Source organism: Mangifera indica, chromosome 7, assembly GCF_011075055.1.
Source record: "Mangifera indica cultivar Alphonso chromosome 7, CATAS_Mindica_2.1, whole genome shotgun sequence".
NCBI classification, from domain to species: domain Eukaryota; kingdom Viridiplantae; phylum Streptophyta; class Magnoliopsida; order Sapindales; family Anacardiaceae; genus Mangifera; species Mangifera indica.
Genome location: NC_058143.1, coordinates 2,331,381 through 2,402,846, shown reverse-complemented (window position 1 = coordinate 2,402,846; position 71,466 = coordinate 2,331,381). Strand labels below are relative to the sequence as shown.

At 30.9% G+C, this 71,466-nt stretch overlaps 7 protein-coding genes and 1 long non-coding RNA gene across 22 annotated transcripts in view; 1 reads left to right on the top strand and 7 right to left on the bottom strand.

Moving 5' to 3' along the window:
• LOC123220339 overlaps positions 1–10,334 on the bottom strand; it is a 10,796-nt gene extending 462 nt beyond the window's left edge. The window contains exons 1-2 of one of the 2 annotated variants that reach the window (XR_006503034.1): positions 9,877–10,334; positions 250–1,118 (exon numbers count right to left, since the gene is read on the bottom strand). Coding sequence is in view for 1 of the 2 variants with exons in the window: in XM_044642530.1 (XP_044498465.1) it covers positions 383–1,012 (630 nt within the window). In the remaining variant the exon portion in view is untranslated. Of the gene's footprint in view, positions 1–163; positions 1,119–9,876 lie in introns of those variants that run through there. The other variant, XM_044642530.1, reaches the window with a different exon arrangement.
• A 7,741-nt stretch (positions 10,335–18,075) lies between these two features.
• On the bottom strand, positions 18,076–19,110 carry LOC123219941. Its single transcript, XR_006502957.1, has 3 exons — positions 18,977–19,110; positions 18,628–18,856; positions 18,076–18,473 (listed from the first exon to the last, which is right to left on the bottom strand). It is a non-coding gene; the product is annotated as an uncharacterized LOC123219941 (long non-coding RNA).
• Positions 19,111–20,232: 1,122 nt separating this feature from the next.
• On the bottom strand, positions 20,233–26,216 carry LOC123220367. The gene is made up of 7 exons (XM_044642567.1): positions 25,744–26,216; positions 24,841–24,940; positions 24,441–24,500; positions 23,491–23,605; positions 22,465–22,547; positions 21,568–21,629; positions 20,233–20,567 (listed from the first exon to the last, which is right to left on the bottom strand). The coding sequence occupies exons 1-7, from the start codon at positions 25,917–25,919 to the stop codon at positions 20,447–20,449; spliced, it is 717 nt and encodes a 238-aa protein (XP_044498502.1). The 5' UTR covers positions 25,920–26,216; the 3' UTR covers positions 20,233–20,446.
• A 12,437-nt stretch (positions 26,217–38,653) lies between these two features.
• Positions 38,654–40,337, top strand: LOC123221202 (probable peroxidase 61). Its single transcript, XM_044643971.1, has 3 exons — positions 38,654–38,851; positions 39,257–39,416; positions 39,835–40,337. Exons 1-3 carry the CDS (start codon positions 38,666–38,668, stop codon positions 40,263–40,265), a joined length of 777 nt encoding a protein of 258 aa, XP_044499906.1. The 5' UTR covers positions 38,654–38,665; the 3' UTR covers positions 40,266–40,337.
• Positions 40,338–40,372: 35 nt separating this feature from the next.
• Positions 40,373–49,898, bottom strand: LOC123221201 (rab GTPase-activating protein 22-like). Of its 5 annotated transcripts, XM_044643966.1 has the most exons (12): positions 49,760–49,895; positions 48,833–49,056; positions 47,795–47,893; positions 46,700–46,803; positions 45,071–45,873; positions 44,846–44,968; positions 44,636–44,724; positions 44,355–44,555; positions 43,352–43,759; positions 42,203–42,286; positions 41,601–41,855; positions 40,373–40,682 (listed from the first exon to the last, which is right to left on the bottom strand). In XM_044643966.1, exons 2-11 carry the CDS (start codon positions 48,959–48,961, stop codon positions 41,814–41,816), a joined length of 2,082 nt encoding a protein of 693 aa, XP_044499901.1. In that variant the 5' UTR covers positions 48,962–49,056; positions 49,760–49,895; the 3' UTR covers positions 40,373–40,682; positions 41,601–41,813. The 5 variants fall into 5 exon arrangements, with proteins under 5 accessions (XP_044499901.1, XP_044499903.1, XP_044499902.1 ...); XM_044643968.1 differs by lacking the exon at positions 48,833–49,056 and having other exon boundaries at positions 49,760–49,898; XM_044643967.1 differs by lacking the exon at positions 49,760–49,895 and having other exon boundaries at positions 48,825–49,056.
• Positions 49,899–57,678: 7,780 nt separating this feature from the next.
• LOC123220033 (tRNA pseudouridine synthase A) lies at positions 57,679–60,068 on the bottom strand. The gene is made up of 2 exons (XM_044642031.1): positions 59,950–60,068; positions 57,679–59,489 (listed from the first exon to the last, which is right to left on the bottom strand). The coding sequence occupies exon 2, from the start codon at positions 59,295–59,297 to the stop codon at positions 57,987–57,989; it is 1,311 nt and encodes a 436-aa protein (XP_044497966.1). The 5' UTR covers positions 59,298–59,489; positions 59,950–60,068; the 3' UTR covers positions 57,679–57,986.
• A 1,135-nt stretch (positions 60,069–61,203) lies between these two features.
• LOC123221821 (glutamyl-tRNA(Gln) amidotransferase subunit A, chloroplastic/mitochondrial) lies at positions 61,204–66,692 on the bottom strand. Of its 2 annotated transcripts, none has more exons than XM_044644740.1 (10): positions 66,045–66,689; positions 64,817–65,128; positions 64,119–64,298; positions 63,941–64,035; positions 63,539–63,614; positions 63,318–63,395; positions 62,924–63,017; positions 62,748–62,797; positions 62,249–62,362; positions 61,204–61,486 (listed from the first exon to the last, which is right to left on the bottom strand). In XM_044644740.1, the coding sequence occupies exons 1-10, from the start codon at positions 66,606–66,608 to the stop codon at positions 61,385–61,387; spliced, it is 1,665 nt and encodes a 554-aa protein (XP_044500675.1). In that variant the 5' UTR covers positions 66,609–66,689; the 3' UTR covers positions 61,204–61,384. The 2 variants fall into 2 exon arrangements, with proteins under 2 accessions (XP_044500675.1, XP_044500676.1); XM_044644741.1 differs by lacking the exon at positions 61,204–61,486 and adding an exon at positions 61,613–61,965 and having other exon boundaries at positions 66,045–66,692.
• A 1,785-nt stretch (positions 66,693–68,477) lies between these two features.
• The window catches only part of LOC123221864 (protein TRIGALACTOSYLDIACYLGLYCEROL 1, chloroplastic), a 3,551-nt gene continuing 562 nt past the window's right edge, over positions 68,478–71,466 (bottom strand). Inside the window, exons 2-4 of one of the 9 annotated variants that reach the window (XM_044644812.1) lie at positions 71,187–71,266; positions 69,846–69,949; positions 68,478–69,749 (exon numbers count right to left, since the gene is read on the bottom strand). In XM_044644812.1, coding sequence (XP_044500747.1) covers positions 68,747–69,749; positions 69,846–69,892 — 1,050 coding nt within the window. In that variant the 5' untranslated portion in view covers positions 69,893–69,949; positions 71,187–71,266 and the 3' untranslated portion in view covers positions 68,478–68,746. Of the gene's footprint in view, positions 69,750–69,845; positions 69,950–70,964; positions 70,982–71,186; positions 71,267–71,466 lie in introns of those variants that run through there. The other 8 variants (XM_044644816.1, XM_044644813.1, XM_044644814.1 and 5 more) reach the window with 8 other exon arrangements.

The window sequence follows — 71,466 nt, the reverse complement described above, 5'->3', positions numbered from 1 at the left end:
AGAAACTCACATAAAATTTTAACCATCCTTTTTGAGAGAGCACGAAAATTAAAAAAAGTAATAAAAAAACAAAAGAAAGCGAACCATAAGATAAAGTCACGCAGAAGATAATTGATTTGAGCCGATACCACTTCATAAGGAAAATAGAAAAAAACAACATAAATTGAATCTAAACACTAGAAATCTTAAAAACTTCATTATTTAAGAGAAGGAAAATAGTAAAGGTTTACTCAGTACAGCGCCCAATACCAGATAGAGATTCGGGGGACTTAGGGAGAAATCTTGGCTGATAATTTGATTTTTCTTCTAATTCTTGAATCATATCTGAAATGGAAAAATATTTATTTTCAATTTGCCGCCACGTTTCGTCTCCATTTCTTCTCTAGGCTATTTTTATTGCATATAAGATAATGGCCGGAAAACTCAGAATGCAAACCGCTAAAGTGACTGGAAGCATCAATTTGTCAGACAAATTGAGCCCAGTTGCGATCAAAAGAGTAAACGCCATCGCAGCACAGCTGATAACCTTTACCACCCGTTGAACCCTTACCACCCATGCACCTAGACTGCTTGATTTATAAACATACAGGCATAAACCATAGAATAAGGAAATAAGGCTTATAAACATGCATCCTAAAAGAAGACCGCGAAGGACTTTGGCTTCCCTAGATACATTAGATGTGTTCTTCAATGAAAAAGCTGCTATCCCAGTGGCAATTATTTGACCTCCAAGCATGTTGACAAACTTAAGTTCCTTTTTACCTTCATGGTCTTCATTAGGTACAGTTGTGCGTACTTCATCAATTGGTGGAGCTTCGTCATTAGGTGCAATTATGTTTACTCCATTTAGTGGTGCTTCGTCATTCCCTGGATTTTGGTCCCCTGTTTCATTATCACCATCAGAAGGAATTCTTTCATTTAAGCTGGCCCCTCTGGCTTCATTATTCCCTCTGGCTTCAATATCAACTAATGCTGATACATTATCAATTTGGTTGTGCGGGGGTGAATTCATAGATTCAACAGGTGAATCAGTTTGCTAGTTATGAACCTGATCTTCAGTACAACAAAATGTTGTACGTTGAATCAGATTAGCATGTTCTTGAGGAGACTCTGTAGGCCTGTAGTTAAAAAACAATTATAATCAACCGAAAATGGAAGATTTTGCACAAAGCCTAGTACTCTAACAAATTTTAAACTATGTTATTCTGGACATATTACCTCACAGGTATACCTTAGGAGACATTTGATTTGGGTAATGTTTGATTACTAAAGTAAAAAGATTACCTTGAAGACAGATTACTTAAAAGATTACTGGGTATAAATGATTACTATGTTTGATAAAATTTAATAGATATAAATAATTATTGTGTTTAGTTAAAAGTAATAAAAGATTACTAGTAAATTATTTTACTTAAATACCTTTGAATATAATTATTTTTAAATATTTTTATATTATTTGTCATATTAATTAAAAATAAATTTATTTTTATCTCAAAAAATTAATAAATAATATTTTTTTTATAATAAACTCAAGATTACCCTAATAATCTTTAAATACCTAAGGTGAAGGTGATAATCAAATTACCACCTATATTACCTGTCATGTCAGCATTGGTAATAGAAAATTACTGTAATCTTTTATTACTGACAAACCAAACAAGAGAATAAAAGATAGATTACTAAGGTAATCTTAAAAACCCTCAACCAAACGCACCCTTAGAAGTTTATAAATTATCCCACAGATTAAATATAAGCCAATTTGTGTTTATGACAAGAATGATATGATGATTAGCTTAAATCATAAACCTCAATGTGTCATATTCATCTTCAACCATTACATGTAACATGACTCGGAAACAATTTCAAATTATCAAGGAACAATTTCCTACATTCCACAATTTCATTCTGTAAGTTTCTCTAGCAGCTTGTTGGCTGTTGTTCCTACAATTTCAAAACTTTATTATAGTAAAAGAAACTGATTGTACTCGGGCATTTAAAAAAATTACTGTTCACACACTATAAGAGGGAATCAGGGGAAGTTTTAGATGAAAATAATAAAAAAGACAAAAAAAGAAAAGGGAGAAAGGAGATAAGGAGGAGGTTCAACAACAATAGAGGCAAATGATGCAGCAGAGAGCACTAACATACCTGGAGTAAAAGACACAACAGCAATAGAATTTACAGCAGAAATATAAAAAAGACTTACAAACAGGCTTTCCAATGTGATTTGAGTGGGAGCCTGCAGAAGTTGGCTTAGCTTATTTACTGAGAAGGATATGTCAGGTTAGGTTAGAGTGAGGTATTGCAGGGCTACTATTAGATTTCTGTAAAGGGAGGGATGCTCAAATTTTTCACTGTCCTCAGGATATAGTTTAATATCAGTGGCAAAAGGAGTGTTGCAGTTTGAAATCTTGCATGTTGGCTTTAACCAGAATATCATAGGCATATTTGGACTGGCATAGATATAGGCCAGCCTGATTTCTGGTTACTTCAAAGCCCAAAAAATAATGTAGGGGTCCCAGGTTTTTAAGAGCGAACTGACTGTTTAATTGACTCATAATATTCTCAAGTAGGGAGCTGTTGTTCCCAGTGAGAAGAATGTCATCAACATATACTAAGACATATATATATATATATATATATGCCAGTTTGAGCATTCTGTTAGACAAAGGGACCAGTATCAACTACTGAGGCAGTGAAGCCCCAGTTAATTAATGCAGATTTCAACTTTTCAAATCATGCTCTGGGAGCCTGTCTGAGACCATATAGAGCTTTATTAAGTTGACAGACATACTTTCCTTTACTGAGATGGGTAGCAAAGCCCTCTGGTTGACTCATATACACAGTTTCAGTAAGTTCTCCGTTAAGAAAGACATTGTTAACGTCAATCTGTCTAATTTCCCAATTATCACCTACAGCAACACTTCATATGACTCTAATGGTTGCATATTTCACCACAAGACTGAAAGTTTCAAAATAATCAACCCCAGGTGTTTGTTGGAACCCCTTTACAAGTCTGGCTTTGTAACACTGAACAGTCTCATCAGAATTGTACTTGACTCTAAAGAACCATTTACAACCTACTACATTCATATCTTCTTGGCATGGAACTAACGACCAAGTGTTGTTAGCAACAAGTGCTTCATATTCACTTTGCATGGCACTTTTCCAATCAGAGTCTAACATAGCTTCAGTAACAGACAGGCTCAGATTTTTGTGTATTTGTAGGCCGAAGAAGGGTATTAAGACAACTGGGTGGTGACACTTTGGTAACCGTGGATGAAATGCACTGTTTGGGTTTTGGTAAACGACCAGTCTTGGCTCTTTTAAGCATGGGATGAATGTAAGTGGTACGGGCAGGAATTCATGAGATGACAGGTGAGTTTGTTTCAGTCTGTGAGTGTATAGGAGAGCTACATGAAGATCTAGTGGTGATATCTATTGGAATAGAGGAGTTGACATTAGCTTGATTGATATTTGAGTTTGATTGTGGTAGACTGGAAGGAGTAGGAAGAATGTTTGATGAAGTAAGAACATGAGATGGAGATGTTGATTGAGGAGGTGATTGAGAATGAGAGGATAAAATATGTGCAGGAGGTGATTGAGGATGAGTTGATGAAGCATGAGGAGGAGGTGAAAATGTGGATTGAGGAGATGATTGAGAGTAAGTTGATTGTGAATATAGGGATTGTTGATAATTTGGATAAATGCGTTGCCTAGCTACCATAGACTGAAGGATAGAATGGAATGGAACCTTAAAAATGAACCTGTTATCCAGTGTTTGAGAATGTGTTTCATTGGCGTTAAAGGTGTAAGTTTGGATAGGTTCTTGTTGAATTTAGGGTCCTAAAAAAATGAAAATTCTGTCTCATTGAACTTAACACTTTGAGCTATGTATATTTTTCCCTCTAAGGCTAGGCATTTGTAGTCTTAATGATGAAGGCTATATCCAACAAACACACATTTTTCAGCGTGAAAATTGAATTTGTGCTGTCTATAGGGTCTAAGATAAGGAAAGACAGCACAACCAAATATTTTAAGGCCTGTGTAGTTGGGCTTTTGTTGAACAGTAGTTGAAAAGGTGACTGGAATTGTAGAATAGATGAGGAAACTCCATTTATTAGATAAACTGAAGTTTGGAAAGCTAACCACCAGAATTTTAATGGCATTCCACTATGAGATAAGAGAGTTAGGCGATTTTCAACAATTTGCCTACGTTTTCTTTCGGCACACCCACTTTGTTAATGTGTATATGGACAAGGATGCCTAAACATGATACCATTGTTGAGTTGTATCTTTGTTATATTAGGAAGGATATCAAGCCGTACTAAGATAGAATATGTATTTTAGGGATTTAATTTAATTTGTTTCCTTTTACAACTTCATTGTAACTGTATATATTGTAATATTTTGTTCTCTATCAATATAAGAAAACAATATTTGAATTCCTTCACTCTGTTTTAATTACATGGTATCAAAGACTAAATTAAGCATTTAAAGTTTTTTCAGCATTCTCAACTCATTTTCCAATTGATCCAAATCCTATTTCTGGTTGTTTCTCCGATCACTAGACCTCTATCATTTTCCAATCATCGTGCTTATACCAGTGTAACCGGGATTATCTCACTGTCAAATCCATCAAAAGAGCTTCGTCATTCATGGCCCCACACGCTGCTCGTTCTCTCGGTATCTTCCGTCGTCAATCTCTTATTTCGATGACCGCGCAAAGACACCGCCTCTCCCATTGGACTCAAACAACGTTGTCGAGTTTATCTGTGGTAACCCTACTGTCATCAGACGTTGGAATCTGTTGCACGTGCTAGCCGTTTTTCTCCTTGGGTCGTGATCTCCAATCTACTATTCCGACGCATGTGGGACTACACCGACGTCATCAATCGACTCAGAAGAAGCCAGAGATCATTTCTGTCGAAGGTTCACCTCCACTGGTTGTTGAACGCACCGTTAGTGACGTCATTGAAAACCTCTTTCACTGTTCACATTGCCGGACAAGTCCAAAAGCTGTCTCACTGTCTAGCAGACCTCTGATCAGTTTTGTTAGCCTTTAATTGCTCTAAGTTTTCACTTTTCTCCAGAAGCTTCTTCCGTTCTCTGATCTGTGATTCGACATGTCCATTAAGATCTCCAAATCAGATTCTATCTTTCTCTTTAATTCTCTTCCAATAATTACTACAGAAAAATTAATAGAGAGCAATAATTATACCTCATGGGGCTGCATCCATTAAATTATGGTGCATGGGACAGGGTCTTGAAAACCATCTCACTAAGAAGGCTGAGGATATTATATATGATAAAACTACCTGAATTAGGACTAATGCATTGTTATGTAACATGGTATGGAATACCATTGATCTTCAACTCCATTCTATTTTTAAAGCTTATAGGACATGTAATGACATATGAACTCAAGTCAAACTCCTATACACCATTGATATTCAATAGTTATACTTTGTTGTATCAACCTTGGTTACTTTAAAACAACAAAGAATGAGCATGTCTGACTTTTTGGGCCGGATGGCATCCTTGAAGACTGAATTCAATTTATTATTACCTGTTGGTAAAACTGCAACAGAAGACTTAGCTCAATGAGACAAATTTTTTATGGTTCTCACATTGACCGCCATTAATCCTGACCTTACTCATATTCGAGATCAAATTCTTGCTAGCGTTGTCGTCCCAACCCTTGATGAAGTCTTTGCATGTCTATTCCATCAGACAAACATTCCACTTCTAGGTATTGTATATTGGTTGTAGGAAATCTAGTATCATGGAAAAGTAAAAAGCAAGATGTTGTCAGGTCTAGCGCAAAAGCAAAATATCGTGCTATGGCCCTCGTCACTTGTGAGCTTATCTGGTTAAAGCAGTTGATTTAAAAATTAAAATTTGTAGAAATATCACAGATGTCATTACTTTGTGATAATCAAGCTGCTCTTCACATTTCCTCGAACCCAGTGTTTCATGGAAGAACAAAATATATAGAAATCGATTGTCATTTTGTTCGAGAAAAGATTATGTCAGGTTGTATCTCCACAAGTCATGTTAGTTCAAATGATCAGCTATCTGACATACTTACCAAATCTCTTCGAGGTCCTCGAATTAGTTTTATTTGTAACAAGCTTGGTACATATGATTTATATGCTCCAGCTTGAGGGGGGGTGTTGAGCTGTATTTTTGTTATATTATGAAGGATATCAAGTCGTATTAGAATAGAATATGTATTTTAGGGATTTGATTTAATTTATTTCCTTTTACAACTTCATTGTAACTATATATATTGTAATATTTTGTTCTCTATTAATATAAGAAAACAATATTTGAATTCCTTCACTCTATTTTAATTACAACCATGGGTTTCTAGATAAGGTACAAAGGATCTATATTCCCCTCCCCAATTTGTTTGTAGACACTTGCTTTTAGAATTGAATTGTTTTTCAACAATTCTGTAAATGTGATGAAGGTGGACTTGGCTTCAGATTTGAGTCTAAAGGGAAAAGTCAAAGTGGACCTACTGAAATCATCTATAAAGTGTAATGATTGAACAGGAGAAGGCCCCCAAATGTTAAAATGTATTAACTCAAGAGGTGTTGAGGTTCTAGAGACAGAAATTGGGAAAATGTTTTGTTTTAGTTCACCAAATTGACATGGTATGCAAAAGCTTCTACAATTTACAGCTGCTGTAGGTAAACAAAGACCCTTGAGCACCAATGAAACAACCTTAGTGTGGATGACCCAATCTATTATGCCATAGATAAAAGGTAGACATTCCATTACCAGGAGATTTGAGAACATTATAGCAAGCAAGAGCAAAAGCATGAAATTGACTACATGGATTATTATCAAACAATTTTTGTAAAACATCAGGGAAATGTAAAGTAAAATCAGAATTGTTTTGTGCAGCAAAAACAGTACTACAAGAAGGTGAAACAGATGCATAGTTATTGATAACAGAGACAGAATGCGCAGGCATGCAAAGAGCAGATTTTCTGGGCAGGGAAAGTTGATACAGCCCATCTATAAGACTTCCCTACAGTAAAACAGTGTGTAATTTTATCTGTTATTAGATAATGATCAACAGTAAACTCAACAATAACATTGTTATCTTCTGTGATTTTAGATATGCTTAATAGATTCCTAGCTATGTTGGGTACACAAGACATTATTCAGGTGCAATGCTTTATGATAAACAAAACTAGGAAAGGAAATGTGACCAGTGTGAGGATGGTTAAATTCTTGCCATTTCCTGCTTGAAGTTGTTCACTGCCTTGACAAGTGGAGGCAATAGCCAGTTGAGAGTGATCAGATGCAACATGATCAGTAGCTCCAGAGTCCATAAACCAGGAGCTATCTTGCACCACCGTAGGTGTAGCAACAGGGTTATTGCTAAAGTTGGAACCTTGGAGATTTGAATGTGAGGCTCTATTCTGAGGTGTGTTAGGGAGTGTGCATTGATAAGTGTGATGAGTCAGCAAAGCTTGAGGTGAAGAGGAGGAAGTAGGGTTAGGATTGATTTGATTGGGTGGAGTCATGTAGTAAGAGGGTGAAGAGGTAGAGCTACATTGTGGTGGTGCAGGTTGTGTGTTGGTTGATGGCATCTGTGTAGGGATATCATATGAGTGAAATCAAGGAAGATAAGCATTTGGAGGAGTTGTGGTATGGATTGGTAATGAGATAGGACCATAGACAGGCCCAGCTGATATAGGATAGTTTGGTGCAGGAGCAGGAATATAGGCAGAATTGTATATCTGAGGAGTGATATTGTGAAGGTTATATGCAGAATTGTACCTATGATAGCACTGCAGAGCCATACCACCAGGTTTGTTGCAAACTTGGCATACAACTCAATCTCTTCCATATCCTCTACCCCTACCTCTAGTTGGACTAGGAGAATATTGATATTGAACTCCAGTTGGGTTTCTGTTCGGTTGAGACTGATTGTAGTGAGTGTTGGACTGAATGGGACTGTTGTTGGAAGACTGAGGATAAGGGCAGTTACCACGTAAGCCCAGGTTCTCAAAATGAGAAATAGGAGGTTGAACTGATTGTTGAGATTGAGACTCTGTGGTGGTAAGGTAGACAAAAGGAGTGGTCTTGTCATGCCGAGTAACAGTGCTGAAAGAGTTAACAATTCCCCCATAGAACTCAAGAAAAACACCAGAGTTTAAAGAATGTTGAGATCTTTCAAGTCTTATCTCATGTTTTTGCAACAGGTCTTGAGTCTCTTGTAGAGTTAATTTGTCATATTTTGATTCATGTCTTGTGGTTATACTGGCAATTACAGGATCATAATCAGAATCAAGACCATCCAGCATGTAGTTAATAACCTCATCATTTGATATATTATGACCTCCAGAGAGTAGAATATGAGCACACTCTTTCATTTTATTTATAGAGTCACTGATGCTCAGATTATGTTTTATAGTACTTTGCAAAAGACTTCTAATATGGAATAGTTGAGACTTGGATTTTGATATGAACCTTAGGAGAACCACATCTCAAAAGCTAACTATTGAGATGGGAGAGCCCAAGGTCATATAAATCTCACACTAATTACCCACACTTTCTAATGTGAGATCCAAGTCTTATACCCTGCAATTAGAATCCTAACATACCACCACGCTCCGCAGCCCCAGCGCCCAAACGGACCGGTTGTGCGCTAACTCCTTACTAGCCCCAAGCAAACATTGCAATGCCGACGTCACCTCCGAGCCGTACGATTGCAATTGGGAGACATGATAATGACTTTGACACCAAATTATATGAACCTTAAAAGAACCACACCTCAAAAATTAGCTATTGAAATAGGAGAGCCCAAGGCCATATAAATCTCATACTAATTGCCCATACTTTTCAATGTGGGATTCAAGTCTCATACCTTATACTTAAAATCCCAACAAATCCACACATGGTCTAGTTGCTAAGCTTGCAACAATGGGATCATACTAGGAATCTAGACCATCTAAAATGTAATTTATAACTTCCTGATCAGTTATATTTTGTCAACAACTTGACAGAAATGCAAAAAGAGTGCATCCTAAAGCAAGAGAAAAAGCCATGTTAAGAGTTACAGCACAACAAGCGGTAAAGTTTGAATAGCAAGAAGCAATAACAAACAAGAAGATAGTAAACACATATAGTTCACCAAAACCAACAGAACAGGAAGAAATCAGAGCAGCTATATGTAATCATTCAAGACTGTCAATGAACTATTTCCGATCACACAACAAAAAAAATATGAGCAATGAGTTAAAAACAACAAGGTTAGGAATTAAACAAAAAATGCAGAGATAATAACAGATATGTGATAGATCTAGCAAATATATGTTGAATACGGTACAAATATGCAGACACATAGACAACAAATAAAAAAAGAAATGCAGAGTTGTTAACAGATATGTAATAGATCTAGCAAATATATGTTGAATCCAGTTCAAATTTGCAGAGATATCAACAAAAAATTTCAAACACGCAGAGACATCGACAAATGTAAAATAGATCTAGCAGATATATGTCAGATCCAATACAAATCTGTAGAGATATCAATAGTTATACAACAAATCTAGCAAATATCTATCAGATTCAGTGCAAGCAACCTCAACCATGCAATCATATCAAACGAACTACCACAGATCCAGTGATGTGAAAAAAAATGTTAAACAAAAAAAAGAACACATAACAACGAAACAAGGTAAAGAAATAGTATAGATAGTAACAATGAAACAAGGAACACAAGATGATAGTAGAGATCTAGTAAAGAGCAGAACATAAAAGACAGGAAACATAAACCATTTTCAGTAGAAACATGACAGAACTCAACAAGGAAAAAAAAAAAAAGATAAGAAACCAGGTGAGAAGGTTTACCGATTCGCTCAGCTACCTTAACTCCTTCCTGATGAACGCTTAAAGGACCAGCGACGCTAGTCTACGTTCTGATACTACGCTAGAATTCCGTTTGAAACTCAAAGATCGCAAGAATTTGAAACGAAAACACCTAGATCTAACTTTGTACGCAGAAAAGGGAAAGAGAGATAAGATTATTGTGGAACAAGAGAGAAGAAGATTTTATTAAAAATAAAATTGCGTACAGAAGAAGGATTTTTTTCACTCTTTCGATGGTCAAACCGAGATGGATAAAGGAGGAGACCGTCTCTTACTTTACCATTTCACACAGTAAACTGAGCTTCCTTCGCTTTAATTATTGTTTCTATGGCTTCAGCTTTGTCAATTCTTGGAAATTCCTTGTTTATGGAAATTTCAACGAGGGATGGAAGGGTCGGCAAGGATCTTAATGCCCCTGGCCGTTGGATATCAGTCTCCGTCCTGATCCGTCTCCGTCGTGGAGATAAAAAAAGACTTTCCGTCCCTTTCCATCTCTTTCACGTCTCAGTGAAAAAAAATTTTCCCGGACAAAAATCTTTTTTCAATATCCTCCAAATATAATATAAATATATTAAATAATAAAATTAAAGTTTAATTATTATTTTAATTATCATAAATATTATATATTAGTTATTTAAATATATATAATAAAAATCTAAATAAATTTTAAAAATATAAATATTTTTAAATTATAAAAATATAATAATATTTTAAATAAATATATTAATATAAAATAATCAAATATAGATAAAACAAGTAAAGAGAATACGCATGTATTCTACTCTTTGATTATAAAGATTTTTTTATCCTTATTTTTATCTTTTTTTTTATTTTTATCAAAAAAATTTCGCTCTATTAAGACTAAAATGAATCAAAATCTCTAAATTCAAACTAAAATTATCATCGCTAGTTTCATATGAGTCTATCGTGGATTGAATAGTGCCTAAATGTTATAAAATTTGCCACAAGCTTTGGACTTTTTGGTATTGCACTATACTGCATAGTTTTTACTGTTTGAAATTTTTGTATTATTGTAAGAGAATATTTAATTTAGATAATATTTTATTATCAAAATTAAAAGATTACTTTAAAGATAAATTACATAAAAAGTTATAAGATATAAATGATTATTATGTTTGATAAAAATGAATAAATATAAATAATTATTGTATTTGATTAGAGGTAATAAAAAAATATTAGTAAATTAATTTACTTAAATACCTATAGATATAATTATTCTAAAATATTTTTTATATTACTTGTTATATTAACTGAAAATAAGGTTATTTTTTCCTAAAAAATTAATAAATAAAAATATAATTATAATAAAATCAAGATTACCTTAGTAATTTTTTAATACCTATGATAAAAGTGATAAACAGATTCTCACATATATTACTTGTCACATCGTCATTGATAATAAAAGTGTTGACTTAATGAATTATTATGTTCTTATTTTGATGATAACAAATTAATATGTCCCTAAGCATATTAACTAATGATTTTACTTGAGTGTGAGTTTAGATTGCAAGAATTTATCTAATACACTTGAAAGAGTTTCAAAATGAAAATGAAGACAAGACTCAAGTGAAAAATTCTTGAAGATTTGAAGTAAAACTTAAGTTTAGATAGATATATTTATAATTTAGAGTATTCGTTTTGATTAAAATATTTATTTACATGTGACAGCTCACTTGAAAACTTATTCTCATATCTTTCACATTTCCGGTTAAAATGTTATTTTTTAAACTTATTGGGTTAAGCCAATCTTTTCATGAAAGTTTATTAATTCATTTAAAATGATGAAGTTTTGTGAACTACATTTTCATATCTTAAAGTTGGTTTGAAAGAATTTTCAAAAAAGGGTTAAATTGTCACTTTTCAAAGTTTTAGGGGTCAAATATAATTTTTAAAAATTCAGGGGGAAAATGTTATCAAATTTGGTCGACCGAATTTAACCAATCGAATTCTTCGATGATAGCTTCCGAATTATCCAGCAGCCATGTATTTTGGTTTTCAAAAATTCGATTGACCAAATTAAATCCGATCGACCGAATTTTAGTTTGAACTTTCTAACAACTAGTGCCACGTAGGCACCACAGGAGTGTCATGTCACATCCGGTTAACTGAATTATATTCGATCGATCGAATTTTACATTTTCTGAAAAATTAAAACGGCTAGTTTTTGTGCACAACAATAACTTTCCTCATTTTCCCCTATATAAACTCAATCAAATTCATTCGAAAAGAACTTTTGCCACTAAGAACTTTCACATATTTGAGAGCAAATTAGTTTTGAACTATTTACTTACAAATTCTCTTCTCTAATCAAAACATTTGCTCATATACTTTGTAATTTTATTTGTATTGGGTTGTACTAAGCTTAATCTTTCATATACACTCTTTGAGAGATATCATACTTCAAATTCATATTAAAATTTGTACTATAGAAGAGTGAAATTCACTCTTGGAGAGATTAGAAAATTTCTAGTGAGAGAAATTGAGCTTTAACATTTGTAAAGGTTAATAGCACCTTAGAAACTATTTTATTGTGAAGAAAAGTTTAATTGAGTTTTTGGTCGACCAAATATTAGTGGAATACTCTAAAGGAGAAAGCTTGGAGGAGTAGACGTAGGCCGGGTTGAGCCAAACCACTATATATCGCATGTTTGATTTTCTCTTCCCTTAAACTCATATTTTATGTTATGTTATTTTGTTTGTATTGATTATTTGAAATATTTTTGTTATTCTCATAAATTGTATTAAAAATAGACAATATTCATTGATTTAAATAAATTGTTTAAATTCTATAATTTGTTAAAGATTATTTTAAATTACCTAATTTACCCCCTCTCTTATGTCATTCGATCTTTCAAAAAGATTGAATCCAATTTTGGGGTGAGGATAAAAGTGTTTTATAGTTTAAAAGAGCAAGAGGGACAAAGAGAACGACACTCCAATTATGCTTGTCAATGATGTTAAAACATCTTTTATAACATTTAATTTGAGTAATATTTTACTATTAAAATTAAAAAATTATTTTAAAGATAGATTATTTATAATATTATTGGGTATAAATTATTACTATATTTGATAAAATTTGATAGTTATAAATAATAATTATATTTGATTAAAAATAATATTAGTATATTATTTTATTTAAATACTCTTGAGTATAATTATTATAAAATATTTTTTATATTAATTATTATATTAACTAAAAGTACGGTTATTTTTATCTTAAAAAATTAATAAATAAAAATATAACTATAATAAAATCAAGATTATTTTATAAATATTTTAATATCTAAAGTGAAGATGATAATCAAATTATCATCTATATTATCTATTATATCATTATTAATAATAAAAAATTATCATAATTTTTTATTATCGATAAAATAAATAATTAAATATAAATTACTAAAATAATTTTTATTTAATAACAACTATACGACCGTCGTCCAGAGGATCCAGTCTCCGTATCATCTTTCTCTCGTATGGTTATGAGACATTGTCTGTCCCCACAAAATTGCCACTTGAGAAATTTGGAAAAATAAATAAATAATAAAAAAGAAAGAAGTTACAAAATTAAACAAAAAAAATTAGTCTGTTAATTTAGGTAAATTATACAAAGTACATGATTAAGGAATTTTGAAATACAGATAAAAGTAAATAATTATATTAATTAATTACATGATAATATATCAGTTTATTTGTATATGTACTTACAATTTTATTACAATAAAGAAAGAGTGGATTCAATTTTAATACCTAACATGTATACTTGATAAAATTTGACACGACCTGTTAATTCAACACGACACAATATGAAAAAAATAGGGTTAGGGTTAAGATTTTTTACACAAAAAGTAGTTCAAATTGAATTCAGGGTGACTCTAAAAAATCAGATCGAGTTAGAGTTGACATGAAGTCAACTCGAATTGAACCAAATTAACCTAAATATTTTAAACAAAATATTATATAATATTATAACAATAAAAAATTTCTAATATTTTTTATCTTCTTTATCTAATAGAAAGAGTTTCAATCTACAAAAATCTTCATCCTTAATTTCAATTAACAAAGAAATCGATATTATATTACCAAACATCAAATTCTCGTTACCTAAAGACATTTATTTAAATTTAATAATTTTTTTTGACAAAATTGTAAAAAACTATTTGTAGTGTATTTATTTATATATTTTTATTGGTATGTTATAAGTACTATTAATTTGAACTTATTATATTTGATATGTTATATATTTGTTAATAGTTTTAATTTTTATAATACTCATATTCATCATATGAATTAGAAATTAAATTTAAATATTTAATAAGTGGTTGTTAATCTCGTTAATCATCAATTATATTATTTTAAATTGAAGTTATATACTTATTTGTGTTATTGATTATGATATTATATTGTTTTATCTTTACTAGAGGTGTGCATAACTCAATTTAAACTGTAAAATCAAACCAAACCATTTAAGAGTTATCGTTTGGTTTTTAAAATAGTTTGCTTTAGATTAATAAATTTTTGAAAAATAGTTTTCAATTTGTGTTATGGTATGGTGGATTTTCAAACCAAATGAAACTGTAAAGTGTATTTTTTTTTTAAATACATATATATAAATATATTTAATAAAAAAATTTAATAAACAATTAGATGTACAACTTGTTTTTTTCATATTTATTTTATCTTTTTTTTACATGTATATTTTATATATATTTCATATTTATTTGACATGTTAATATTATGTTCTAGAAAACTATGATTTAATTAATTTTATAAAATAATATATACTTATAAATGAATGATTTTAATAGGTTCAAATTGTAATATAGACTGAACCAAACCATATTTTTTCAGTTTGGTTTGAAGTCTATTATGATTTGGTTTGGTTTGAAAATTTTTCAAATTGTTTTTTCAGTTTTGTTTGAAAAAACTCTCAGACCATACCAAATCAAATTGTGCACACCTCTAATTCTACAATTGATATATAAACGATAATAAGCAAACTATTTCAATTAACTTAAAATAGAACAATTTTGTTTTGACAAAATGTCATTTCGTGTCAAAATATTTGTTGCATATTTTAATTTGATAAGTCTATGTTTTGTGCATTATTTTGTAATAAATTATGTTATTTCCTAACAATTGACAAAGTATATTGTTTCGATATAATTCATGTCGTTACTTGTAGTGTTTTAACACGATTTTACTTGTTATATGGTTTGAGTTATTTTAGATTGGGTTAGGTCAAAACGAAAATATTTCAGTTCGATTTAGAGTTAAAAATTTTTTACACGATTTTATTTTGAATTGGGTTAGGGTTTAAAGTCTTTAATTTGAAATCTGAATTGACAAGATACGAACACAATCTGATAATACGAATTGTTTGGTCTACTTGTAGTTTTACTCAAGAAAGATAGTTAGAATGGATTCAATTTTAGCTGAGCTCATGGGCATTTTGCGCTAGGATTAAAGTCATAATATACAATTCGAGTTTATTTGAATTGGTATACAATAATTAAGGAGGGTTATTGACAGAGTGAACAATATTATCAAAAGGTTGAATGCCAACATTGACAGGATAAACAAAGCCACCATATGAATAAAATTAACTCATTCAAGCCTACCTGTGGATTTGATTTAAATTAATTCAAATCAAATCTACCTCTAAAAGAGAGGGTGAACTCTTAGACACTTGGGCTTATTATTTTTTTCTAATTGGAGTTGCGTAATAATTTAGGGCAAATTTTCATCTACCTATAAACCCTAATCCAACCCACCAAAAAACTGCCCCACATCGACAGTTTTTCTTATTTGAAAATATTTTCCAGTAAATAAGGTAATCTCATTCTCATCTCTTATGGACTTAGACAATAAGATGAAATAAAAAATTAGTTAAATGAATTTTCAATAAAATTATTCACTTATATAATAACACATCATATATATATTTATTTATATATATATATATATATATATATATTTATATATATATATTTATTTATTTATTTTGAAGGGATGTTGAATTTTTTACTTTATTTTTTCTTTTAATCGTGTACATATATGTCACTTATTTCAAATTCTAAATAAAAATACCAATAATCTATTTTCTCAAAATACTTTCGTTGATGTAACTCATGCAGAAAGAGAGAATACTACAACGGTAATCTCTCTTTTTCTTTAGCCTTCCAATAAGAGAAGAAATCTCTGCAGCATGAAAAAAATTCTTCAACAGAGAAGACATTTGTGATTGAATAATAAAACTTGTAAGAAAAAACCATTAAAAAAGATTCAATTTTGACACAATGGAGGGACAGACAGAAATTGTCAAATTTCTTTAGAGAATTCACATTTGTTGTAAAGATTTCACAGTAAAATCATCTACATTCAAGTTAGTTTTGATTTAAGCGCTTATGTTATATGTTTTCTTGTTGAACAATTGAAAATCAAATAATATATGGTAGATTCATGTTTATGACTTCATGTGAAATATAATTTTATTGTGATTTTATGTTGTTAAATTGTTTAATGTTATGATTTCATATTGTTATATTGTTCAATGTTGTTATAATGTTGTTTAATATTGTATTGATAATTAAAAAATACAAAAATTCAAGTTTGGATAAAAACCAGACAAAAAATAGGTTGGTGAAAAGCTATGGATCGGCGAAAAGCCAAGCCTTGGCGTGATCCCACATGTTTGTTTAAACACAACTTCAACCATAGAACTCTACCACCACTCCCTAAACACAAGAGAATGGGTAAAGGAATTGAGGGAATTCACATTTGTTGTAAAGATTTCACAACAAAATCGTCTACATTCAAGTCAGTTTTGATTTAAACCCTTATGTTATATGTTTTCTTGTTGAACAATTGAAAATCAAATAATATATGGTAGATTCATGTTTATGACTTCATGTGAAATATAATTTTATTGTGATTTCATGTTGTTAAATTGTTTAATGTTATAATTTCATGTTGTTATATTGTTCATTGTTGTTATAATATTGTTTAATATTGTATTGATAATTAAAAAATACAAAAATTCAGGTTTAGATAAAAACCAGACAAAGAAGAGGTTGGCGAAAAGCCAAGCCTTGGCGTGATCCCACATGTTTGTTTAAACACAACTTCAACCTTAGAACTTTATCACTACTCCCTAAACACAAAAGAATGGATAAAGGAATTGAGGGAAATGGACGCTGTTTTTGAATAGACATGCGGGATCAGGGGGGTTGGCGGAAAGCCAAGCCTTGGTGGAAAGCCAAGGGTTGGTGCCAACCCCTTGGCTTTCCGCCAACCTATTCTTTGTCTAGTTTTTATTAAAACTTGAATTTTCTTACTTTTTAACCATCAGTACGATATTAAACAATATAATAACATAAAATTACAATATTAAACAATCAACAACATGAAATCATAACAAAATTATATTTTATATGAAGTCATAAACATGAATCTACGATACATTTTTTTATTTTCAATTGTTCAACTAGAAAACACATAACATAAGTGCTTAAATTAAAGCTGACCTGAATGTGAATGATTTTGCTGTGAAATCTTTATAACAAATGTGAATTCTCTAAAAAAACTTGGTAATTTTCGTCTCTCCTTCCCTTATATTCAAGTTGAATATTTTATAATGGTTTTCTTTTACGGGTTTTATTATTCAATCACAAGTGTCTTCTCTATTGAATAATTTTTTTTATGTTGCAGAGATTTCTTCCTTTATTGAAAGGCTGAGGAAAAAGAGAGAGATTATTATTGTGATATTCTCATTTTTTACATGAGTTATATTAAAGAGGTATTTTGAAAAAATAGATTAGTATTGTGATATTTTTGTTTAGAGTTTGAGATAAGTGGCATATATGTATACACGGTTAAAAAAAAGAGTAAAAAATTCAATATTCCTATATTAAAATTTGAACCTAAATAACACATAAATAAAATAAAAAATTAGATATATTAGTAATATAAAGATGTTACTTGAAAGTAGAGGGGTCAGTGGGTCGAACCGGGGTGACTTTGATGCGATCCATTATACCTAATACCTGCACAGTTGTGGGTATTTGAGTCAAATCAATTAAAAAAAATACATAAAGCTTACAACTTGACCATATGTATATACGATCAGATCTTATTAAGTCTTAAATGGGTTAGCTTGTTAAATTTAATAAAAAATAATTTTTTATATTATAAATATTAGTAAATTAATTAATTATTTTTTAAATAATTATATAAACAGTAGTGGCTGGGTTGGGCCAGCCCATAGGCCTAATGTCTAGGCCCAAGGGTTTGACTCAGTGTATTACAGTATCAGGCTGAGGTTTGTATTACAGTATCGGGCTGAGGTTTTTTGGGCTAAGTTATTTTCCCGTGCTTCAAGTTGGGCTGCAGGCCGGCCTGGGTCATTTGCCATGATTACCTGGGAGAGAAGAGGTAACGGCAGAAGCCTGAATTTCTGCTGCAATAATTTCTGGGAAATTTAATGTTGAAATCAACATCAAGAAAATTGAGCCTACAAGGAAAAGAAACTGCGAAGAAGAGTCCATGTTTTTCACCTGTCAAACAAGCAAAAAATGAAAGAAAAATTTCACACAGAATGAGTCTACTTTCTAGTTCTCTGTGGAATTTTGACAATTTTCTTTCCAACAGAGCCATTAGTGGTCACTTGAAAATAAACCTGACCCATCAAAGAAGTAATGAAATAGTTACCTTTAAGATATAGAGGGCGAAAGAGAAAGAAGAGAGAGGTGTCTTCTTCTTCTTCTTCTTGCATGATTTGGTTTATGGAAATAGTGAGAAGGGTTTATTTGCAGAAACCCCATGGCTAATAATTATGTGTGAAAAGGAATCGAATATGAAGATTGCATTTTGGTGCCTTTTTTTCACACGAGAGAGAGAGAGCTTTTGGAAAAGTTGAAACTTGCTTTGTGTAGAATCACTAGTTTGCAAGCAGAGAATCATTACAGTTTAGTTTAATAAATAAATAAGAAAAATCTTAGCTTAAAGTAGTTTGATGATATTGAGAGAGGAGTTAAAGAGAAGAAGAAGAAAAACTTACTCGAGCTTGGAGATGAATGAATCACAAAAGCACATATGGAAAAAATGCTTCTAGCTTCCTCTCTTATGCATGAAGTTCATGTTCTTGGAATTTTTGCTAGGAAAAATATTCTTAGCACTTATGGAGAACCAACCCATGAACAATAAAAATAACTTAGAATTTTTGTTTCTCGTGGGATAGCAAATATTCTTATATTGCTTATTAATTTTCAAAATGCATGTAATTAATTTTCCAAGTTTTAATTCTTTTCCTTTGAACCACCCAAAAATTTGCAAAGGGATAAAATAGTCAATTCCCACTACTTTTTTTATTTTTTCCTTCAAATTGAAGTTTACTTCTTGTTCAAGTAAATTAAAATCCCAAATTCCAACCAAACTGGAGGAAATTATGGACATGAGATGAGATTAATGTGTTAATTAAGATTCATAATTAAAAAATATTTAAAAATTCTTAAAATAAAATAAATATAAATAAGTCAATGGAAACTTCATGAACTGTTAGATTAATTTGACAAACTCAAGTTAGTCAAAGGTGACAAGTTCACTGTTTTTTTGTTTTGAAAAATCATTAATTTAAATATATAAAAATATCAATATAATTTCTAAAATTTATATTAATTCTTTTAAAATTTTATTATTTTTAATTAATTTTTTATATATTATTTTTATAAGATTGATAAATATCGGTAAAACACCAATCTAAAAAATATTTTCTTATTCAAATCATTAAACAATCAATCATAATTAATACTTAACCATAACAATTATAACCAAACATAGCTCGTATTTACTAATCATTTTAAGTACAAATAAAAACAGTAAGTCTTGCCAATGTCAATAAAATTCTTCTTTAAACCTACCAAGGGAAACCTATTTCCTCTTTTCCAATTGAAATCGTGCAATTAAATATAATTATTATAATTAAATAAATCTAATTTCAAGTAAATTTCAATATGTCATGGGACTCATCGGAATAATTTCAAGTAAATTTGGATCTATTAAAACTTAAATCAATAAAAAAAATATAACTTTATATTATTGGGTTGTTGAAATTAATCTAAAGCATTTCAAGCTTCACATAGGTAGGGAGATTGAGAATCAGTTTACAAAATTTCCAAAAAAAATGGCTGTTACCTGGATTTAATTATAAAATTTTGGCCCTTTAATAGAATAAGGAACTAAAATAATTAGTTAAAAAATAAATAAAAGAAAAAAGGCATAAATAGTAAATTCACACACACAAAAAAAAAAAAAAACTTAATAAGACTAGGCATTGATTAATTTTTCCCTATTTTCTACACAAAATGCCTACTGCACAAACTATTTCATAAGAACTTCAACTATATTGGCTAGAGAGGTCAGTTCAAATTGGAGGACTGCCGTTTAACGGTAGCTTCCATCAGGATCACTGCAGGGTCACAATCACATAGGCGGCTGATCATGCAAAATCAAAGCAATGACAAGGCAACAGTCACAGTTGCTCCGGGATGTTTGGAACGTTTGGAGGGGGAAGGATGGAGTTAAATAGCTGTTCATTCACCTTGACTGGCAGAGGGGGCATCTGCCTCATTGTTTGAGGCATTTCATTCAAGCTGCAAATGGATATTATGAAGAAACAGGTCAATGAACTTGTTCATGCAAACAATATGTCAGATTATGAATTAGTAACTACATCCAATCTGTAAAAGGATCTTGATTGTTCTGAATTTCTATTTTTGGAATGAAATATTTATGGGATCCACTGAAAGGATCAAATTGTAGTATTGTGTGAGATACCGAGAGGGCTAAACCAACAATTCAAGGAGTTATGATCTCCCAATTCTGGTCATTCAAGGGACCAGAAACCTCCCTATTCAGCCCTAAGGCTGCCCACAAAACCCTAATAATTTTCTTCCTTCTCCCTTTTTACAACCCTGCCATTTATATACACCTATTCTACCCCTAGGATTAAGACATGAGTCCCAAAAATCCCTAGATCCTAACGCATAGCACCAAGAAAAGAAGAAAAAGCTGTAGCTCTAATTATGGAAATGAGTCCAACACTTGCATCAGCTATAGAGCTTTTAGTCCTAAAAATTTGAAGCATAAAGCAGCACATAGAACAAGAGTTCATGAATAAGACTCAAATTGAATTGGAGATGTCAACCCCTAATTCCCGATTGCAAATGTGCTCGTCTCTTTTATCAGCTAAGTCTAACAATGAAACCCAAAAAGACTGAATTTGTGAAGTTGAATGAGATGATTCACATATCATATATGTTGATATGAGCAACGCAGAAATATGCATGCCACACTGATGGTTTATTCAACAGAAGCTCCGTAACGAAAATTTTAATTTTTAACATCAATCTCATTGATAACTTGGACCTTTTTTTTTATTCGTACTTAAAAGATAACAAACTCAGTGAAAAGGCAGATTGACATGTATAGAGAAACAAAAATTTATTTAAATTGCTCATTTACATGAGACAGACACATTCTTTGCACTATCTCTTACTTACCATGAGAAACAGAGAAAGTACTGCATTAAGTACTCATACAGAAAACTATTATAAACAAATAGTGTATCAAGGACAATGCAAGCGAGCATACCCATTTAATAATTTGAAGATGTTCTCATGAGTTTGACAGAAGAGTCGGATATTTTCATGATACTGAAAAGAAAAGGATAAGAAGGTAAATTTGATTAGGCAAAAACAACAAATTGATACTGAAAAAGAAATGACACTATGTAAGAACATCTCCAACAGCCAAGAAAGCAACACAGTATGCCATAGTTATAGCTAGCAGTTGAAATGACTCAATTTATGTTATAAAATGTAACGACGCAAATATATGTTCAAGAAAGCACAAGTATCAATCAATAACATCAAAAAGCAATGCAGAAAAAGAGAGAGAGAGAGAGTTTGAAGCCAAAATATGAACAGAGATGTTTTAACATACATCAAATCAAGAATTCTATCAAACAAAACCCACATTATTTTCTTAAGAAGTAAACAAAATATAATCAAGACTTTTCAGATGGGGGCAAAAAATTTTCTTTCTATGTATACATGCTTGAAAGACAGAGTTTGAAGGGCAAAAAATTCACACTACACATTCAAATATATATATATATATGTTGATGTGATATTCCTTTTATTTATACCATATCATTCATCATCATGCATTGACATTTATTTGGTTAACTTATTATATAAATTGTTCTATACATTTTGTCTCCTTACACTTTGCATACAAAAGTTCTATTTCTAGTATTATTCTGGCAAAATATGTACAAAAATTTCTATGATACATTAAGCCAACTGTTCTATCAAACAAAATCCACTTACATTTCATATTAGTAATCAAAATATAACCAAGTTCAGACAGGACTTAACATTCACCAAGAAAATGAAAAAATCAATACGGCAGTAAAGTGTTTCAGTTATAAGAATATATGTAAAGTGTTTTGAGTGAAGTCAATGTATTTCAATATAAGTACTTCACCTGCAAAGCTGAAAGGTTAGCAGATATTTGTTCAAAAGACTTGGCATTCTGCTCAAGAATCTCACCCATGGGACCACCAAGGGCTGCAAACACCACAATTGCAAATTCTCAAGATGACACTCCCAGAACCATGGCATAAAAAATGTTTCAAAAAGAATCAATAGTTCACAGAGTAAAGGAAGAGAGTGCAGATGGAATATCTGATGTTTCATCTGTGGGAAAGGAAAGAGTCTCCCATGCAAAAGATTATATATCACAAAGTAGCATCAAATTCACAACCAGAGAGCATTCAGACAACTCTGTACTAACACTTACCTAATTATTAGTTACCTACATTTAAATTTAAATTAACCAATTAAATCAGTAAAGCTAATGGGCTTCCTGCACCACTGAAAATTCATACACTTGAATATCAAGTTGCAGATAAGATTCTAATGAAGGTGGACAAAGATGGATTGTCAAATTCTTAAACCATGTAAATGCAGACACCAGATTTTTCTTATTTAAGTTCAACCAACAAATGAAAAAAAGAAAGAAAGAAAGTTTAAAAGAAAAAACAAAGCTAGATAAGATAGTCCCAGTTGAATATCACCCTAACTGTGGATATCCTATGAACTCTGCTATTCATTTGCCAATTACTTATAGAGCCGCAAAAAATCAATTTCTTAGATTAATATCTATAATTAAAAATGTTAAAATAAAGGAAAATATATTTAAAAATTCCTCTACTAAGGAGTGAGAGCACCATTTTTAAAACATGTCACACCATTTTTATTAACATTGAAATGTTAAGATCTTGATTCAGCTAAAGCTAATGGAGCTTCTAAATTCAAGTCCATTGATTAAAATATCAGGACAAAACCAGAAGTTAACACTACCATAGAATTTAGCCAAAAGGACAAGCAAACAAAGAAATATTGTAAAAGATGAAAGGTTGCATAACATAACAGGAAAGCTTAGTGTTCCCAGGCTACTAGAATAAGTCAGAGCTGTGAAAGAGATACACAAATATGTGTGAAAGCTGACCCAGATATGAAATGGAATCATCATAGTCCTTAGACATCATTGGTGGCGCATATGAATGAACATTGGGTCGGACTGCAAAAGGCACCAACTTTGCTGAAGGATCAATGACTCTTTCCTAAGAATCAAAACCAAAAGATGTCTAAGCACATATAGGTCCATCACATCACAGCCACATTCAAATTCATATAAAATTGTAACAATGAACCATATACCATCCCCATGAAGCCCACAGTAATGAATTTACATATTTAAGGAAAAAGAAACTCCCCAATTAAATTTTACACCCCAAAGCCTTCCAATCAAAGCTGTGCTACAACTTAGATACAGATATATTTAGTATGACAGATCACTATACTTATGTGTAAGCGCAAATGAAACAATTAATGCATTCAAAAGACAGGCCTCTGGTAAATAAAATTTAAAAAGCCACAAGACCCTTAAGATAAAAGATTGACTTCAAAGGACGCCTCAAAGTAAGCTAACGAAATTCCTCAAACATCTAAAATTTTGCTCTGTTTGAGAAACAATGGCTAAGTTTTATGATAAAGGAGATAGAAGAAACAGGCTAAGACACACTCATGAGAATCCAATACGAAAAGATGATTTACAAAAACAATTAACATATGGTGGTACTAGCAATCAAACAAGCATTCATCTTTTAATGTTCAATTACATGGGCTGACTGTGTAGTTTTGAGTTTTGGTTCAGTCATAATCATTTCAGCCTAATTATGCAGAACTGGAACTTTTCACTGAATCAGTTATGATGCAAAAACACAAAAGTAGCCTTCACAATAATAGGATCCAATGCAATTCATCAAGCATGAAAATTTCCCAACCACACACATAGATTCTTAAAATAATTACCAAAATTTATTTATCAAAACAAAAAATTCAAAAGAGAATGAAATCAAATAATAAGTTGCATTGAAAAGAAAAACTAGATTGTACCTTCTTATCTCTGGTTCTCTTTGCTAAATCTTCCTTCCTCCTCTTGTTGTTTTCTTTCTTCTGAAAAAAGAAATTAATTATTAGAACACTTGAACTCCACACATCAAGCAGAATTACTTTAGATTTCACACAGGCAAAATAAGATATTTTTTTAGTCCTACATCTGTTATGGGAGCTGTGAAGCAATCTAAAACGAGAATCATCAACAATGGACTGCTGCAAGCCAAAATTTTGTCTCACCTATATCATTTGATTACCATTGTTATGGCCACTCAACTAGAAAAAATTGTTTTGATCATTATTTACTACACAATTTGCAGGTGTACAAATAACAATTTGGATTATTATTTCATAGAGTTCAAAGATACAGCCAAAGAATAGGAGAAACTATAAATCTTACAGTCATCCATCGGCAACGCAGTGCCACATCCCGAATAGTTTTATTTGGTAGATGCATAGCTATCTTTGCATAATTAGTTAAGCTATTTTCTGATGTATATCTGCAAAATATTGGACCACATCAATTAGAAGAACTACTCATGGATGAAACAGAATCAAAACAGAAAGGAACTTTAGACCAAAACTATGTGTAACTAATATAAGTAGCAAATTTATGGACATGAACAAAGAAAAAAGGCACTCAACTCACTAAAAATGATTTAAACCAGAGATCTCATAGAGTTCGGCCAAAACTTTCATATAAGATTATGCTGGAATTTTTTCACTTTGATTCGTATAAGCCTGAAATCAGTCAGCCTCTTAAACTATCAAATACGTTGGAATTAATTCTTGTGAAAGCTTTTAAAACTTGAAATGTTATGATAAGTACAGATCAATTGTCAACTGAAGAATTCGATGACAAACATAGCGCTAACTTATATAATACAAGTGAAATTTAAATTCAAAATGAATAAATGCTCAAAGATACACCATTTTAGCCCAAAAAAAAAAGACAACTCACAGTTAAACAAGGAACCCAATTCAACTGAAGCCACAAAACTTCAAACAGCCACCCAATAACTCAAACATATCTCAGAATTAAACCAAAATGTCACAAACTCAATTAAATAAGCACGAAAGGACTACAAGAAACATTCCATTGAACCCATCAAGAACTAATTATTCAACTAAACCATCTCACAAAACCTTCATCCCATCCAAAAACAAAAACCACCCCCAAAGATAATAAAAGAAAATCAAAATTCACAAAAATAAATCTAACTTGAACTACCAAAACACTAAATATCCAACAAAAAGTTACAAAACAAAACCCAAATGAACCCAACTCACAAAATTTACTCACGTTTGAATCCCCTCTTCAAGAATAGCATGTTCTTCAGCAGTCCAGTCCATAGAAATCCCAGGGTTGTGTTTTAGACCATACCCAGTCCGCTCCTGAACGCCCAAATTAGCGTTGGTTCCACTGAAAGACGTCGATGGAATGCTATGTTCTTGATGAGTCCCAGGTGGGTTGGCCATTATTCTAAAAAATTTACACCAAATCGGCGGTGGGTTCGTTTTTTTTCCCGCCACAAAACTTACGGAAACTAAAAGATTTATCGAATCGAAATGAAATGAATGTCTGAAAGAAAAAGGACTTGTATGGCGGTGAAGAAGAGAGTGAGTTTTGAGAGTTGGGACTTGAGAGAGGTCTACAGAAGCCGACAGATGAAGAGAATCAGAATTCTTTTTGAAGTTGTCAAGGTGATGTGATGATGATGAATTGAAACGTAAATTCAGAGTGGCCGTCTCATGTTAGAAGTGCAAATCTATGTGTCAAAAAGTGCTTTTTGCCCCTCCAAATTTGCTTTTTGTTTTTTGTTTGGATTGGCTCTATAAATGTTGTTTGGTTGATTTTCATTTGTTGTTTACTGAATTGGCCGTAATTTTAAAAAAATTTAAAAATATAAATGATGGTTAGTGCTGATTCAATTCGAATATAGATTAAATGAGTTAGTTAATTTGAATTAGACTTGACAAACAGACGAGTCAAATCGATTAATGCGGGTGTGGATTGAGTTATACAAGTAATAATTTATAAAACTCGTACTCAATTTTACTAGTACAGTTTTATGACGTTTGCTAATATTAATTTCTCATTATTTTTTTTATTTTTATTATCTTAATATATTTATTTAATAATTTTTAATATTTTTCTCTTCAAATATATAAGTATTTTATAGAAGAATAAAAATTTAACTCAAATTATAAAATTATTTTTTATATAGTTAAAAAATTTTCACATTAAACACGAAATGATTATTCATAATAAAGTGTTTAGTGTTCATATTCTTTAAATTTGTTTTTAACATAACAAATTCAATAATTTTAGGGCAAATTTGAGTTTTTTTTTGTTAAGAGAAGATAAAATATGTGAAATTTATATTGGATGTATTATAAAGTTGATGTTTAAGACGCAGAAGAAAACAAATACCAAAAAAATAATAATAATAGGTGACCTGTGAGTGCCCGTGGTTATACTTGGCCCACCCAAAAAAATTTATTATCTACGGATGCAGATATAAAAATCTAAGACTCATACTCATTTTCAAACTCATATCGAATTTGAGCATAATTTGAATATTTGAGTTTGAGTAAAATCAAATTATAGACAAAGTTAAATTATCTTCAAATCTATTATGGGTTAATCCAAATGTTTATGTTAGGTCAACTAAAATTAAATTCAAAGTTAATTAATATTTGAATTGAGTTAAAATCTCAGTTTGCTTATTTCAAACAAATCTTGTATGGACTCATCCTAAATTGGCTTTAACCCTAAAATGGTTGTCCATAAATCTTAGCAAGATTTGGCAAAAGGGAAAATTTACTAATTCAGTGTATGTGTAAAAATATAGATTTTTGTTTTATTTAAAAATATTTTGATTTACAGTGGTTTATGGGTCAGTTTTAGAAATAATAAATGGATTTTTTCCTTCCCTAAAGTTAAAATCATTTTTGTTTGAAGGAGTATAATAAATATTATATAATATGATACGAAACAAATAAAAAATAATATATATTATAAAATATATTAAAAATTGATATAATATAATAAATATATTATATGATATGATATATATTTTAATTGATAATATTTTTAAAAAAATAATAATATGATAGAAATGTATCTATAAGCTTTTAAAATATTACAAATTTTGATTTTTTAAAATAATAATATAATAATTATAATTTTTTTTATTATTTTAATTAAAAATATATTATTTAATATTATGAAATATATCTAATAAAAAATTAGGTTTTGGATTAATCAAAATTGATATATTTTAAATCATTAATTTTCTATTATTAAAATTAATTTAAACTTTAGTTTTTAAATGTAAAAAACTCTGAATCAGTGAGCTGCTAGGCAGCCATCGCCAGCAATGGTGGCCATCATTGTCAGAAAACTTTACAATAGTGCAAACGGTGACGTTTCACTTTTCAAAAACAGTTTTTGACCCATGTTGAAGATAATTGGGTGATGATTACGTATCAACTTTGGTGTTTTGTATTTTTAGAACTTTTTAATGACTTTTTTAATCTAATTTTAAAAGTTATTTATAAAATTAAAAGTTACGGTCATTTGGTGATTGAAATGTTTTAAAAGGCCAAATGACTTATTTCTATTTAAAGTATCCTCTTATCTTAAATTTTTATCTTTTACTTTTAAAAATTTTAAATACTTATTTATAAATAATTAAAATTAACGATTTTAAAGATAAAATTGTTATTTTATCTATAATATTAAAAATAAACTAAAATTTAATCTCTTTTTTATCTCCTAAACCTTAAAAATAAAAATTTTCTCTTAACCCAAGTTTTAAAAAATAACAGTTTCTCCCTAGGATTTGGTTTCTAGATTTTCGATGTCAAATTTGATGTCATTGCCAGTGTTGAATATCTTCTCAAACATCTTCTCTCTCCGATGACTAAATTTCTCTCATTTAGAAGTTTGAAAGATATTGATTGACGTCGAAAATAAATCTCAACTTTATCAGAAAGACAAAAGATCTCATCTTCTTCAAAGAGACGAAGATGGTGGGTTTAGGACTGCCGACTGGAGAAGAAGATGGTGAGGGAGTGACCACTGGAGGAAGAGAAAGGAGATGTCGCCAGATAAGAGCCAAAAATGATGTTGAAGTTTGAAAACTAAACCCTATGGGGGAGATGCATTTTTTTAAAACTTGACATATGGGGAAAATTGTTAGTTTTTAGGGTTTAGGGGGCCAAAAAAAAAATTTAAAGAGTTAGAGTTTAATTAACTTTAACTGCTTATGAGTGGGTAAATGAGATTTTTAAAGTTAAAGGATAAGAACTTGAAATAGAAAGATACTTTTGGTGGGAAATAGTTCTCTGACCTTTTTTAAACTAATTTTGAAATCGTTCTAGTAGATTATTTTATAATCAAATGAATTTACCAAACACATTTTGAATAATTGCTTAAAGAATGAGCGATTACATAAGAGTATATTTGAGCCAAGACCAAATAGAATAGGGGTTGGCTTAAGCTCATTTTAAATCTATAAAGTCTAACTCAAGAGCACCAAAAAAATTGTTAGAAAGCACTAAAATAAAAAAATGATAATTAATATATAGATGAAAAGAATCATCGGAGAAGAAAAAAAGTCATCAAAGAAGATAAATTTATTGGCAACTTTTAAATAGAATTTCAAACTGAGTTGAATTTAAGTATAAACTGACTCAAGCTTGATTTTAATTTATAATGGTCAACTTAAATTCATTCAAATTGGCCAAGGATATTGTTAAAGACTATAAATTTGCAAACATTACATAACTTTGAGAAGCATAGACCACATGGACCACACGCCACACTCTTTCCTTAGATATCTTATGAAAAAGGCCAAAGGACTAATTTGCCACCCAAGTTTTAATGTAAATATAAATATATATTTGTAGGGTTTGAAAAACCTAAATACTCATTTATAGACTAACTTTTGTTAAATTTTCCTGTTAGAAGTAAAGGTAAAATCGTTATTTTACTATTAAACCCTAAATTCTATCAAATTTATATCATTTTTCCTTCTTAACTTAAAAAACTAATAATTTTTCCCCTAGTTTAAACTTTGAAAAATTACGTTTTGCCCTATAGTGTTTCTCTTTTATTCTTCTCCATCTTCGACAACTGGAATCGAATTGTGCCACTTTGTCTTTTGCCTCCAATGCTTTCTTCTCTTGGATCCATTGTAAACAACGATGAAGATGTACACCGGTAGAGCTAGATCTCTTTTACTGAAGAGATTTGAAATCTCTTCTTATCGTTATTTCTAGATAAAATGTGTTCTATTCACAATTAGTATTCTATATGACATTTGAGATTAACTTACGTGTAAATGATGTGTCTAATTGTTTATTATGTTGCTAAATAATATGTTCATACTTTGACTAAGACGAAATCTAATTGTACAACACTTGGTCACATAATAGATAGAATAATGTTATGTATATAGTTTTAAATATATAATTAAATATTTTAAAGATTTGTTATTATTTGATTTAGAGTTAGTTTATATTTCAAAAACACCTATTAATAATAATATAATAATAATAAATTATTTATATATCCAATTATTTACTTAAAACTGTATGAAAATAATTTTATTGTAATAAATAATAGGTGGTAATTTAAAACCCATTGATATCAATATTGACTAGTCTCTTTACTTATGTATTAATTATGCTCTATTTCTGTATAAGCATCATTTAAGAATAAAAACTGACCAATTATAGATCTCAGATTGATACTATACTTTAATAATAATTAGATTATTAATTGACCAATAAAAATTGACTCAAGCTTGATTTTAATTGACAAATAATATTTAATTATCATAATTTACGTATGGCTCCACATGTCTAAATATGATTAGACAGGCGTATCACGTCAAAGAAAGAAATTGTACATACATATACAAAGCTTAAATCGTTTTAATATTACAAATAACATAAATAACATATGTAACTATTATAATGCAGCTAAATGCAAATTTAAAACATTAATATAGTTAACATTATGTGGGTGTTTAAGAACCGATTACTCAAATCGGTTTGCGAATTTTAAAACCAAACTGAATTTTCGATATCAAAAAACCTTTAAATTGAAAGCAATTGGTTTAGGGTAAAATCAATAATACACTAACAATAACATTTGACTATCAAGACACTATCTTTATAAAAAATTATATAGACTTCTTAGATAAAGTTACAAGATAGTAAATCTAGTTTATAGTATATGAGAAAGTATAAATATTGAATTTGGAATTAAGAGAGAAAAGGAGAGGTCTGATGAGAAAGAGAAACCCTAGAAGATGAAGAAGAAAAGTAATATTGTGAAAATTATTTTGATATACTGAAAAAGCTAACAAAGAAAGAAGAGATTCGCAAAGGTAAGGTTAGCATATTATAAAGTCTTTTTTTCTCAACTTAACAATCAAAGAGAGGGAGTGGAGATTCTTTTATAATAGCTGAGTGTCGACTAGCAAGAATCAACAAAACTTTTTAGGTGATATCAGAGAGAGAGAGAGAGAGAGAGAAAGAGAGAATAATCACGATTAGATCTTTTTTCTTTTCAAAGAAAACTGATTTTGTTTAGATAATTGGTTTTTAAGTATTCATAAACTAATATTCGAACAAAAAAAACAGTTTTCCAAATTTAAGACCTTCTATCCAAACTAATTTTTCGATTATCATGTTTACCATTTTGGTTATCAATTTAGTTTGGATAACAGATATTTATGAATAATCTAATTAACTACATATTATTTACCTTGAAGACTTCGTAATTGTATCAACTTATTTTAATGAGGATTAACATGGACTTCATTAAAAATTCAACTATAAACTTATAATATTTAATAAAAGTAGTATTATGTATATAAGTAATAACGTATCATTATATGATTAAGTAATTTTAAATTATAAATAATATAATATAATCATATTTTAATATATTATTATTTATATACATAATTTTATTGATTTAAAAATAATAATAATAGATATTTATATAAATCCCTGGAGAATACAACTTATATAATATTTTTAAAAATAAAAAATAATAATAAATTGTGATTGAATTCATTGTCAATTCAATGAACATTTTCAAGTCTAGGCGTAGTGCTATGAAAAGGCTAAATACTTCAACAATAATTGAAGACAAAAATTAGTTCAAAGATTCGTTTTTTTATTTTTAGGTTTGACTTATCATCTATTTCATTTCCTTATATACATCTAATTTTCTTGTTTATTTTTTAATATTAATATTAATTTTTTTATTTTACAAATTAACTTTCAATCATTTTTGTCAAAATTTGAATATAAATTATGTTAATGTAATAATTTTGAATTATATTATAATATATCATTATTAATATTCAAATTATTATTATTATAAGATAAAATATAATATCACTTAGGAATCATCATTTTTTATTCATCGGCCGTAATAAATCTTATAATTGTGCACTTAAAATTAATATTAAATCACTTGAATGGAATTTTCAGGCTTTTAATATCTAATATTCTCTCCCAAGTCCCAACAATAATTTTTAATTTATAATTTTAGTTAAAAAATTTTAAAAAACCAGAAAAAAGCAAGTCAACAAGAATAAAATAAATCCATATATTCAAAAGATTCAATCCCATAATTTTAGCTTCAAAACAAAGCAAAATGTAAGTTTAATTATATAAAGGCAGGATTAAAAAAAAAAAATTAGGCTATTGGCTTCTTCTTGAAGAGTAAATGAGATAAACTTACGGTTTGATCCATGTACTTTGATATATGGTAGATTTAACGCAAACATCATAAAATGTTATTACGCAGCAAAACTCTTATTTGATTAAACTCATGAATATAATATTTATAAAACAATTAGTGACTATTGGATATATATATATTATACAAACTTGCAGATTGAGACGAGAAGTAAATAGAGTATAATCTTATCCAGAAACAATAGTGGCGAGATAAAGGTCAACGTTGATCTATTATAACTTTTACAATCCCTTTGACATTAAATAATAATTTTTTATTGTCATATAACCAATTCCCACACACTTAACCATTACAATCAAAATATAATAGTGACATGTAATCCTAACATCTAGTAATATAAATTGACAATAGTTGAAAGGTCAAGGGAGAGACACTCCTAGCACTCGCATTCTAGCATTACAATATTGCTAATTTCTTTTAAGTCAGTCAACTAGTATCACCTTCATAGACGTATGCTCTCGGTTTAACCGTCAAATCACAATCACAATAACATTTTGTTGTCTCTTGATTTCCTTCTGTCATTTCATCTTTTTATATTAAATTGCGTAACAGTTTAGTATACTTCTCATTATTGTTAATATCATTACCCACGACATCATCCTTTCTAGTTCCAAAATTTTGGGAGTATGGAAGGAGGCGAGTAATCCCTAAAGGGAATGCAATACCCCGTATCTAGAAATCCCCAGATTTCTTTTTTACTATCATACAATATATATATATATATATTACCAATGGGAGGGGTTGGGTTGAGTTTTACAAGGTTGAGTATATGATAGGTATAAATGATAAGTATTAACTGGTATAAATAAATTAATGTATCATTATATGATTGAAAGATCTAACTGTTTATTTTATTTTTAATTATTTAATTATATGATAACATATCATTTTATTCGTATTAATTAATATCAATCATTTGTACACGAAATATCGTTGTTTGCCAGTTTTCATCCTTAACTCTAATCTAACCATGAACTTTCCTAGGATTTTTCCCTCCATAAGACCACCCTTTTACCGATATCCAACCTTGCCAGCCTTTTTCAGCCATCCTTAACCTGCTCTCCACTAAACTTTCACCTCGCAGTTCCATTAAATCTCTCTCAGAAAGCATTCAATAATATTCTTTTTGCATGCATGCACAATAACAAAAGTAAATTATAATAAAAAGCTCTTTTGGTCCAATGTGTCTTCCAAATCCAAATCATTCTATCTTTATTCTTTTTTGAATTTTTTTTCTAATATTTGATGATGAATGAAGGGACCTCAACTGACCCACTTGCCAAAAATGTCCAAAAACTACAACTGTAAAGCAAATTCAAATTGGGGTTTAGCTTGGATTACTAGCTTACTAATTGTTTAATTATTGCTCAAGTATGAACAAAAAACTTTCAACAAGAAATTAGTAAATGAAGCAACAACCGGCCTTATGATTTGTTTATTTAGTTATTTTTGAGTCTCAATTAATTCTTTAAGTTGCCAATTTTATTTATGCCTTGACTAACTAGCTAACTTCATTCTTTTGTTTGCATATAATTAATGTGTACCAACCACTAAACTTTTACAGCCAAACTCTTTCTTAATCAAATTTATGGATACGTTGTCAAGGAAGTGACAAGTTACATGATGAATGTCCAACTATGTCAATTACCCGTAGGTTAGCTTATTTAGCATGTGAATAAAAGACTGTATGTACATCCAAAAGTAAGGATAGATATGAATCAAACAAAACCTACTCGAACATCTATTAACTCTAGTTTGTCTTGAATTAAAAATGAGATCATTTGAGTTTGATTTGAGTTTATCGAACAAAAATTAAGAATAGTTTAAGTTTAACTCAATCTTTAAGTTTGAAGTTTGAAACTTGACTTGAGTTTATAGCGCAAGTTCGTAACTTGGATTTGTGGCATGTGTTCGCAGTTTATTAACTAAACGATATCGTTTTACATAATAATAGATAAAACGATATCATTTTGACATTCATCTATCTTGTGAGTTAAACTCCTTCATGCTCAAATTTGACTAAGTTTAAAAAACGAATTAACCCTTTCGACTCAAGATTAACCTAAATAAATTTAAATTAAACTAAATTAAGTGAAACCGACTTTCAAGATTAAATCAATTCAGGTTCAAATTTACACCTATCTAAAAGTGATGGGAGTAGTGAGACTTGGGATGATATCACTTTCATATCCAAATCAATTTTCTATACTCAAGTCAAGCTTAAACCCAAATAAGGTTGGAGACAAAGGCCAATGGCCTTGTACTTCGAAATTGCCCCCCTAGAGAAATGTTTAGTCATGTTCTACTTAAATATTAATGTGAAAAAAATATATATAAAACAATAATATTGAATGTTGGAGAACACCTTGGACCAACAGTGACATCTAGTCTTCTACTATTGGCTTGGTTATTGTTATATGAATGCATATTATTGGTCACCCTTTCTTATTCATATTCTAAAGATAAAAAGTTTGTATCAATGTTCGTCTTGATTATTAATGTTTGATCATTATTTAATAATTTAAAGTTTTAAGTTTAATCACAAACAAATTACGGACTGTGTCGAGTCAATAAAACAAACAATTACATTCAAACAAATATCAAAGAGAAAGAATATGCAATTTATCCTGGTTCATTGAAAACATAAATATATCCAACAAATTTAATATTATTTTAGTATCTTCCAAAGTCTTTCCCGTCATAATAAATGTATTTGTTAATGAATTATTATATTATTCATATAAGAGAACAATATGTTTATATATTAAGGGTATTAATACTAACAAAACGCTGCAAAAATTTTTATTTTTAAAAGAAATCTTAAAATGATTTCTCATAGATTAAACTCAAATTATCCTCTGTTCACTCTCTTAAGAGCAAGGTTTCCACACATTGACTTGATAATAGGACCCTAGTGTGTGTCACACTTTATATGACAACACATGAGAAATCCTACTAGGATTTGTAATTGTGACATATGTATATATTAGTTATTGATGAATTATTATATCACTTATATAAGAAAATAATGTGTTTTTATATAAAAATTTTTATTAGTAGGAGAAACCTCGCGAAAATTTTTATTTCTAAAAGAAATCTTAAAGCCAATTAAAAAAATATTAATAGAATTAATATTTGTTTCTTTCTTCAAAATATAATTTGTTACTTTAGAACTCCATAATTTAAGCCAATTCAAAAGTGATGGAAAACTCAACTTACAAGGAACCTACTTTACTCAACAAACTAAGTTGAAGAAATGAATAATCAAGACTAAAAAATTCATAAACTCACTTTTGAAAACCGATGAAATCGCTGCAACTTGTTTATTATTTTCTTTAACAGATAATAAGCACGTGATTTTATGATGATTACATGATAATTTATCCTTCTTATATAAGAATAACACTAATGAAATAATTAGACAAGCCACTTATATATTGATTAACCTTGAATATGGGTAAAAGTACTTTTACCTAGATAATAGAAAAAATATCTCGTGACAGTTTTAAATATTTCTACAATCTTTTCAACCTATCATTTTAGTCTCTTGATATCACTAGATCATTTTCCATCTCTATCAACTTTCACATAAGATTGAACCATTTTCTTTTATTTCAATAGGATAATATGATTAACCAATCTTGTAATTACATACTTAATTAACCATTTCCTTTAAGTCTTATAAATTTAGGATTCTACAAAGAAAATGGAGATTCTTTTTGTCTAATGATTCTTCTCCTTTTCCAGCATTCTTGTTCACCAGCTCAAGAAGGGAGCCAAGCTAGGACAATTGATTTGAACACTACAATTCGTCTAGTTGGTAATTCTTTTTTTTTTTTTACTCTTCTCATAATTTTTTCTTATGCAGTGGTTCTCTTTTTTCGTTTTCTTCTTCTTTGACTATTCATCTACTTCTTTGGTGATTTTTCTCTTTTTCCAAGAATAATATTTACCAAATCCAATGAACTCAGCTTAAACTAGTCTTTGTATAGGTTGAAATTGATTCAATTTAAATTTATCTCTACTAATACTAATAATTAATTGAACCATATATATATATATACACACGCCTTTTTACATCTTGGTTACCGAGTTCTCATATAATACACGAACTTTGGATACTTAAAAATCCTTGGATTGATCACAAAACTATTTCTTCCACACTAGAATTGAAAAAAAATTAAAAAAAAAAAAAACTAATGCCGATGTAAAAATCACATGCATGCACGTTGCTTGTCAAAATTTAACGTAAAGAAGAAGAATGTTGAAAATACTTCGAGGCATGTGAACAGCCTCCTAAACCCCTTCTTCCGCCACTCGGTAACTTGAACAAAATTCAAGTTCAATTCTTAAAAAAAAAGCTAAGCTTTCATACCTTGTTAAATATTTATTTTTTCCAAATTTTTCCAGCTCATCATTGTCGGTAATGCCAATTGGCTGACCTGAAAACCCTAGTCTATATAATGGCTAAGCTTGTTGTTAAGGGATGTATGTTCAAGATAGTGATTAATAGGTAAAAAATTAGGGTTCCATTGTGGGAGAGAGAACAATGGAGAGAAGTGAAGAAAGGTTTGTGATTTTCATTCTCCCACTGGTGGTTCTTGCCTTGAGCTTGTTTGCGGTGAAAGTGATGGAAGCGGCGGTGACACTTCCGAAGCCGGTGAAGTTGGAATGGCATTATTATCGGATCCACAACACATGTCGTTATGCTGAGGTTTATGTAAGGCACCAAGTGGAGTTGGTGTATAAAAATGATAAAAGTCTGCCGGCCAAGCTCCTGCGGTTGCTCTACTCCGACTGCTTTGTCAGTGTATGTGTTTGAATTACAATTTCTTACTTTCTATTTTTGTTTCTTTCATTTCTTTCTAGGGTTCTAAATCATGAACATTCAGGAATTCTTTGGCCAAAATTAATGACAATCTTTAGAAACTTGAAACGAAAAATTTATCTAAAATTGTGTCTATTAATAGATTTCTAGTGTTAAGAATCATGTAATAAATTTTTGTGAATGCTTTTTTTTGCAAAAAAAGTGCTCTTAAATTAAAAATTATGTTTCAAAACTTGGATCAAATTGACGATTGAATGAATTCAATCAAGATTATGGTTAGTCTAGTTTAGGTCAATGCTAAAACTAGTGTTTACAAGACTTGGGATCCAACAATTTCAAAAATATGCACAATACTATCCGGCTAACATTCTATATGGTTATTCCTTGTTATAACTTTTATTTAATTAAGTGATTTTATATTATTATCAATAGTATTGAAGCTTTTATCTGATCAATAGTTGGATTAAGATAGACTTAGGCCAACCCTTTAACTAGGGTAATATCCAGTTTGAGTTTAAAAACATTGGATAGTAATAATTTAAACATCAATAAAACTATATATACAAACAATGATATGATATTGTGTGATTGAGTATTGTTTTATCTCTTATTTAAAATTATCAAATCACATAGTAACGTGTTATTATTTATATACAAGGTTATGCATATAATATTATTCTGTAAACATTTCTTTCATTCCCAATTGAGAAAATTAGGGAGATGTTTGGTTACAAGAAGCTTAAGATTTTGTTTTCAGGTTGTGAATTTAATTCAAGCGTCGAATATGACTCATAGAGATGGCTAATGTCTAGCTAATTGTGCCAAGGAATTTCAGCAAAATTTGCCTAATGTTCACGTGAATTCCAAAGTTTTACCGTTTTAGGAAGGCATGGCTTAAATGGGAACGCATTTATAGGGTTTCCAAATAATAAATTTACAAAGCATGTGGCCTTAGCTTTTACGGCAAGCAACCAAATCTCCATACATATTTTGAGTCATCTTGTGTAAAGGTATATTCAAAGCGACTCAAGTTCGGATTTGGTTCAACTTAAATTTGAGTTACTTTATGTCAAAGTGGATTTAAACTAATTTAAGCGTAAATTTGGGCCAATGCAAATTTAACTTTATTTGAAAGAATTGAGTTTGAATTTAACTAGTTCGAACATAGTTCAATACTATAACCAAGTCAAAATCAACTAAAATGATATTGTTTTGGTCAAATCAACATTTTTTAATTGATTTGAATAAAACTTTTTCAAGTTTGCAAGCTTGGCAAACCAAACAATCCAAATTTGAATTCGACAATATAAAACCCTTAAACTCGAGCTTGTGTAAGCTGAATTCATTTCATATTTCTTCGTGTCAAGCTGACAATTAAGCTTAAATCAACTTAGTTTAAATTCACTTTTAATTATATAATTAAATAATTTTAAATTAGAGATAAAATAAATAATTCAATTATATAACACATCCGTTTGTTTATACTGTACCTAATATTTATATATGTAGAATTACTTAAATTGTTAGTACATGGAAGGTATAATAAAACTGGTTCAATTATATTTCTGATCAACAATTTTATGTAGTACTTGTGTGGTCGATTTTATGCAGGGATGTGATGCATCCATCCTTCTGGACGGAGATTACTCTGAAAAAACTGCAAGACAGAATGGGGGGCTCGGAGGATTCGAGTTAATTGATGACATCAAAACTGTTCTTGAAGACCGCTGCCCCGGAGTAGTTTCTTGTGCTGATATCCTCCACCTTGCCACCAGGGATGCCGTTCACATGGTACTTTTTTTTGGTTGCAATTTCACTTTATTTATTTTTAAAATAGACTCTTAATACATATTCTTGCACTGTTAAATTAGGATTGGATTCAATCTAAATTAATCAAATTCAATTTCGAATTCAAACCAAAGATTGAACACGTTTTCATAAAATCAGCTGACTTTAAACCAATTTAAACATTTGAGTTTCAATTAACTCAGATCGAATCTAAAATTAAATTGTTTTTAAACTGAATTCAAATCTCAACTTCTTGGTCTCAAACTGAATTTGAATTGACTTGTTTGTATTCAAACTGGTCAAAACTGAATCCAGCTCGACATCAAATTATTGATCCGATATGATTTAGGGAAGTTACTGAATTTTAACAAGAGTTTATTACTGATTCTTATTTTGATGAATCAACAGGCGGGTGCACCTTCATATCCTGTATTCACCGGCAGGCGAGATGGGTTGACTTCAAACAGAGATTCTGTGGACCTCCCATCACCGTCCATCTCATTCGACCAAACTTGGTCATACTTCGAATCCAAGGGCTTAGATGTGTTAGACATGGTAACTCTCCTAGGTAAGATGCTTCAAAAGCATTAAATAATGTCTTTCCTTCAAGAAAATATCACAGAAACACACAAGTTTTCTGTAGTATTTCGATCAAAGTTTGGCATGGCAAAGTTTCAACCTAGGACATGATTAGATTTAAGTTGCTCGATTTTGAATTTGAGGTTGAGCTAGTTTAAATCAAATCCAAAGTTAGTCGATCTCAAATTGGGTCTTGTTTGGGATCAGCCAAGATCAAATCCAACCCAAATCAGATCAAGAAAAATTACTTCTACAGCAAAAATTGGCACTGGACAGTTTGATTTCCGGGTGCACTGCTGATCCAGAAAGCATATTGAGAAACCAAAACAAAAATGAGAGAGCTGACAAATTTCAAACTGCTTGCGGGGTTTCCTCTACAATGACTTAATTTTCTTACTCTATTTCAGGAGCACACTCACTAGGGAGAACTCACTGCCGATACGTGGAAGACCGGCTGTACAATTTCAATAATACCGGAAAGCCTGATCCAAGCTTGAACAAAACAACTGCAACCCAGCTGAAAAGCCTCTGTCCAACCAGAGTTAAAGAGGGTCAAAGCGACCCATTGGTTTACCTAAATCCAGAATCCGGTAAAGATTACAAATTCTCCAACACTTACTACTCCAGAATTTTATCAAGAGAAGCCGTCCTAGAGGTTGATCAACAGCTATTATACGGGAACAATGACACTCTTGCAATCATTAACGAATTTGCTGCTGGTTTCGAAGACTTCAGGAGATCATTTGCTCTATCAATGAGCCGGATGGGAAGCATTAATGTTTTAACTGGGAATCAAGGGGAGATACGTAAAAATTGTCGAGTCATAAATAAAAAATGATGAGTCCAAGGACTGAAAAATCGAAATGGTTTTGTCATTATGAAATTAAAATATAAGCTTATTTACATGAAATTGTTTTGTGCAAGGATACTAGAGTGATCCATAAATAAAGGAAAAACAAAAAATCTATTTATATATTCACAAATAAACTGTCATGAAAAAATCTTCAACTATGACATTACTATCTCCTACTTTCCCTACTTTGCATTATCTAATGCCCTTTCATCTAATTTTTTGGCTTTCCCCAACATAATTTGCTCTTCAGACGTATTGTATAATAAAAATGAAAGGGAAAAAGAAAAGAAAATTGACAAATTGTGTTCCCCAACCTGTTTGAGATGTCCATGATAGCTATATCAAATGATCAAGACTGGGTTGCCCCAATAACGAACTTCCTTGCAATTGTCAATCCTTCAGCTGAGATTAAGATGGAGGAAAAAGTTGAGAAAACAGCATAAACTATGGCATAAATGAGATGCTAAACATATAAGGGCAACTTCAATCATGCTTTTCATAATATATGCGTATCTATTTATCATTCATAAAGAAGTAATAATCAAACAAAATTTAACGCTGTGGATTGCTTATTCTGTTCAAGCATGCAGGATCAGGAAAACTATTCTGCATTTTCTTGTATAAAGAATACAGGGGAGTGTATAAGTTAGAGATACTCTAATTTCGCTTGCAAGATTTAAAGACAAGACTAAATTATTTTTGGTTCGAAAACAAGGAATTTGGCTTAGCTAGATAAATGTGTAAAAGCATGACATTCAGCAAGATTTAACAGAATGACAGTTAACCCCAAGTCTAAAAATAGACATCTATTACTGCATATCTGTTCAAAACTCATCTAAGAGCCATTTGTGGCGATAATATCTTTTATCCTCTGGAATCCTTCCAATTCTTACCAGAAACTTTTGATCTCCATCACTGAGTTTTTTCCCCTTATCATTTAAAAGACTATCATTTTTTCATTTTCACAGACAAAATCTCTGCTTCTTGATACTAAACAGTGGCCATGGAACCAACTCTACTTACAAAACATAGCAACCTGAATTTACATAGAAGGTTGAAACTCCTATGTGACTATTGAACCATAGTCTATAATTATTCTAAATCTGACTTTTTGTCACTATTTACAGGAATAGCATACTGCACGTATTATCGGTTTGCGATTCCAATGTACCCCCCATAAACTAATACATAAAATTCAGCCCGTCAGCAATTTCAAAATAGCTCAGCAAAGAAGGTAAAAATGTAGTTTTTTTACAATTCATTTACAATAAACATTGTCATTGCAATAGAGGAACGGAGGCAGAGTGAGACAGTGACTACCTTGTTGAAGATTTGGAATGCGATAATGATGTAAAAACAACTGGCATGATCTTCATACTGCAAAAGCACTTCTCTAAAAGCCTTCATTGTGAAAAATTTAGATGGATAAATTACATCATTCCACACTTAATCTTCGAATCCAAGTCTCAGACTACAAACTCAGAGTTCCATTAATGAGATTTTGTCTTGTAGAAAGCAAGTCACAGCATAGTCCTATTCTCCATTTGGAGCCACGTGACTATTGATCTTGATCAGCTGATTCAAATAAGACTTCAGTTTACATAATGCAACAATCAAAGAAAACTATAGCACATAACAGTGTGACTAAACATAATAATACCTAAGAAACATGGAAAATTTATGTTATTTCCGTGTCGCTTCTAATGCAATGACTATAACAAAGGCAGTCAATCACAATAAACCAGGCTACACTGTTGTCTCATCATAAATAGGTTTACCATGATGTAAGGCACCACCATTGCCAAAGTATTGGTGCACGCTTCTAGAAAAAGAATAAGCTTGAAATTTATGAAATATAACCTCTAAAGCCCAATTGTTTCAGTGCTTTTGGGGTAGATGAAATAATTGTATGAGCACATTACCTTGGAAAAATATTTTTTTCGAATTTTGATTGCTGTGCGTATACATCTTTTTATATGGATCTCAAGCAGATTATCATTGAAAATCTGCAATGTAAAAACAAAACAAAATTTAAAGAATTTCATGGACAGATCAGAATCATAAAGAATTGGAGTCACTAATTAAATGACAGAGCAAGATATCTGCATTTACAGCACACAAGTCACTCTCCTACTATATTACTCAACTTTAATTTCTACAAATTAATTAAATCTCCAGTTTTGATGATCAATCATGAAAAAGGTCTCCATCTCTGCGAATGTTATTGAAGAAGCTTCTTCTAGTATCAAGAAAACTCCACTTAGCAAGCAAATAATAGAAGGCAGCAATGTATTAAATCAGAAATAAACTTCTAACAATGAGATGGTACCCAATTGAAAGCTCTATTGGTCATGTGCAACACACATTCCTACCTCACTAGCTAGCCTATACTATGTTGTCTACAGATGTTCCACCATTGACCTACAAAGTGTTCTTGCCTTCATTAGGGTCTCATGGGTTCAGAGAAAAGGGGAAGATGACACCTAATTCTGTTCCCCAATCATTTAAAAGAAGCCCATCAGAAAATAACCAGAAATACTCCAGGTGCTTTCCAACTGTGAATTTTGGAAGAATACTTAACAAAATCCTTATAAAATTATAGTATGTCATTGAGATTAATAATGCTATGATAGCATTTTATCAATTCAAATCTTGGAACAATCATGTTTCCTATCTCAAAAAGAAAAAAAAAAATTACAGGCGCAGAAACAGAGAGAAGAAAATGCTATATCCAAAAAGGCCTGCTAAAGACTAATTTAAAGGTCCCTCAATGATGGACGATGCGGTGGTTGAGGCATTAAAGGTTTAGTTTGATTAACCAAGGTCCTAAACTCACTACACTGCTTCTCTTCTGACAATTCTCTAACTTACAAATATCGACTTGCTATGAAACTTATTAACTACCTTTGTACATAATGACCATATATTTCCCCTTTTATGTTTTTAATTATATTTTAATGTTTAGTTTTCATGCAATACTGAGTGTTTGCATCAAAAGGAATTTGAACTAAAATCAAGTACTTTGCAGTAGCTAGAAGGAAAAACACATAAATTGTCAGCAATGCACCTGCCTTTATCATGTCATCAATTGAACGGGTCTCTTTAATAATTTTGTTACGGTTCAATATAAGAATTGCTGCCACACAAAACACAGGCAATCCGACATCTCCATTTCCGGTTGAGGAGACTATAGTCAAGTTCTGCAAGTGATGATTTCTGGACCAGAAATTCTTTGTTAAGCCACAAAATGGATGAGCTGATGCTGATTTCACTCCAACATTGTCTGAAATGGAACCTTCCACATTTCCATTTTTTTGTTGTATGGCACCCTTTAGATCACCACCACCACCACCATTTCCCGTGCTTTCTTCTCCAATCTCTGCATCAGAGTCCCTCGGTAACTGTATAATCAATGCTTCCAGACAGTTCTCCTCCAAATTATTAATCAAAGATAAGTCAAAATCAGCAGCCCACATCATCTGCATCAAGGATCATCATTCTCAATGAGAGCTATTTTATTAAAAATACAATAAATATGTACATCTCCAAGAAAAAAAATTTAGAAAATTATCAAATACATCCCAACACACTGATCTGTTCCCCAGAAGCTTGGCTATATATGTACTATCCATTCAGAAAAGAAGTTCCCCCATAATTGAGCAAATACAGATGAGGGACAGACTTAAAGATGTAAGAGAGGATTAAAAAAGACAATCAAACATATATTCCCCCACCAGCTAAGGACTAAAACTGTGAGCAAGTCTAAAGTATATTCACTGATAGTGGAATGATGAAGGCCCTCCAAAGGAGAGACAACTTTAATAAGCTTCTCCAAACAATCAGGTCTTAGCAAGGTATTTATAAATAGCAACAGGAAATGATGATAAAGGCAACTAATCAGTACTATTATTTCCATGTTAAGATGAGACTAGCATATATTTTAAATTACTGAGAATACAGTTTATACTAATCCTAGTTTGTGCATCTTATTGACACTATGATATAGATGACCCCACAATTTTTATAACTTGGTTCCAAGGGCTGATAAGAGATAACTACTGAAAATATACTAACCTCCCACATATGAAGAGCCTCTTCAAAAGATAACTCCCGACGGAAGAGTACCAGCAACATTCGAAATGCAAAATGAAGGCTTTCAGCATCTATATTTGACAGATGTGAAAACATTTCCCTGTCTATGAGTTCCACAATATGCCACAATGCTTGCAATTGCTTCATAACTCCAGTTGGACCTTCCATTTGAAAATTTTCACGCTGCAGAGACATGAAAAGTGTATTTTACAAAAAGGTCAAACAATTGCATATACAAACATATTTACCACGGTTGGAATTACCATTCTCCTAAGAAGCATCTCAAAGCACCAAAATGCATCAGCATTATCCTCAAAGAGAACAACGAAAGGAGATAGCAAGTCACTCATACCTGCAATAAAATTTCAATTGATGCGTGTGAAACTAATCCTCCGAAGATTGAATAAAAGAAATAACAATCTTGTGGCTCATGCGATCAATAAATGAACTAGGATAAAATTAAGGACTACAACCTTGACAGTAACCAGTGGCAGGATCAACCCAAGCATAAACAGCAAGGATGTCGGACATCCTAGCTAAATTTCTTGCATCCTCATAGAATTCAAGATGACTATCTGTTCTTACAACATCAACCACTGAAAAGGAAAAAAAATCTTGTGAGTTCAAAAGATTTGTAGGCAAATTAAAATATTCAGAACCTTTACAAAAAATGGAATAGAACAACCAAGACTAAGTACCTATCCTATGCAAAGTCCAAAGCCATTCAGAAACTCTGTCTTCACTGACAGCCTCTCCTCGAAATGTGGTTGCATTCATCAATGGCGTGCTTGGAACATCTGATATTCTCAAATTGTTAACCATTTCTGTTTCAAAATCCAGATTTTTGGACCACAATTCTGGTTTATGGGAACCAGAACAAGCCATTTCAATTTCTGAATTTATGGGGTGCGAAATGTTGTTAGATGATGATCCATATGATTCCATGATTAGATCTGAATTATTACTAATTTGAAAACTATGCATCCTGTCATCCTCAAATCTCAGCTTATGTCGTGTAGAAAGTTCATCTTCACAGTCACAATATTCTTCCTCACTGTTTCCACTCTTCTCAAACAAATTTGTGACTGGTAAATAATCAAAATAATTTTCATTTATGAATTGTGATCCATTAGCTTCTCTCCCTCGATTAGGGGAGCCGCAATTGTATGGATCAGATGTAGGTACAAAACAAGAAGAGCCATATGCTGCATTATCCAATCTTTCCCTAACATTGACAAGGTCTGGTGAATCAGTACAACTTTCCCTTTTGCATGCATATGATGTATCTGTACAATTATTACTCAAATTACCAAAATTGTCCACTTGGTTAGCAGTGTCGATAGAAGCTTGTCTACTTTCAACTTTATCTTCTTTTCTCCCATCATCTTTGGATAATGTCCTCATGTCCATAACCTTGGATCCCACAACATAGGCAAGTGAACCAGTTCCTATGCTTGAATGCATTATCTGACACTGCTTAATCAACTCCTTGTAACGTTCTCTGAAAAATAAGTCTCATAAAGATATTCTAACAAAACAATAAATGATCATCATGATCTCAAAGATTTGAAATACATGCATACTTGTTTCCTGGAAATAGATGCTTCATAAACTGTTCAACAGAAGAAATCATACTATAAACATGAATGCCATGCATACACAATTTACAATACAAAGTTTTATGTTAGCTCTATCCAAACTAAAAGCATTTAAATTATTTCAAGTAAATGAAATATCGCATTCTTGCAGTTCAAGCATTTATAACTCCCTCAGTCATTGTCTCATGCTTTATTTTACTGGGCAATTTCATTGATACTACAACCCAAAATGCCATCATCCAACTAAGCAAGTCATCAGTTACTAAACCAATTACAGAAGCATGGTATGGTAATGCAGGACAAAGTAATCATAAAAATCAAAACCTTTGTTGTTGATTACACTAAACCATATGACAAGGATTACAAACAAGCAGATGGCCAGCAAAAATCAGAAGCTGGAGCAGTCAACACCTCTTGACCAAATTATTCTTCAAAAGAAACAACACTATCCAGATTGAAAATACCAAAGACAAACTAATCATGTGAAGAATTCATCCTCAACTCTAACAATCTCCTAAGCATAAACAATTAGATCAAAGAAGAAGGCTAATAAGTAAAAGTGGACAGGTTGATAAAAGTTACTAAGAATTGAGATAAATTTAAAAGCTGTCTGAATATAAACAATATAAGAGTCACGTATTCAATTAACCAAGAATATATATATATTTACATGTATTTGCAAGCAGAGCTACCCAAGAATCAGCACTTGAAAGGAAATATATGGCATACCTCCTGGCTGTTCTTAGTTGCCTTCGATACTCAGCAGTACTCCCTAGGGCATAACAGCCAAGTAAAAATTCCCAAACTTCAGGCCGTATAGATGGATCCACACCCTACAATGCAGCATATAATATGAACAATCATAAAAAGTAGAGATTCCTCGCGGTCACCTTTTAGAAAAAGGAAAAAAAAAGAAAAAAAAGAGAAAAAAGTTTTGAATGAATTTGAATCAACAAATCATCATTTTCGAAATATAGACTACATCATTTTGATCAAATATCTAGAAATACAAATGGAAAGACTAAAACTTGAAAATTAAACATTATTGCAGCATAAAAAATTTACACATTAAAAAGAATTCAAAGGGATTGTCTATCTAATAATAATCAAATGTCAACTGACTAGTTCATTCAAGATTGAAAACATTACCATCCTATGAGTTGGCCCAGAATAGAGAATGCAAATACTGCAGCAAGGCCATGCTAGGATTCAATATGAGACTGCCAAACATCTCTTTCAAAATGTTTGATTGCTGGAAAAGAATATTAGAAACCACACTGACCACAAACATGAAAACCTATCAAACTGGGGATACACGGAACTGAAGTAAACCAAAAAGAGAATGTATCCCAAATCCAAGCTCAGTGAGAGCCATGTGATGATAGGATGAGATGTAGTACTAAATTATCTACAGAGAGAGAGGCCAAGATTTTAACAGTTGAAATGTAGAATGTCCAGACATGCTTGCTTTTCTTAAGTTACCAGATTAATGTCATGAAGTTTGAATTTCAAAGCAAGATGGGAGATGAATAATGTAGGGCACAGATGAACTAAATTGACAGATAGCACACTTTCCAGCTTGGGCCTCTATTCTATATTTCTTTTTCTACACTTATACTTCTTGCAAATGTTTGAAGAGGCTTGTCTTGACCGTTAGAATTTCATATCATAATCATATATCCCTACTTGCTAAAGCATATTACAATGATAAGAAAACAACTACTTTCATTCATCAAAAGGATGATATTGTGATAAAGTTCCACTGAATCACGAAAACATCAACTAACAGAGTTCAGAATACATAACAATGATAAAACAACTTACCCCCAAAACAATCAGCCTGAGTGCTTTCTGAAAACCTGAAACTTTGCCATCACTGTCAAAAGTTGCCTGCCATTTTTCTGGCTTCAGCTTTCTAGATATCTGCACCAATAACATGCATCAGAACTTATAATATAATTTCAGAAAACAAACAAAAACTAAAATAACAAGTTACAATTACACCAAAAAATTAAGAACAGAAACACATCATTTATACCAAATCAATTTACACAAATAGCTCATTCAAGTTGCAACATTACCCCAGTCATCAAATTTTCCTTTTTAAGAAAATCATTGACATCACTGATGTATATGTATCACCTAGAAATCCTTAGAGCTTTTTTTATGTATAAAACCAATTTCAATAATGAGTTGTTGCTGAAAACAACTGTATATAACACTAAATTGATTGGTAAACACACAAGGAAGTGACTTGACATCCAAAAAATATTAGCAGATACAACAAAATATACAATAAGATGACATGTATTCTAAGAAACACTTCTCCAAGCTCCATCCATAAATCTAATGAAATGTAAAATCGCTTGGCTCCACATCGGTCCAAAATCCAGGAAGCAGGACCACAGCTAATGCTTCAATGATCACAAAAACACCCTAAAAAGGCAATTTCTATTGATTTCCGTATTTCTGTAAGCAGCAACTTAATGTCTATATTATCCTTCCTTATTCCTGTATTGCTGCCTCTGTTATATAAATGTGAGAATATCACACATAAAATGGTGCAGCGGCAAACTACATGTTAGAATTACAACAAACTTTTCTCTTGCATTGCTCTCTGATACAAAATCTTTCCAGAGAAAGACTTTACAATATATTAATCAACAAGATCAAAACAAAAAAATGATCTTGCACATGGCCAACTCTATAAGTACCTTAATTCTGAATTATCAGATTATATGACAAAATGACACTACTTACTGAGCACAGAGTAATTTGATTTTGATAACAGTATATCAGCATCAAAAATCAGAAAACGCCAGATAATTAAAATCCAGTTCGGTAAACATCTTACAAAACAACCTTTATAGGCGATTGTGAGAGGCAAGGATCTCCAATATCGCGTACCATTGAACCCATTCTTTCGAAATTCAATGCCCCCAGTTTTCCACAATCCCATAGCTCACCCCCTCTCCCTTTTCCACAATACATCACAATCCCCGTAAACGCCTTTGCCTCTCTCTCAAACTCAAACTTTCAAGCTCTACTATCATCACAAACTAAACCCAAGTCTCGACACTGGACAACTGCAAGAAATAACAAAATGACCATGCACAAACCACATTAACAAATTCATAAAAACAACAAATTGATTCCAAAATCAAATCCAAAAAAAAAGAAATAGATGCCTCATCCATCAAATTCCTTATTTTAGCAGCAAAAATACTATCACTAGCACACAGACCCCATTAGCTTCCCAATTCACCAAAAAATCTCATAGACCTCTCCTAAAATAAATAAATCAATCCATAATCTACCAGATTAACAATTAATAAGAACAATCATTTAATTAGAAAAACAATTAAATCAAAACAAAAAGTATGACTCTAGCAGCAAAAAATTATTAACAACATACAAAATAGACAGTATTAGCTTCCAAATTCATCAAAAACTACTTAGTAAACTTCTCCTAAAATTATTTCGAAATGAACACGTCAAAGCACCGACGACTAAAATGTAATGCATTCCTACAACGATTTCAGAAAATGAAAAATAATAATTAAATTAAGGTTCTGTAAAACAGTAGACATTTGATTCAAGATCAAAATCGCTCTCAGTATCCGATAGTCAAACCGTTACATAACGAAAGATAGAATCGGAGAATCGAAATCGGTGAAAGGCGAGGATAGTCGACGCGCGATAGGATCGTCTTTTATCAGAATATACGAATAAGAATACGTAGGTAGATGAAAGAATACGCGTACACTCCGAGAGAGAGCAATGGAGTACCTGATGAAGAAGAAAAAGAGAAATGAAATGAGATTGAGATGTGCCATTGCTGTGAAGCTCCTTCTTCCTCTTCATTTACTCGCAAGAGAGTCTGGCCGTTTCTCCTCCCATAACCATTGGGGCCTTTTCGTTCGGGACACTAAATATTAACTTGCTAATCTCCCATTTATTAATAAAAGATTCCAATAACTCCACCGTTAATAGTAACATGAGTATTAATATAAGTGATAATCAAACTATTATTTTTATTTTAAATATTAAAAAATTATTAAATATTTAAAAATAATTATATTTAAAATCATTTAAATAAAATAATTTATATTATTTTATTACTTTTAAGTAAATATAATAATTATTTATATTTATCTATTTTTATTAAATTTTATTAAATATAATAATCATTTATATTCAATAATTTTTTAAGTAATTTATTTTTAAAATAATTTTTTTATTTTAATAATAAAATATTATTCAAATCAAATACCCCTTAATATATTTTTTCCCTTATAAATCATAAAAATCTAATAATTTTTAGAGGACTGACTAAACTTTTATTATTTTATTATTGGCCAAACGATTATTTCCCACACAACTTTTGGTAAATTAAAATACTTATATAAAATTTAGTCTATTATTATATATCTAAAAATCTTTTGTTAAAACTAAAGATAAAATTATTATTTTATTAGTAATATTAAAATAATTAAAATTATATCTTTTTTTTCTTAATTTGAAAAACTAATAATTTCTCTCTAATATTAATGTTTGAAAATTTCACTTTTCTCTCTAAGGTTTGATATCCTGAAACCTAACCATTTTCTTCCATGAATAACGATCCTCCTCTTTAACGTTTCTACCTCAAAAGATAAAATCTTTATTTGGACGACGAAAATCATCTTTTGTTATTATTTATCATCCCTAGGAGAAAAGAGAGACGACAATAAAGATGGTGGGCAAGTCTAGCTTGCAAACTAGTAGTCGCCAGTGGCGAAGAGTTGAAAAGAAATTTAGAGATTTGGGAAGGGGGTCACTTTTTTAAGTTAAAGTCTATGGTGAAATATCAATCTTTAAAACCCAAGGGAAAAAATAAGATAAAATTATATATTTATTAATATTATTATTAAAATGACCGTTTTGTCTTTATATTTAACGATAATTTTAACATAAGTTTAAAGATGCAATGAGTGTTTGAATTTTTAAACTATTATAAATATATTTTTAAGATTAAACTAAAATTTGGATAGAATATAGTCCTTCGGCATCTATTATTTTGTTTTCAAACAAAGTAAAATAAATAATTTTAATTATATTTATTTAATAAATTTAATAAAAAAAATACTAAAAATTTAACTTTTTTATAAGAAACTATAAAAATTTAGTTTTTTAAGTTAAAAAATATTAAAATCCAATCTTATCAATGAAAAAAATAAAGTTTGATATTTTCAATAAAAAATTAATTATATTTTATTTAAAAATAATAATTATTAATCATGGTAGCATAATCATTATTTATTTTTAAAAAATTAATTTTTGTAGTATGTAATATGTATTGTATATCATATCATACCATAATATATACCTTTTTTAAATGGGATTACATTGAACTATCATTTTTATTTGAAGCAACGAAACTTTATTTTACATTTTAAAATGAATAAACTCTCAAATTTCCTTACTGAAAAAATTGTTGTTATATTTTTCTATTAAAAAAATTGAAATTTCAAAATTCCCTATAAAATTGACCTAGTTTTTAGTACTTTCTCATTGAAAATGCCAAACAAAGTCAATTATAATTAATTGGTCTATTCAATAGAAAATAAATAAAAGTTTGCTTCAATTGGAAACTATGAAAGTTTGGTCATTTAATAGAAAAATTGAAAAGTCTAATTTTTTTAATGAAACAAATAAAGCTCGATCTCTTGAATGAAAAAAAAAAACTGAATTTTTATTAATGTCATTATAATTGTTTAAAATAAATAATGATAAGAAGATAATAAAAATTATAATTGTCATAATATCATATTTGAAAATATCACAAAAACCCCTAAAAGTATGAAATTTCTTAATTTTGTTTTTGTCATATCATTTTATTTTTTAAAAATATATCAATTCATATCAATAATTCGTATTATATCATATCATATAATATGATACGTATTATATATAATACGGTATTAATAATTATGATATTGATAAATTAAATGTTTTTAATTCTTTTTAAAATTTTTACCATAAATTTAAGATACTGTAATTAAAAAAGGGGCACACCAATTCTAATTTCCTCATTAATGTAATAATAATTTTTTTGACAACATATTAAAGGTATTTATTTGGTATTTTTAAGATGTATTATTGGTTTTCCCATCTTTTATTATTTATTTATCAATAAGTTATCATTTCGGATACATAATAGAAAAAATATTACTCAACTATATGGTAAATTATACTTTTGTTATTATGTGTTAAAATATTATTATTGAAAAAATTATTTAAAATTTTATAATTATTTGCAATGAAAAAATGGATTTTGAAACGTTCATTCAACTAATACGATCTAGATTCGGTATCTATCCAATCTAGATTAATTTAAAATTGGTTTAAGTTATTGAATTAGTTTGACCTACAATTAGACTGAGTAAATCACACCAAGTCGTTGTTTGATTGTTGAGTCAAACCATTAAGATAACATTGATAGAAAATTTTGCAATACCAAGAAGACTTATTCCCACCTAAGGTTTAATTTATTTCCAAACTCTCATCCGTAAAGTTTTAAAAATCTAAATAACTATTTATGAATTATTAAAATTAATAAAATCCATCAGTTTTAGGGGTAAAACCATCATTAAATTAGTTATATTAAAAAATATAAAAATTTATATCATTTTTCCTCTTGATTTGAAAAATTAACAATTTCCTCCTAGGATTAAGTTTTGAAAAATTGCATTTCTCCCTAGGGTTTCAATTTTCCAGCAACACCTCTCCCTCTTTGCGACTAACACCATTCAACCCTCTCTCTCCTGTCTTCTAGACTCATCTTCATTGAAGAAGACAAGTCTAAGTCTTTGTCTTCATCTTTGTCTTTGTCTTCATCTTTGTCTTTGTCTAGACAAATCAACAAAGATAAGAAAATTGTCTTTATCCAAACAAATCAAGAAAGACAAGATTGTGTTAGGAGAGAGTGACTTTCAAGTTGTCGAAAAGGGAGAGACATCGCTAGGAAGGATAGAAAGCGCCAAAGAAGCCAATTGTTTGCTAAAAAATTGTCTTTGAAAAATTGAAACCCTAGGAAGGAGGGGGAGAATGCAACTTTTCAAAGATTAATATTGGGAAAATTTTGTTAGTTTGTAAGGTTTAAGGGAAAAATAAGATAAAATTTTATCTTTTTAGTATCACCAGTTAAACAATAATTTTACTCTTAGAACTAATAGATTTTATTAAGTTTAACAATTCATAAATAGATATTTAGATTTTTGAAACCTGAAGAGTAAAAGTTTGGAAATAGAAACTAAACCTTGGGTGGGAATAAGTCCTTTGGCTCTTTGCAATCCAATGGTTGGACATACATGCGCCATGCCACTAGACGGTCAAGGCCACTTGTCCTTTTTGCTATGCTTCGTTCCATTGAAACTGATTTGGACAGGAGAAGAAAAATGTAAATTTTTTCAACCGATTTGTGTCCCTAAGACATACGCCATACTATTAGACAAAATTCATTTTTGTGTCAGACTAATTCAATTCAATATACATGTAAAGATTTAAAAAAATGTTACGTATACTTATTTTAAATATATAAATAAATATATATATGATGTCTGTTATAATATGAGTGAATGTTATTTTATAATTAAATCTAAATTATCAATTAATTGATAATACATATCAAACATATATTCATTTATGTACTTAAAATAAGTGTATATAGTTTTATTAAAAGATTTATTTATGTCACTAATGTCACAATGGCATCATCACTCAAACCAATCGATTAGATTTATTACATCGACACTGACTTAGATCAACCCATTGTCAAGGTGAAGCCTGATTTTGGGTGGGAGTAGATACCAACTGAATCGAGCCCAAAACACTTTTAACTCGAGTTCAATTCAAATAAAAATTGTTTAACTTGAGTTTAGTTCGAATTTATCAAACTAAAATTAAAGGTGATTTGGACTTGGATAACATAAAAATGATTTAATTCAGTTTAGTTTAAGTTTAATTCGAATTTATAGCTTAAGTATATAGGTAAAATGATATCATTATCAATGGATTGTGAACTCGGATCACAAATTCAAACTATAAATTCAAATTGAACTCGAATCACAAATCTAAATTATATATTCAAGCTATAATTCAAGTTAAACTTAAATTAAATCTAACCAAATATCATCTAGCTCAAATTTGACTAAATTTTAAAAACAAATTAACTCTTCTATCTTGAATTCAATTTGAATTTGAATTAAAAAATTTGAATTAAATTAAATCAAACTGAACTAACTTTTAAGATAAACTAACTCAGTTCAAATCCATTCAAAGTTCAAAATACACAATGTTTGGGATTTCTTTTCATATGGTTGGCAGTAATTATCTACACAAAATCCCGAGTCATTCAAAATCAAGGTTCATGAATTTAATTATGTAATTTTAAATTCCAAATTCTTCAAGTCCGATCAAAGTCTCAACTTTTCTCATGGTTGATCTTTGAATGATCACAATCAAATGGAATTCAATATACAAAAACTAAAACACGACCTTTGATTTTTACGCCAACTGTTCATTAGGTAAGTAAATAAAATGTTAATTTAATTATTTATTTTTTATTTAGCATACTACAATTTTTGGAATTTTGTGGAAATGACACTTAGTGGAATTTTGACCTTAATAATTAATGAGAAATTTTGTCAGAACAAGAGTGACATTGACACATACTAGTAATCCAGGTTTTAAGACTCTGACCGGTGGTTGATTTGGTCAAATGGTCAATTTATAGTTCTATTGATTTCATCAGTCTGATCAGTTGGATTGACGATGTCATCTTAATATAATAAAAGTGTGAATACCTAAATTATAGATGAAACTCACTAGCATACCTATAATAATTTAAAATTTTAAATATTTATTCATGAATTAATTTTTATTAAAATTTTTTATTAGAGATAAAAATAAAATTATTATTTTATTATTAAACTTTAAATTCTTAAAAATTTGTATAATTTTCTTTTCTTAATTAAGAAAATTAACAATTTTTTTTCAGAATAAAGGTTTGAAAAACCGTATTTCCCTCCTAAGGTTTCAATTTTTTAGGTGAGTCACTAATCTATGGGAATCTGATGGCTCAATAACAATGGAGAAACATCCATAAGCGCATGGTTGTCTAGATTGATGTATCGTTGTCCAAAAACGTTGACGTTTCGTCATCTAAAAACATCAATCTAAACAACACTTCGTTATCCAGAGGTGTCAATCTGGATGATAATATCAAGACAACATATCGTCATTTAAAAGTGTCAATATAGACAATGATACGTCGTGCAGAAGCATCGATGCTTCTCTGTTGCCATTGAGCCACTAGATTCTGGTAGATCGGTGCCTCAACTGAAAAATTGAAACCTTAGAGGAAAATTGTATTTTTTCAAAGTTCTATTAAAGGGAAAAATTATTAGTTTTCTAAACTAAGGGAAGGGAAATGATATAAATTTTTAGAATTTTAAAATTTTGTAGTAAAATGACAAGTTTAGCCTTGCTTCTAATAAAAAAACCTAACAAAAATTACTTTATAAATGGATATTTAAAATTTTAAACTATTATATATGTACTTCTAAAATTTGATTAAAACTTGGGTAGAAAATAGTCCTTTGGCCCTATAATAAAAATTTAAATCGCTTTAGGTCAATTAATTATTAAAACGGGTTTTAATTAATAATTCAAAAAATTAGATTTAGAACTAGTTGCTGGTCAGATTCGGGTTTTAAATAATTCCTCTTATATATAATATAAATAAATAATCCCTCTTATACATAATTAATTAAACACCAAAATTTCTCTCATAGGTGCAGATAGCAGAAATGTTAAGGTAATTAATATAAAGGTAATTCGGAAAATATTTATGAACCTGTCATATTATTAATTCTGTCGGTGAGAAGACTTATTCTCATCCAAGGTTTGATTTGTTCCTAAACTTCACAGCGTTGATTATTATTGGTTTTATTTTTCCAATTCGAGCTAAGGAAGAATAGACCAGGGTCGTTCGGTTTTGATTAATTTTAATGGGATGAAATTAAAGACAAGGTCAGAGAAAGCCAACAAATGGACGGGTGGGAAGACGAAGTCAGCTAACTGGATACCGATTGTAAGAGAAAGAAGAAAAAAATTTTAGAGAAAAAAAGTTAATTTCTCAATCTTTTAGAGGAAGAAATATTATTAATTTTTTAAATTAAAAAAGATGGGAAATAAAATAAAATTTTAATTTTTTTATATTTTTATTAAATAATTATTTTATCTTTAATTTTAATAAAATAGTGAATATTTAAAATTTTAAATTTTACATATGAAAAATTAGGAATGGACCAAATCTTTGAGTGGAAATAAGTCTTTTGGCCTAATTCTAACCATTCATTAATTATAGATAAATTTATATTTTTTTTTCTAAAATATCAAAAGAGAAATTTTTATTTGATTGAATATCAGGGAGTCGAAAGCCCCTTTTAAATATAAGTCTCCGAGAATTGTAAGGTGGATTTCCATTGCTTTGTGTATTGATATGGTCAAGTATGATTGAATTCGATGCAATCCAAATTTGAGTAAGACCTAATTTAAAATCAATTAGAATTTTAACTAGAGTAAGACTAAATTTGAAATAAGTTAAAATCTAAAGTTGAATTTGTTATGAAAGAATCTAATACTGAACTTAAACTAAATTTATTTGATCCAAATTTAAATTCAAACAATTTAGATCACATTTAACTGGGCCTCGAAGAGGTATGACATCCCCTTTCGACATTCTTACTCTTATATAAATTTTTTTTTTAAGTTTAACCTGATGTTTTTGAAAGAAAAATGTTTTAAATGAATAAATGGTTTTTGATAAATTAATCGCTCTCTAAGTAACCAAATGTTTTATGATTATCGTCCAAAGTAAAAGAAAAAACTCAGACAACTAACATAAACCATTGTTACATGTACACAACAAAGTATGCTTATTGTAGACGATAAAACATTGTTACAAGCAATCAACGATCAAATGATTATGATCGAGAAGACTTCAAACTAACCCTAATCTACATTGGTTTGAAATTGCCATTAGAGCAAAGGGTAGATACTCTGAATCAAAGTCAAACAAATTTATAGAAATTGAAATGCTAATGATCATAATTTTCTATGGCTCAAATCTATATCTACCATTTCACTCCCATGAGAACCTCCTTAATGACACAAAGCATTTAGATAATCCATTTGTCTCAAGGGCATTGTTATGTGGCAAGTATTAATCGAATCATCATCATTGACAATAATAGACACTGGTACATAGATTGTGTATGTTTCGTATGCCATATTGTACTGTGTAAGACTATCGTATAGTATAAAAGACAAACATGGCCTATATATATATGAGATAAGGTCTCTATATTCTTATAGCCTTTCTGTAAACTGTAAGAAAGCAATTCAATCCACTTCATCAACAATGTATACATATTTTGATCCACTAGCTTTCTAAATTTAAAAACTTTTGCACCAGTCGATCATTCAACTAGAGGCCAGAAAGTTGCAATGACCATAATTCAAAACATATAACAAAGAGTAATACTACAGGTCATTTGGGATGACAATTTTGGGAATGTAGAGTTTTTATTGTAACAAAATAACTGGAACAAGAAAAGTACTTTGTAATCCTCACTATATCAGAATAAAAGTGAGATAAAGTATACATTAGCAAACTGATGATAACAATTTGAATTGATTTGGTTTAAAGAACAAAAGCTTATGCAGCTCAAATGGAATTGATCACTAGCACTAGTAGTTTTACACTTAAAAGTCTCTCAAATACACTAATATACTTTAAGAAGTAGTTCTGTAACACGCATAATTGAAAATTTCTCTAAAGGAATACAATGAATAAATGTTAGTTTCAACCCTATGCTTCATAAATGCAGATGAAATTCACTTATAATTCTTATCAGGTCAAGCAATGGGAAACTATGACTAGTAGTAGTAAGGCTACAAAAAGTATACCTTATGCAATGAAGGTATTTTGTGGATCAAAGTCCGTATATCCAACATCAACAAGACAGAGACCATCAGGTGGTGCTGGTGGAGCAGTGGCACGTCTACATGTGGCATCCATCAACTTCAGCAATGCATCTTCTTCCGCACCTGCAGCTGCTTCCCTAATTGAAGTGGCCACAAGGACCCGTACCATTTTGCGTAGAAAGCGATTTCCTACGAGCTCAACACACATAACCTTTCGTTCTTCCCCATGATCATCATCAGAACTTGGTAATCTGGTCTCTGCAGCTCGTGCGTGGTAGATGAAACACTCTGTTGGTGGACCTGTGTTTCTTGAGGCTTTGGTATCACGTGCAAACATCTTGTAGGATAATAACTTTCCTTGCAATTGCTTTAGGAGCAAATTAACACGGCTTACTGAAAACTTTCTTGGTTTCCTTCCAGTTTCAACATCTCCCTCATCATCAACAAGTTCTTTCACAATATTTTCATCATTTCCATTAGTATTGTTATTAGAACTTCCATTTGAATAAAAAAATTCACCCTCCTCCTCACTGTCACTAGTTTCTTCCTTTTTTTCTCCGTTGTTGAGAGGAAAAATATACAAATACCGCCTCCATTTGGCAGAGAAATTAGGATGGAATGCACGTGACACCTCGGAAACAGAAACAACCCTGATTTTTCCAGGCGATGCAGAGTTGATTGCATCTTCAATATCACAAGGTTTAACATCCTTTCTCCAAGTATAGAAAGAACACACTTGCTCAAGAGCTGACACCCCTTTGTCAGTGCGGCCAGCAACAACAGCGCAACCTTCCAATGGTTTACACTTCTCTTTCAGCAACTTCGCTTTCTTCTCATCAACAAAACTCCCAAGAGATGTTTCCACTAAACCTTGAACAGTGTTCAAACCAGGCTGTTTTTGCCAACCATCAAAAGAACCTCCATGATATGAAACAAGTATTTTAAATGTTACTCTTGCCCATCTCCCAGATCTATCTTCAGTTCCACCACTCTCTGCTACAAACTCCGGAATTTCTTTATCATCATGAACAAAACATGCTCTCTCAGTTCCAAACAAGTCTGATAGCAACAAACGGCCATTAACTATATCAGAATAGAATTCAACAACATGCTGCCAGGGCCTTGCATACATAAACTGGTAACTTTCTCTTGCAGTCCACCTAACAAGCTTACAAGAATCGGTATGGTTATAGTGAACATAAACCTTATTTTCATCATGACTTTGGTTTTCCTTTTCCATCAAACGCGTTTGAAACTGTTTACTAACAATCACAGCAGGAAACAATTTCATCATAACCCTTTTGTTGTCTTGCACTTGTAAACTCGCCAAAGCTTTACCATTACGACATAGCTGCCAGCCACCACCACAGAAAAAGTGTGTGCTTGGAGAAATAAAATAGCCCAGAATGAAATCAATGTCTATAAGCCTGACCACATCATGTTTAGTGGTAGCAAAATGATAAATGCAAACACACAAACTTTACCCCTACAAGAACAAGAAAAGGTATAAAATATGCAAACTCAAAAAAATATAATCAAAACCAAGCCTCTCATATGCTAAAATGCTAAACACATTCATAAACATCAACAAAACACTTATAAATACATAGACACATCCCACCTGCAAGTCAACTTAAATTACATAAAAAAATAATAATTCTAGTAACTTTATATCTTCACAAGCATTTAGCACTTTGATTTTAATTTATTTCAAGGATTAAAATAAAAATAAAAAATAAAGAATGGGATTTTACTTATTTCAGCAAAACCAAAAGACATATAAAATCCAGAGAAAAAAAATCAAAAGTGGATGGATAAGAGAAGGGTGTCTTGTATTTTTTGTAAAAATGAAAGCCTAATCCTTTGTTTGGATGCCGAGAAACTTTGACAAAGGAAAATTTTTACGTGTCTATGTAAAAACGCATAAGTTTCGAGAGAGCGAGTACCTCTTAATCATGTATCGCCGATGCTGTCGCCGCCGTGAGCGGTTACTGCGTAATAATTTGGAGAGTTGTTTGAAGTTCGAAAAAAAAAGGGTTTTGTTTTGTGTACTGCCTGTACCTTGTAATGGGGGAGATGGAATAATTCAGTTGGGCCCCTAAATTTTAAAAAGCTACATTTATATCCAATTTACTGTTCAATAATTTATTGGGAAAAGTTTCAAATAGAAGGGATATGTTATGCAGTTATAAAATGGGATATTGTTATGTAGGTTCAATTTTTTTTTTTATGAATTTCTGAAAAAGGAATACACATTTCAATTTGCTCAATTTAAACACTTAAAACTCTGAAGTTGTAACTTTGAGGGTGTTTTTGGTCAGGTTCATTTTTTATCACCACAAATAAAAATTGTTATAAATATAGATGACTTAGAAGATAAGTATAAATTATTATTATATTTGATAAAAATTAATAGATATAAATAATCATTATGTTAAGTTAGATATAATAAAAAATATATTAAAATATTATTTTATTTAAAATTTCTAAATATTATTTGATATAATTATTTAAATTATTTTTGTTATATTAATTAAATAGGAAAGTATTTTTTCTAACAAATTAATGAATAAAGATATAATTATAATAAAATTAAAATTATTTTAATAACATTACTCTTATATGTACTACCGTATTACTATTAATAATAAAAAATTATTAAAATATTTTATTATTTAATGAATCAAATAAATTAATATTAATAATAAAAATATATTATTGAAATAATATTTCACTATTTTGAACCAAACGCCCTTTGATAATTGTCTTAGAGTCTGAACTAGACTGCTTTAATTGACTAATCTAACCAGGAATCTGTCCCAATTTTGCTCCATTATTAGAATTTTTTTAGCCATTAGACTAGATTAACTGGTGTTGAACTGACATAAATAGTGTTAAACTAGATTGACCCAACCAAGGGTTATCTAAACTTGCAAAGATATTAGAAATTAAGAGGATAAATGAGTCTCACAAGAAGTTCAAATAGTTTATTGACTACAAATATAGATAAATTCGACTTAACATGAGTTCAAACAAAACTTAGTTTAACATTAATTTGAATTTAAAAGAGTTAGTTTCAAATTAATATATTAAGATTTGCAAGATTTGAACTCAACATTTTGTAATGAAAATAATCATGTATTATCATCAGGCTAAAGTCAATTTTGATAATTAATTATTCGAATGTAATATACAAAGAATAAACAGAAAAAAATATTTTAAGTATTATTTTAAATATTTATTTAAATAATACACAGATCAACCAATCCGATCATTGGTTGACTTGGACCGGCCATTCATCAGACCAATGCTTGGTCCGAGAATAAAAATATTGGTTAAATTACAACATCACTAGGCAGAACCAGCCTTGAAAATCTATGCTCATTCACAGTTGCGCAAGTCCATCTTTGCTACGAGTGGGGGAACAAAACTGCAATCTTGAAGAGTCTGCTCAAATATATGACCCAATTTCAGCAATTTTTCCTGTATACAGTACGCAGAATCATCTCATCAGCTTGATAATCCTTCTACTTGCCTCATCAGTAGGTACAAATTCATAAATAATACTGCATATAAATTTCAACTGCAAGCTTATGTGATACAAAATGATTATAAAAAAAATTCAATAACATCTTTAGACACATAATCGTCATCAACCCATAATTAGGGGTATATTTGATCCGAGCTGTTCTTGAGCTATAGTTTTAGCTCAGTAGCTCAACTTGAGATTAGCTCATTTGTCTATCTGATGATACAATTCATTTTGTCAATAACATTACTCACTCCGTTGGCGGCCTTTCAGTGACAACTAGGAATTATGGATATAATCAGGGTTCCGACAGAATCCACCCAATCCATTATGCATTTGCTCAAGCTATCCCCCAAACTATGTGGGAACTCTTTGCACAAGGTTTGCCCCCATACACTTGAAGCCCACCACAGGGCCCCGACTAGGCACAGCTCTTGACAAACCAAACCATATAAACTAGTAATCAGTTCGCAAATAAGAGCTTTTTATAAATGACTTGTATTTGCAGTATTACTTGGTATGAGAAAGTAACAATGTAAATTAGCAAAGGTTATGCAGAGCTACACCTAATGCTTGTTTCCTGATGTACCAATAATTTGATTGTGCTTTGTTGTCTTAAGCCTCAAAACAAGAAATTTAGAAACCAAAAAAGCTCATGAAACATATTATGAACAAAGGCGAAAGTATCAAATTGCAATCAAGATGAGTAGTTGTACCTCATCAAATGCTCTACCAATCATTTGGAGACCAACAGGAAGGCCTGCAGATCCGCCTTCCACAAACCCACATGGCAAAACCAATGCAGGTAGCCCTGCCAAGTTAACGTTTACCTGCATCAAGAATAAAATCTGAAATGAGGAAAACAGAAATGAAAGCAGGTAATATTTGGGGTTCTGTTCCTGATGCTAACTAATAGAGCTCAAAAATAAAAACATGGCAACGAAAAGAAAAGAAAATCACAAATGCCAGCCATGTTTGAAAAAAACATTACACCTTATAAGTCACTTCAATAGGAAGAGATCATTCAGAAAGGCTTCCTCCTATTGCCCCAAAAAAATTAAAAAAAAAAGAAAGGCTTCCTCCAAAATTAATCCATAGTATCAGCATTGACTAGGATATTAAAATCTATGTAGAAATCTATTTTTATGAATATTCAGAGTGGTAGCAAACACAGCCTAAATATGGCAGATCATAGAGCGATAAAAAGATTCTTACAGTCATAATATCCCCTGCATACATTGACAGTGGATCATTCTTTTTCTCACCTGTAAACATCACAATTAATTAGGAAATTTCAGTATATAATAAAAACCAAACATTTTAAGCAAAGGAAAAAAGGAAAGGGGGTGGGGACCAGGACCGGGACTGCGATGAAAGAGAAAAGTGAATACCAATCTTATAAGCAGCAGATGGAGCAGCAGGTGAAATTAGAATGTCGTTTTCATCCAAAGCTGCCTTAAAGCTTTTCTGAATTAAGGTCCTCACCTAAAACACTATTACAATCATGAATTTTTTCTTGAATAGCAAAAAGAAGGTTTAAAAGATCACGAGTTCATAACATAATAACTCAAAACAATACATTCAATCGTGGCCGGCAAATAAAATTTACACAGGCAAAAAGATTAACAATGAAAAGATATGGGAGGACATCAACTAACTCCTAATTCCTTGGATTTTTACACACTTGACACTTAAAATGATAGTAAGAAAAATAGTTTTTGGTACTCCATAACTAATGTCACAGAACTGGCACTTCTCCTGACTAATGAACAATGATTGTAGTACCTGCTGGGCACGCTTGTAATATGCATCATAGTATCCGGCTGAAAGGGCGTAAGTTCCCGTCAATATTCTCATTTTAACCTGCAAAAGTTTTATGCACATTTTGATTTAACATTCCTTACTAGTACAAATCTAAGTTACATTTTTCAGTGCAGCAAAAATATCAACAAATTTGAATAAAAATGGGAAAAAAAGGATTTTATATCGACTTGACATATACATACCTCAGAACCGAATCCTTTAGCACGAGAATCTTCATATAGTGCATTCAGCTCATCAGCAACAACTTGGTTCCCATACCTGGATATTGACATAAGAATACAGGCAGAGACTCAGAATAATCTAATAATACTGTAATATTGTATGAGTGAGTTGGAAACATTCTTTATCATTCCTTCATAGAATTAGACAACAGCAGACACTATATTTGATTCAAGTTTTTTAATAGTGCATCTCTCAACTAAAACTCAATAACCAAAATATTTTTCTTCCCCATCCCATAGATTTACAAATGCAAGTAAAATTAATAAACATGTGCAAATATTTTGTTAATATAATTTAAAGACAATGGCTGTAACAGGAACAAAAGAATTTTTATTACTAATATTTATTTTTCCATAAATTACCTGACACCATCATAACGTGATAGGTTGGAAGAAGCTTCGGATGAAGCCAGAATATAATAGGCTGGTAAACCAAGGGAGAAGGATGGCAATGATACCTACAATATCAGTCAAAATAAAAAATCCTAAAATAATTTGCATAGACTTCAATGTAACAACTATGAGAAAATGTCAAAGGCACCTCTGACAAAGTACATCCCAATTCTTCCAGATGAGAAACAGCACCAAGAACCACAGATTTTACTCCAGTATCAACACCATTATCAAGAGTTTCACGAATTATACCAACCCTCAACCCTTTCAATGGTTTGGATTCCAAAAGGGTGGCAGAAATAAATTGAGTTGTGAAATCAGGCACTTCCTGAAAGGTGATATTATCAAAAAATTAAAATATAACATGGAGAAAAAGGTCCTAATATGAAACTGATATAGAGAACACAAAATTCAGTAGCACCATCCACAAGCTCACAGTGCCAAGACCTAATTTCAAAATATTGTGTTTTCAACAAATCCGAACTGCCAGATGATCCATGACATGATAAAATATTGCCAGATATAATTCTCAACAGCAAATATGGTGACTCTTCAACTTACATAAGCAGACTAATCTTACATAGACAAATTTGAACGCAATATGAGAAGGGACCATGTGTCTTTCCCCCAGCATATACAGTTTTTCTTACCAAATTGGTGTAAACACACAGATTTCCTGCATCATTTTTCTAGGAAAAAACTAGTAAATTATAAAATTAGATAATAGTTTGCTCCAGAGAGAAGTAATGATGAGGACTTACTGAACCATTGATATATCTGTATCCCCATGCATAATCAAATGAAAGAATGATGAAGAAGAAAAAATGAGAAGTTAGGGACACATACTTGCTTGCTGCTAGTGGCATCAAGTCTATCATGACCTGATATAGCATTAAGAAGAATTCCGGCATCAGCAACAGATGAACCAAAGCATCCAATAACATCAAGTGAGGATGCATATGCCATAAGTCCAAATCTTGAGACACGACCATATGTTGGCTTCAATCCAACAACACCACAAAACGAAGCTGGCTGCCTTACACTTCCACCAGTGTCACTTCCCAGAGATACTACACACTGCCTAGCAGAAACAGCTGCTGCAGAGCCTCCAGATGATCCTCCTGGAACCCGAGAAACATCCCAAGGATTTGCTGTCACCTAATGAATGAACAGATACATCACCTGAGTAAACCAACTCCAGTTACCAGTTGTAAATATCATAATCATCTTTCACAGATTGGCTTTCTCAGTAAGGCTGCTTTGCATATCCTACGAGAAGGAAGGGATTTGGAAAGTTTTTACCATTGAACTAGAACCAAGCTCAGGTATAGTAATATTTCAACTGCTAAATTCACCGTTAGGTAGAAGTTCCATTATTTACAAATTCAAATCATCCTAATATAGGGGTGGATTCAAGCTATGTCGAGCCTAACTAGACCAATGGCCACCTTGAGCTTAACTCAAATCTAGAATGACCAACTAGAGATCAAGTTTGGCTCACTCCATTTGCACTGATTTTTCCAGAGAAGAAGAAGGGTTGCCAAAAAAGAAGAAAGAGATTTGTCGGATAAGAAGAAAAGTCACAGGAGAATAATATGCAGGCAAATTTCAGCGACTCAATTGAGTCAAACCGGATTGACTTGATCTTGAGCTCGAGTTACCCCTTCTCGAACTCGGCTCATTCAAGCCAAACATTGATCTGAGCTTGAGCAGCTCAGACAGAATCCACCTCTCCACTAATGCAAAACATTTTCTGGCTAATTGGACAAGAGCACTAAACCTTGCACCCAAAACATTAATCAAACAGCATTTCAAAATAAATTCTCATCGACTTGACAGGATCAATAAACCCTAAACCCTAATGTGAAACCGTGTCACCAAATACAACCACTAATGGGTAGAACTAATCCTTAAAAGCGTTTGTAAAGGGAGTGTATTGACCACATGTCAAGCTCATTCTTAGCCATGTGAGACTCGATTAGCATCATTGCACAACACAATGTCGTTAAAAACAGAAACTTTAACAACTCTATTTGCTTTAATCAATTATCAAAAAGAAGAAAGGTACTAAGACCTGAAAAGCAGAAGCTTCAGTGGTGCTGCCCATTCCAAACTCATCCAGATTGGTCTTACCCACAACAATCCCCCCCAATTCCTTGACTTTCCTCACGGCAGTGGCATCGAAAGGCGGACAATAATTCTCCAAAACCCTAGACCCAGCAGTGGAAGGCATATCCATTGTACACATATTATCTTTGACTCCAACAAGAACCCCAGCAAGGGGTCCCACGTTTTCATTTTTCCTAATATTTTCATCAATAGCTTGAGCTTCTTTCAAGACATTGTTGGAGAGGTGAATGAAGGACTTGAGTTGAGGCTCGGTGAGTTTAAGACGGGTTAGGTAGGACTCAGCGAGCTGAGTGGCGGTGACTTGGCGGGAGAGGAGGGATTGGCGAATGGAGAGGATTTGGGATTCTGGTGGTGACGTGCCGGAGGTGGGGGGTTGTTGGGTGATGGGTTGCGAGGAAGAGGAAGAGAAAGAGAAAATGGGTTTTGTATGAAAGGAATAGGGCTTAGTGTTGGAAGGTAAGAAGCGCGAGAGAGAACGTTGAGGATGATGATGGAGTGTAGATAGCATTTTTGAGTGAGACACGAGTGGAGTCTCAATTGGCCCTGTGCTTTATCCAGGGAGTTAAAAATATAATTAGGGTTAGCATTTGATTTTGAATTTGAATATAAATGCGGACTGGATAGGCTGTATTCTAAGCAAGAATTAGACTCCGGAGCTGAGTAAACAGGAAGATCAAATTTAAAATTAAATTATTTTTAAACATGAATTTAAGAAAGTTAAATAAATTGATATAAAATCTAAACCTAATTAGTGTTGGCACTATCAAAAATAAAGTTTATACTCGATTAGTATTTACCATATATATATTAAAATGGTTTTATAGAGTCTCGACTTGTAATCTTTCCCCCACTCACATGTCATTTACGTGATGAATTATTAAATAATTAAATAATTGTGAATTAAAAATAAAATTTCACCATTCACCTGTCAATATATATATATATATATATATATATATATATATATATATATATATATATATTTATATAGACCTAGCATGGCTCTTTTATTTAAGGTCCTTCTGCCTCACTTTAATGGTAAGAAAGATCAAATGAAACTGAAAATTGCAGTAAGCATGGGGTTGCAGATGTGTTTAGTAAATTTAGATAACACTCTGGCTTGAATCGTCAATTGGAAGAAGACTTCTCTTTGTATATTGTGCAGCAAGTTTTGAAGATCTACAGGCTACAGCTTTTGTGGCTAATGGAGATTAACTAACAGTGGAAACACCTGTTTGGTGAGAATCCTGAAGAATAAGAGCAGATGAAGAAAGACCACTTCCAACTTTATGAATTTCAATAATCAGACAAATTTTTCTGAACCAAAACATTTCAGGCTGTTCATATTCAGTGGGTCAAAATGAGAATGATATAAATAATTTTTAAATTAAAATAAACTCTAATATTTGTATTAATCTAATATTAATTAATTAATACTTTTATAATTGTTCTTGATGGGATTTTATCTTTTAAAAGTGTTATATGATGGCTTCAATGTAAATATTATCAAATATATTATTTTTTGTATATTCAACTACATTATTATTCAAATATTGATCACTTTGTCTATTTCATAAATAATTTAAAAAAATTCATTCTTAAAAATGTGTTCTCAAAAATTTAATCCTTTATAATTTAAACCGTAATTTTTGCAAGACTTACAATCAAGTTTGATATCATAGATTTGATATTAGAATGTATAGTCAAAATGTAAACATCAAGTTAAAAATCAAGTATCATAAATTTTGAGTTAGAAAAATAGTTTGGTAAAATTTTGGTAAGACCCATTAATTTTTATTTATCAAAAACAACAAATTTTTTATTTAGACATAAGTATGTTAAATAAATAAGCAATTTCATGTATATTTCATTGAAACAATTATTCAACTCTCGAAATTACGGATCTTAGACATAATAAAATTCTTCAATGCAATAATTATACATATTTGGAATATACTGGGTCTTGCATTGTGGTTGTCCTTGAATAAAACATTTATAATCCATATTTAAAACATCAATAACATAGAGGGAGAATTTTGTGACTAAATATTGATATAAATCAAGACATATTTACTCATATTTTTCAGGTTCTTTATTTTTTATTATTAAATAAAAACCAATTTATATTATTTATTATTACATAGTAATCAAATCCCAATTCATATATAATAATACTTTAAATACTGTTTCAATCTGAATTGCTCAAATTATTGGATTAGGATTATAAGTAAATATAACAAAGTAAAATAAATTAATAAAATTACAAAAACCTATAAACTTGTGATTTTTTTTCATAAGTCAAGGAGCGTCAACTGGCCGGTGTTCATATTAAAACTAGAGCTGCAAAGGAAGCCATCTCTAAAACTCATTTTATATAAAAAAAACTGAAATCTAAACTTTTGCATAGAACAATTCCATAATGAACCCCTGTATTTTTATACATAAAGTGAGTTTATACTAATACTACAGCTATAATTCTGAATCACTCCATCCACCTGCCTTGCCCTACCCCCTAAAATTGAGGCAAATTTCAAATTTATATGCAGAAGGCTATATTACTCAAACTCTTTTAAGTGCTGCTACCTTTAAAACCAATAAGAAAGATTGTAATTAAACATCACAAACTGACTGGTAGGATAGAATTCATCAAACACAATTCTTTAAGGAATCTCCAGCTCCTTGGAAGAAGATATAAGAGAGAGCAAAGTCAGCAATAAAGATACCAACGAGGGAGATAACAACAGCTGAAGTTGTCGACTCCCCAACACCTTTTGCGCCTCCCGAAGTGGTGACACCCCAGGCACAGCTCACAATAGATATAATGGCACCAAAAACTTGTGATTTGATCATTGCACTGACTATATCCCATGACCTTAGAGCTCTCTGGGCTGAATCCAAGATAATGTTAATGCTGATTCCATAAACACCATCGGAAAGTAGGGCACTTGATGCCATCCCCAGAGTGAAACACATCAATGTCAAAAATGGTAGTGCAACACAGGAAGCAATTACTCTGGGGGTGACCAAGTAATCAACAGGGTCGGAACCAAGAACTCTCAGTGTGTCAGTTTGCTCAGAGACCTGCATTGTCCCCAATTCTGCTGCAAATGCACTTCCAATTCTCCCAGCAACCACAATTGATGTCACTACAGGACTAAGCTCCCTAGAAAATGCCAGAGCCAAGACGCCACCAACAGATCTATTCAAACCCAATCTAGTAAATTCTCTAACAAATTGGATAGTAAATGCCATACCAACAAAAGCTGCAGTCAAAAGACAGACCCCAATTGAACGTGGACCAACTCTCTCGAGCTGTTGAAGAGTGTTTCTCCAGTGCACTTTCCCTTTTAATATCCTAGTGATTACTTGGCCCGCCAACACAAGAACTGATAATCCCCTCCAAAGGTACTGTGGAGGCGACCAATTACTTAAGAATGAATTTGTTTCCAAACCTTGCTCTTTGCTCAGAATTGTATCTTCTTCCACTATTGCACTAGTCAAATGACCATCATCTGTGTTGGGAACTGCAAACAATCTAGTTTCTCGAGCAGGTCCTTGAAATTTACAAGATGAAACTCTTGCATTTAATTGCAGTGAACCTGTATTTGGGACATTAATCTTCATACACCTGTTGTGTTTTACGCAACTTCTGCATTACCATTTAGAACGTAACCACCATTTAAATTCTTTTTAATCAGCATCTAAAATAATAAAGAAAAATAAATAAATAAAAATAAAGAGAAACCTGTTTGAAAGGTAAAAAGCTGAGTAACAATGTGAAGCTATTTGCATATTTGGGCTTCGGTTAATGTGATGGCCTAGCTAAATTAACAACAGAACCATAAGCTGCTGTAATTACAAAAGGAAAAAAAATTAACATCTATAACAACTTAATAGAGGCAACACAGTACAATATATAATTTAAATGAAAAAAAGATAGTAGTCAGAACACTAAACACAATAGATTAACTAAGATTAACAAAAATTTAACTAATAAACATTTAGGTGAAAATGGATATCAACTCTTCCTTCGTTGTGGATTTAAAACAATAGTAGTTAATTTCATGACAAGCATTTAAATTTATAATTTTTATTTCACTCCAAGTTCTCTAATTAGAAGAAAACTTGGCTTAGTTTTGACTCATGGTTAGTTGGATATTAGCCTGAAAAGATTTTTTTTTTTTTTCGAATCTAACTCACCAAAACTTTTATTGGCTTTATAAGGCTTGCTAATAAAAAATATCAACTACATTTTTTTCCTCAAATTTCCAACTTCTAAGTCTATTATATTGTGTGAATTTCAAAATAATTATAGAATAATGTTATATATACACATTTTCACTATATAAAATGGGTACACAGATGATGTGTCATCATATAATTGGGTATTATTTTATTTTTAATTTAAAATCATTCAATCATATGAGAATATATAATCTGTACACATAATATTAGCCTGAAAAGATTTTTTTTTTTTCCGAATCTAACTCACAAAAACTTTTATTGGCTTTATAAGGCTTGCTAATAAAAAATATCCGCTACATCTTTTTCCTCAAATTTCCAACTTTGAAGTCTATTATATTGTGTGAATTTCACAATAATTATAAAGTAATGCTCTATGTAAACATTTTGACTATACAGGTAATGTGTCATCATGTGATTAAATGTTACTTTATTTTTAATTTAAAATAATTTGATCATATGATGACATATAATCTGTATGCCCATTTTGTATACTCAAAATGTGTACACATAATTTTATCTATAATTATATGATATGAAAAAGAATGTGCTTATGCGAAGATGGATGACTCTCAGTAAATCAACTGAGCAAAAGCATATTGGTTTCCAAGCCGTTTAATACCTCATTTGCCATTCAACAATACAAAGAGGCTGCCTGAATTACTACTGGATACTCTACAATTCAAAACAAAAGATTTAAAAAAATGCACCAAGAACCAACAATTTTAGCTGAAAAGCCAAACTTCACCCCATGTATATCACACTGTCGATTGATTCATCCATTAAGACTATTTAAAATACAAAAATATCTCCATCAAGAAAATTAAAAAAGGAAAAGAGAAACCTGAAATCACTTTTTGGCATTCATAAAGCACTTCGTCATGGTCCTAAATCAAACCCATCACACTGTGCTTGTTACATATTCTAATCAAAAAGCAGCAAGTTAGAAAAAGAATCTCTATGCAAATGCAAATTTCTCTTCACAGGAAAAAAAAAAAACCATCTCTCTTTCCATATATATAAAAAAATTCATCAACCTTAAAATCTGGATTAAAATCTAACCCAAAAACCTCCTGAATTAAAGTAACAAAATTCAGTGAGAACTTTGACTAAGTGAGCTTAAT

Excerpts from the sequence above, each read along its gene's own strand:
- LOC123221821 (XM_044644740.1), bottom strand. The coding sequence starts at position 66,608 with ATGCTATCTACACTCCATCATCATCCTCAACGTTCTCTCTCGCGCTTC. Across the intron at positions 64,036-64,118 it reads TGGGATGTACTTTGTCAGAG|GTATCATTGCCATCCTTCTC; the intron begins GTGCCTTTGACA and ends CTGATATTGTAG. Across the intron at positions 63,018-63,317 it reads ATTACAAGCGTGCCCAGCAG|GTGAGGACCTTAATTCAGAA; the intron begins GTACTACAATCA and ends ATAGTGTTTTAG.
- LOC123220033 (XM_044642031.1), bottom strand. The coding sequence starts at position 59,297 with ATGATGAAATTGTTTCCTGCTGTGATTGTTAGTAAACAGTTTCAAACG.
- LOC123221201 (XM_044643966.1), bottom strand. The coding sequence starts at position 48,961 with ATGTATTGTGGAAAAGGGAGAGGGGGTGAGCTATGGGATTGTGGAAAA. Across the intron at positions 47,894-48,832 it reads TCTCACAATCGCCTATAAAG|ATATCTAGAAAGCTGAAGCC; the intron begins GTTGTTTTGTAA and ends TTATTGGTGCAG. Across the intron at positions 45,874-46,699 it reads CAACTAAGAACAGCCAGGAG|AGAACGTTACAAGGAGTTGA; the intron begins GTATGCCATATA and ends CTTATTTTTCAG.
- LOC123221202 (XM_044643971.1), top strand. The coding sequence starts at position 38,666 with ATGCAGGGATGTGATGCATCCATCCTTCTGGACGGAGATTACTCTGAA. Across the intron at positions 38,852-39,256 it reads CCAGGGATGCCGTTCACATG|GCGGGTGCACCTTCATATCC; the intron begins GTACTTTTTTTT and ends ATGAATCAACAG. Across the intron at positions 39,417-39,834 it reads AGACATGGTAACTCTCCTAG|GAGCACACTCACTAGGGAGA; the intron begins GTAAGATGCTTC and ends ACTCTATTTCAG.
- LOC123220367 (XM_044642567.1), bottom strand. The coding sequence starts at position 25,919 with ATGGCCAACCCACCTGGGACTCATCAAGAACATAGCATTCCATCGACG. Across the intron at positions 23,606-24,440 it reads AGAGAACCAGAGATAAGAAG|GAAAGAGTCATTGATCCTTC; the intron begins GTACAATCTAGT and ends TTTGATTCTTAG. Across the intron at positions 20,568-21,567 it reads ATCTTCAAATTATTAAATGG|CTTGAATGAAATGCCTCAAA; the intron begins GTATGCTCGCTT and ends ATCCATTTGCAG.